At 44.2% G+C, this 72,089-nt stretch overlaps 1 long non-coding RNA gene across 2 annotated transcripts; it reads right to left on the reverse strand.

Moving 5' to 3' along the window:
* Nucleotides 1-326: 326 nt before the first annotated feature.
* LOC128324468 (uncharacterized) lies at nt 327-51,230 on the reverse strand. 2 transcript variants are annotated; one of them, XR_008306875.1, is made up of 4 exons: nt 33,746-33,800; nt 32,505-32,598; nt 5,932-6,038; nt 327-781 (listed from the first exon to the last, which is right to left on the reverse strand). It is a non-coding gene; the product is annotated as an uncharacterized LOC128324468 (long non-coding RNA). The 2 variants fall into 2 exon arrangements; XR_008306876.1 differs by lacking the exons at nt 32,505-32,598; nt 33,746-33,800 and adding an exon at nt 51,126-51,230.
* Between the last annotated feature and the right edge of the window lie 20,859 nt (nt 51,231-72,089).

Genomic DNA, 72,089 nt, shown 5'->3' on the forward strand with positions numbered 1-72,089 from the left:
GGAATTGGTGATAGGATGCCAGTGTGAATGATCACTTCAGTAATCCAGACAAATACATTATCTATAATGTAACACAATGCCAAGGTTGCTGCTGTTACACAAAAACTGATGGTGATTCTTTGCAAGAAATATGGAGATTATCAAAGGGATTTGCTGATCTGATGGTGTTAGTGAAACCTTAATGTTAAATGTTGTAATTTTTATTGTTCAGCCAGGGATTGAATTGTAGAGATGCTGAAGATGACAGTGAAGATGAGGAAGGCAAAAAGAGCTTAAACTGCACAAAGTTTCAGCAGAGCCATAATTCCAAAAGGGTGTGCCATGAGAAATCAATCAATCAATCAATCAATTATAGGTGTCTATAAGACCAAAGTAGCCAACAACATAGAAAACTGTCCAATGTTCAAGTTCTTTAATGTTACAGCCACAAGCCAAAACAGAAGAGAAAGATTACAGTTATATAACAATAAACTGATTGTATATAATTAAAATAGGCTGAAATTAGAATTAGTTTAAAAATTTTGACAAAATTGAAAACATAGTGATAATAAAAATTTATCTCTGCATTATTCACTGCTTTGGTGTTGCTTCCTTCCAGTTAGTCCAGTTCTATAACTCATGCAGAAACATAGGTCTCATCTGGAAATAGATAATCTTTAACTTTACACACTTTAAAAGTAAGTCATCTGTGAATATAAAAGTGAATTGTGTCTCCAATTTTAATTCTGAAAAATGTGTGCTTCAGTTGTCAGAAGTTTGAGAAACACAGCTGTTTTCAGCCCTGAAACATATGAATTAAAAAAAAAATAGCTCCAATCGTGTCCAAAGCACCCTTCTGTCAATACTAAGGGCCAACTACATTCATTAAGGGTGTAGTTTGGACCTGTGTACGTATTTTTGTGTTTATACTTAAATAGCAGCAGTATAGGAGACTAATAAGGCTAAGAATCATGGCATACAGAGAAGGGTCATTTCCTTGTGTCATGGTTCTTACAAAAATCACACTTTTCACCCTTGAAAAAGCTACTATTGCCTCCTTCCCAGAAGGAAAGTTCCCATTTGTGTGTGGGATACTTTTGGTTGCTTGGTTGGCCCTAAGCAACCAAAACTATCCCACATCGAGAGCTGAACCTGAACCCTGGGACAACTTGTCTTAGAAATTAAACCATAGGAAACAGACTATGATCCAAAATAAGGCCACTGTCATAAGTTTCTTATGTTATAGAGTCCTCATATTTTTAGTAAAAATGAAAGGTAAGAGCAAAGCCACAACTTATGTCTGGCAGATTTTAATTTTGCCCTGGGCACTGCTCCAGCACTTCTTATCTGGTAAATGTTGATAAAATTGACCCATGCTGCAGCTAGGATTATGACATGACCAGCTTCAAAGAAGGCCAATCATTTACTTTATTTTAGTTACATTTTACTTCCTGCAAAATTTTTATTTTCATTAAGCAAAAGGCAGAGTTTATTTATACAGACAAATAAATTCTGCATCATTTCTGCAAGCAGTTCTGTGCAGCTATGTGCATGCCCACACTGCACGCAGGCTGCAGGGAGCAGTGCTGCAGCCTCACACAGCCTTTGGTAGAGCAAGCACCATGCCCAGAAAAGCAGTGAGGTAATGCAGGAGCAGGTAACGACCTGCTTACCTACTTTCTAAGGGAACTGCTCCCCACCCAGCCAAACCACTTCAGCTGCGGGTGCCTGAGTTGGTTTGGTGCTTGCCTAAGGAGGCACTGAACCATTTCATGCACATCCCTATATAGCAGTATGGCATATATGTGACCAATGCTCTAGATACTACGACCTGTCTCTAGGATCTAGTGTCAGTTTTTCTATGGACTCTGAAGACCAGAAGGCTAATTTATTTAGTCACATGTGTACTGAGCTTATAAAACATATCAGCAGCAATCACTTGCACTGTCCCTGGCATATGAATGTCCCTGATTTTTGTGGTGCTTTCCCCACCCTCCTGCTGCCAGTCAGATGCCTCACCCTTTTTATTTCTCCTGCCTATGGAGAAAAAACAAGGAACTCTGGGACTTGTACTGATTGAGAGAACATGTCACATAGGGAGGCAGGCATACCATTCTCTCTCTTTCAAAAGGCGAATCCTAGAGTTTATTGTGCGCTCTCTCTCTCTCTCTCTCTCTCTCTCTCTCTCTCTCTCTCTCTCTCTCTCTCTCAGACCCACACGCTGTACTTACAAGATCTGAATGCAATATATAGATACAGGGACATAGCAAGATTGAAACGGGCCCTGGGACAAGAAATGAAAATGAGCTCTTGCCCCTCCACACCCAGGTCCTCTGCCTTCTTCTTCTTCCAAACTCCATGTCTTTGCTCCATAAGTACAATTTTTTTAGAATGTGAGCCCTTTGGGGACAGGGAGCCATCTTATTTGTTTGTTTTTTCTCTTTGTAAACCACCCTGATCCATTTTTGGAAGGGCGGTATAGAAATCAAATTATTATTAATAATAATAATTAATAATGATGATGATGATGATGATGTGGTGAACAAAAACACATTCTCAACATGTCCTTTCTCTTGCTCTTGTGCAAATAATACCATTACACAACCCACTCAGCACTCCCCACTCAAGGCCCAGGGACATTTGCCACACTTTCTTCAATTATAGCTATGTCTATGAAGGGACATAAGTTTGCATAAGCATATTTTAATATGATGCAAAATGTAGCCCTTTCTTCTCATGGCATTGGCCAGCCAGACCGGGCTACTTGAGCTCTCAGGCCTAGTACCAAATGTTCCCTTCATGTACCTAATGTTCTTTTCATGCTCAGGCCCTGCTTCCGGTGTAATCAGCTTGAATTTCCAACCTAGTTGTACTGACTCTTTCCTTATTTTTGTGCTGCAAGACAGAACATGTAGTACCTACACATGTGTGCATGTGTGTGTCTTCCAGTGCTGGCTTTTCTACCTATTATCATGTCCCTTCTTATTCAATTCTATTTAAAAGTGAACTGTTCCACTCTCCACGTTATTTTTTCACAGAAGAGTTTTTCCATTTTCAGCTTCAGAGCTCTTATCTGAAATGCCTTCCATTTTCATTCATTCTGAGGTGTGTTGAGCCAGTCCTAGTTATGACACATGTATAAGAATATTGTTTTATATAGCCTGATACTGATGCACTCAGAATTAATTCGGAACTTACTTTCAGGACCATGTGCATGAAGTGGTGACCTTAATCTTATGCCTTCTATTTCCTAATGTGTGAGCTTTTTTCTCACAATACACATTGACTGCTTATGCTTACCTCTCTATATAGATAGAGATGCACTGCTCATGGGACATGGAAGGAAGCATATACTTCCAAACTTTTTACAGGTTGTTGTTGTCAGGGGTGGAGCCACCATTGAGTGAACGGGTTCAAAGAACCCGGGCCGTTGCCCCTCAGGAGCCGTGCCTCATGCCCCAGACATGCCCCCGCATCTGCCATCAGATGCAGTGGGGAGAGCAAGGTTTTGCTCCCAAATGGGGCCATGAAACCCCATTTGGGAGCTAAATCAGCCAGCGCTGCATCTGCAGCACGGCCAGAGTGACTCTCTCTGCCTTTTAAAGGCAGGCAGAGCCACTCCTGGCCATGCTGCGAATGCAGTGCTGGCTGGATTTAGCTCCCAAATGGGGCTGCACGACCCCGTCTGGGAGCTAAACCATGCCCCCCCCCATCTGACATCAGATGCAAGGGGCATGGAAAACATGGATCGTGGCTTGACGCAGATGCAGGGGGCTGGGCTAGGGGGGCCGGGCTAGGGGGGCTGGGCTAGGGGGGCAGGGTTAGGGGGGCCGGGGGGGCAAGCTGAGCCTGGGCCACCACTGGCCTCCCTCTGCACCTTGTGGTAGTTGTTATTATTATAAATATTTATACACAGCTCTTCAACAGAAAAAAGGTTATCAAAACAGTTTACATATTAAAATGAATAAGAAAATATTCCTTGTCCCAGAAGGGCTCAGAGTCTAAGAAGAAACATAAGGGGGAAACCAGCCATATCTGCAGGAGAGATGCTGTGCTGAACTTAATAGGGACAGTTGTTATTCTCCTGCTAAATATAAAGGTGTCTCTTTGCCCAGTTAACAGGGATTAAGCAGATTAAAATAGGGATACTCCTGTGGAACTGCAACACCTTTCAAAGCAGGGATCACTTCATAAATTCCTTTTATCTCCCATTGATGAAAGTTCTTTGGCACCTATTGTGAACTATATTGGATTACCATAACTTTTAAAAAATTAAGAATTCTTACTAGTTATGGGGAGATGGAAGGAATACATTGACATTTTGTGTACAAGTGTGTGCATATCCATGAATATGCATTATTCCCAACATACTAATACTACATCATCACTCCCCACCACCCCATTCCAGTATTTAGAGAGTTAAAGGAGGACCCTGAAACCTTTATAGCCTCAATATATGTATGTATATAGTAACAATTTTTAAAGCTAGCACCAAAAGGGAAAATGGAGACAAAGTGAAGACGGTAATTTACCAGCGGCAGGTACAAGAAAGTAGAAGCTACCCCAGATAAATTGGGACAATTGCAATGCCTGTGGGTGTGGGAATAAATGTGCATGCACTGAAGCATGTAAGCACACAAAGGTCCATTGGTTAATAAGAAGGTAAGCTTTTACATTGCACAGAACTAGTTATCAGGTGGATAGAAAGATATAAACTAGTGCCCAGGTTTATAAAGAAATGGGTTACAAATTTAAATAGGTTTAGAGTGACATGGGCCTAATAAAAAAGAGTGCAGATAGTCCTGTGATCAGTGATCCATAGTTAGTCTTTGCTAAAAGCAGGACTCCAGTGAAAGGCCACACAATGTTAGTAAAGTTGTGCTGTCGAGTCGGTGTCGACTCCTGTTGACCACAGAGCTCTGCGGTTTTCTTTGGCAGACTACTGGAGGGGTTTAGCATTGCCATCTCCCGCGCAGTATGTGATCATGCCTTTCAGAATCTTCCTTTATCGCTGCTTCCCAATATAGGTGTTTCCCATAGTCTGGAAAACATACCAGTGGGAATTCAAACCTCTTGCTCTTGTCTCTAGGCAACCTCTTGCTCGCTAGACAAGTTACTTCTCTTCTGCACCATTCTGCTGAAATCAATTGATTTAAAACATGCTTAATTTTGTGTTGGGTTATTATGGCCACAAGGTTTCAGCATTTCAAATTCCAGCACGTATAAGACTTTGACTAGCAGATGCATTGCAGACTTTTGCACACACACACACACACACACACACACACACACACACCCCTTTACCAGCCAGAATGCTTTTGTCACTCAGAGGCTTGCATGCACTCCTACATACTGGACCACAAAATATCCCATTGAAAGTTCTTTTTGTCTGACATATTCATCTAGTAGCTGAGGTAAGATTTACAAAAGAAAAGAAGTCCTAAACACAAGCAAGCATTATATAAAGATGTTGTCTAGACAACTGAATGACATTTTAACTTCCTGTGAGACTAGAGATAACCTAGCACATAAAATACTTACTTGCATACCAGCCTCTCTCATTCTCAATTTTCACAGACATTCTTGAGCATATTAGAGATTTTTATTCATCACATTTGACAGTATCTCAATTTTATTCATTTGATTTTTCCTATGGGCATATAGCTAATCAGAAACAATGGTTTTGCTCCACAACTAAGGAGGAAGAATGAAGGGAGGAAATATTTAATTATATTGGATGTTTTCAAGGGAAAGCATGAAATACAGTATACTAGCAGATGAGACTGGACAAAATCATTTTGTGTGTGTTAGACTTATAGAAAAGAGCAAGAAATTAAATATCTGTCAATATTTTTTTATTAATGTGCTTGCAAGGAGGAAGTTAAAGAACAGTTTTAAATGTGTAGGATTTCAACTTCAAACATTATTAATTTTATTGAATAATTACCATACCTAGTAAATCTGAATCACAGCAAATTTGAATTTGAAAAAGATCTTCTGCTTCTCTTGGGCATGATGTCATTTTTGAATTATTGGTCTGAGTATTGAGTGTTAAAAATCTGTCGAGAAACATAACAGTTAAAATATGATAATTATATTCAGCATTTATTTATTTTAAAAAATATCAAAAAAAAACCCCGCAAAAAAAACCCAACACCGTTCACACAGCATATTCCAGTGTAAAAAGTAGTTCATTCAGTTAATTTCAGTGAAAGGATGGTTCATGCAAAATATAGTATCTGTAGGTAACCAGAAAGTATGACTTTATTTTGCACAAACTCTTCAAAATATACAGATTCAGAAGTCTAATCACTGCCACTGTCATCACCCTAAGATGTTCGCCTTTTTCCACATTACCTGCAAGTTAAAATAAATTGCGTGCAATTTTTAGTATTGAGAACTGCATGTTGTATTGAGAACAAACAGATCTAGTTTAAGAATAAAAAATAATGAGCCTTTGAATCATTTGGAACTAGATAGATAGGCTTATCTAAATTTCCTTACGATGCTTGCATACAACTAATGGATCCTGAAAGACTTAAATTCATTATTTTAAAATGTTTTATATGTCTTATTTATAGGGTTTCAGTTTAGCTGTTGTCATAGGAGCAACTGGTGGCCTGAGATGAAGATGTGTGTTTCCATTTGCATCTAAAGAAGCACTCAGCCAATTCAATAAGGATTGGATGAGCATCATGCTGTAGATGGGAAATATGAGTCCATAAAAACACATCTGCATCAACAGGACAAAGAAAGTAGTTTCCATGTATGGTTTTCTCTTGTGGAGTTGGAGCCCCCTATTGAGCAGAATCACATACAACATTCTTATTTTCTGAACCTCTCTAATTAGAAACCTCTCATTATTTCTATACTATAGTTCCTCTCCCATTAATACCCTAGTAAATATAACTCATCCCATTTATCCTTGATGGGTTGAGATTATCCACGGAACATTTTGGGTAGATTAAGCTGCATCAATACTGTCAAGTACTGTCATCAAAGAGAACTTGTAAAAGTTCCCTTGATGAGTCAATTTATGATATACACAATAGGAATGGTATGACTATTTAGCATTATTCTCTTCGCCCCCACTTTCACTTCATCAACCAATTCTTCTCTGTTGGTAAGGATTAAATCTGGGATAGCTAATCCCCCTTGATCCCTTTTCACCTTCTGAAAGACGAAGGTGTCATCAAGGGAGGTCAAGGAATCTTAGGAGAGATAGCCTTCCAGAAGATGTCAAGACAGTTGGAAGTTCCCCATTACTACTAACTCCTGCTTCTTTGAAAATTGGGTAATCTGTCTAAGGAAAGCATATATGCAGTAAACACATTCTACAGTCTCACATAGTGTGCCCACTTCAACATAGCCTTCATGCATCCACATTCTCCCTTGGTCTTTGAGCCCCATTTAACGAAACATCAAAAGCTACTGCTCCCTTCCTTGGTGTCCTCAGCTTCAGTGTTCCATCAATCTTCAGTCAATCTACCCATCCATCCATCCATCCGTCAGTCAGTCACTTCAGAGGAAAAGAAATGAGAATTGAAAGGTCAGAGGAAAGGTTGGGTCCCTGTAGCCTTTTCCTATGTCAGCACAATAACATTAAAGTTGTGCCATCGAGTCAGTGTCGACTCCTGCCAACCACAGAGCCCTGTGGTTGTCTTTGGTAGACTACAGGAGGGGTTTACCACTGCCATCTCCTGTGCAGTATGAGATGATGCCTTTCTGCATCTTCCTATATTGCTGCTGTCTGATATAGGTGTTTCCCATAGTCTGGTAAGCATACCAGCGGGGATTCGAACCAGCAACATCTTGTTCCCCAGGCAAGTCACTTCCCAGTTGCACCATTAGGTGGCTATACAGTAAAAATAGGAAGTTTGAAACTACACAAGTAGAGCCAATCATATGGGTCTTTCCCACCCATTCACTCAACTGGTCCTGCCCACATGTTTATGGGCTTCCACAAATATTATGTGGAAGGATAGGAAGAAGCTACAAGAAATGGCTCTCAAAAATCTATGGGTTAATATTTCATATCATAGTATAACTAAACTCAAATGAGCAAAGTGCAAAATGTCTCCATTCTGAAGCAAACAATGAGACATATTTCATTGACACCTTAAGGTTATATTTTTCTCCCTAGCTAGGAAGTGTAAGTAGACATTTTCTACGCTAATATTATTCCAATATGTTCACTGAGAAGGGATTTACAGTCCATAATTTTTTTATGAGGCTTTGGAATGAAGTTTATTTTTTGTCTTCATCAGAAAAAGTGAACAAATAAGAAGTTAAGATTTGCACTGTCAAATAATAACACGCATATGCATATTTTAAACTATAATTATAAATAATTTTCATCTTCATCAGAAAAAACAGTTATGATTTGCAGTGTCAAATAATAATACATGTATATACATATTATAAATTATTATAATAAATAATCATTCATTTATCCTAATCCTGAAAACCATCCTATTTTTAATTCATTTGTATAGTTATTTGGATTAATTTGCTGACATTGTGAAAGCACACTAAAGAAATATTTCATTTTTGTGACTAGGAACATAAAGGATTCCTATTCCAAAAAGGGTAATCTATGATTCTGTTTTTGCATTCATAGAACAGAAATAAAAGACTCACCAGGATAACTGAATCCCAAAACTAGATGAAAAAATGTCCACATATGTGGACATAATTTTTTTAACAGGTAAATTAACTATTTGTCCCCCATCTTCCACTATAGCTTCTGGCCATTTCAGCTTCTGGGGCACTAATCCGTTCTTGAGCCTTGCCATTAAAGAGGGCATAGAATGTGTTGTTGTAGTCTGTGTAATAGTTTTCTTTCAACTAGCAGCATGTAGTTTCTCTTCTCAAAGACTAGAATCAATCATCACTATGGGCCGGTTCACATGTACTCTTTAGCTGCAGTTAAAGCTGCCAGAGGTTGTAACTGTAGTATGCCTGAATGTGCAAGACCAGGGTTAAGGCTTTAAAGTTAACTCCAGTTTGCCCTGCCAGACTGCAATTGGAACCCGAGGTTTTCTCTAAGCTTCACTGATGACAACCATGGTTTTGCTGCCAAAGATGTACGCCCAAATTCAGACTCAGCCATAACTGTGGTTAAGTGTAGGGATGTACAAAATGATTCAGGTACAAAATGATTTGTACCCTAATCTGGCTGATTCGGGTCATTTGTAGACAAAACAAATCACCCCTGTGCTCAGTTGCCCAAATCTGGGTACAAAACAAATCACCCCAGATTTGGACCCCCAAAATTTGGAGTTTCAGATCTCTATTTTGTGGCCAAAGTGGGTTGGGTGGTAGTGACCAATGGTTGGAAGCTACCACCCAAATTTCAAAGAAACTGGGCAAAAGGGTGATTTTTAAAGAATTTTTGAAACTGGCGCATCTTGGACATCACTCTCATTTCCTACTAGAGAATCTACTCTTAGAATATCTCAGAAACAACATAACCCAGTGCCCCATGGGCTTGTCATTTTGCGGGTGATTGGCACCCTACGTGCACTACACCACATCACTCTTTGGGCCACCCTGGTGCTCCTCAAGTGGAGTTATGGGGCTGCTGAAATTCCCCATTATTTCCCATGAGGGGAAAGTAAAGACACAAACTTCAGAAAGTCTTTAAAAATCATCCCTTTCACCAATTTCTTTGTAATCTGGGTGGTAGCAGGCACCCATTCGGGCACTACCACCTGACCCACTCTTCTGCCCCAGAAAACACCTTTTCTGCCCTGAATCTGCACCAAAGACATGCCAGCATAAAAAATCTTTTAAAAACCGCCTCTTTGCCCAATTCCTTTGAAATCTGGATGGTAGATTCCTTGCACCCATTGGGCACTACCACTCACTACAACCCACTCTGGGCCACCCTGGTTCCCCCCACCCTGGGGAGTTATAACTAAGGCTGCTGAAATCCCCATTATTCCCTATGGGGAAATGCTTAAAGATGTGTAAACTTCAAAAATCTTTAAAAAATAACCCCTATGCCCAATTCCTTTGAAATCTGGGTGGTAGCTTCCTTGCACCCATTGGGAATTACCACCCACCATAACCCACTCTGGGCCACCCTGGTTCCCCCCACGTGGAGCTATAAGGCTGCTGAAATCCCCATTATTCCCTATGGGGGAAAGCTTAAAGACACACCAACTTCAAAAATCCTTTAAAAATCACCCCTTTGCCCAATTTCTTTGAAATTTGGGTGGTAGCTTCCACCCATTTGGCACTACCACCCACCCCACTCTTTTGCCCCCAGGACCCCTTTTTTGCCCTGAATAAATTTGGATTCAGAAAATTTGGGGACAAATTGAATTAGCCACGCCCTTCCTGTCAGCCATGCATGCAGTTATGGAGTAGCCAGGCAAAAGGGATGCCAACACTGGACTGGCCAGCCTGTCAAGCTGCACAGCCACTCAGGGGCAACAGCCATGGGTGCCCACAAGCACAAACACTCCAAGTGGCAGAACAAGCAGGGCACCTCTATCACAACTTCAAGAGGGGGAAACCAAAAGGCAGAACCGAGCAGGGAAGCTGGAGTAGCCACATTCTATTTTTAACATAGAAGGGGTGGGGAAGGGGGAGCAGCTCCTTCCCCAGATGGGATAATTTGCTCCCTAAATCTTCCTCATGAGAAGAACTATCTGTGAGGACTATTTTGAAATTTACAAGATAGTACTCATGTGGTATGAGCTGGTGCTCTCATTGCACGCTGCAACACTAGCCCATTACCCCACAGACCATTCTCTCGCGAGAGTGGCAGACTAAGAGGAGTGAGGTAGGATGCTCTATGGAGGAATGCTGTCGGGATAAGCACTTAGGGAAGTGCTGTCCTAGTCTCGGTGACCACCACCACGCCACTGTCAAATAATGTGCCCTGCCAACCCACCCCCAATGTGGAGATGTGCACCCCAACCCGCAGTCCCCATAGGCAACACAGCTGTCCTGGAGGAGCTGGAAACTGGGGCTCTATACTTCCAGTAATCATCACGCATGGAGATCTACATACACCACAACACTGGTCCTGGCCTGGGAATTTTGAATGGCTGGAAGGGTCTGCTCTGCAGCCCGTTGCCTGCATCATCCATGCAAATGGTTTGTGTGGGGGTGCTATGGGTAGGGTTTGAAAGGCTTCTCCCCAGAAGGGATTCCCAAGCAGCCAAGTTCTATTCTTTTCACATAAATGTTTGGGGAAGGGGGGGCTAGCCCCTTTCCCTTTGGAGGGTTTGTACCCCCAGAAGCTTGCTCATGAAAGGCAGCACCCCAGAAGGGATTCATGAGCACACAAGTTCTATTCTTTTAACAGAAAGTTTGGGGATGGAGGGACCAGCCCCCTCCTCTTTGGGGAGTTCGTGCCCCCAGAGGCTTCCTCATGATCAGGGCCAGTCACTGAGAACAGTCTTGGGTCAACTGAGATCCTCCTTCAGGGATCACCCAACCCAGGACTCAGTAACCAGGCATGAGAGTGATAGGCCATGAGGACACCCACTAGACAGCTCATGAGGTGGACCATCAGAGTGGAGAAGAAAGGAGAGTATTTCCCAGAAACAGCAGAACTGATTCAAGAGGACAAGCCATCCCCTTCTCTGCCTAATACCTCCCTCACAAGAGCATCAGGCCATGGGTGCTCTGAATAGAGCAAGGATGGTTTCTGGCTCACAGCCACTGGGAGTGCTATCCTGAGGAACACATTCCTCGTCTTGGGGGCTGTGTACAAGCTGCTGCAGTACCATGCCCTCTGCCTGCCTGCACGTCCATGTGTACATGTGTTCCTTTGCCAGCATCCGGGAACAGCCACTCTCTGGTGGTGTCTGGAGAATGGAGGGTCCCCTCACCCTGGCTTACTCATGAGAGGGCCAGCGGGATAAGAATAACTCCAGTTCTTGGAGCGATATTTCCTCTATGATGAGGATGGCTACCAAAGCCCACATGAACTATGCCCGCTCACAAGAGTGTCAGGCCATGGGTGCTCCAAGTAGAGCTGTGTTCCCATGTCTTGGGAAGCAGTGGGCAGGGGTATACCAAAGAAAGCTTTCCTGATCCCAGATAGCCCCCTGCCTGGCCAACCACACTCATGCACAGGTGCACACTCATCTGCAGCCCCTGCCATCAACCCAGCTGCTCTGAAGTTAGGGGAATAGAGAAAAAGTGCCCTCTCCCATGATTCTCCACACCCATTTATCTGATTACAGCACACAGACAGACCAGACCTGGGATTTTGAAAACTTGAGTGAATGTAATTTCCCATTGGCCCACCCCGTGGCTGTGTGTGCAGCCTGGCTATGGCACATGGGGTCTGGGGGTGTCCTCTGGGATTTGTGCATGGCTGTAGCGGGATTTGGGGAGAGGGAAGTTGGGGTTATTTTTTTTCTATTTTTCAATGAAAATAGTCAGGGGCCCCACTAGATTCCATTGGGCGGGGGGGGGGGGGTTGGATTCCCTGGTGGCAAAGTGGGCAGCTCAGATCATGAGCTCACACTCTATGGGAAGGGATAACAACTGTACAGACCAGGCATATCCCCAATAGCAGTCTATTGGGGATATGCCTTTCATGAGAGTATGAGCCTACTGGGCAGATGTGTCTGGCTGGAGTGATCTGCAGGGGTCTCCCCTCGTGACATCTTCCCTGGTCATGGTGGGACAGAAACCCCCCCACCGAATCCTTTGCCCTCCCCCATCTGCATATCCCATTCTAGAAAATGTCAGTTTTCCACTCCCCTCTAGCACTGGAAGCATGATCCAGGCCCCCAACCCCCACCCGGGAATTGGAGGTGCATCTGGGTGCAGGGCCACTTGGGAGGGGGGCAGTGCCATGGCTGGCAGAAGCTGCAATGGCACTGCAGGGCATTTAAAGGGCTTTCAATGCACTTCCCTTGCCAAGGGTGGGCGGAGATCGTAGCCAATTGCGGCCGAGCAACTGACGCACTGGGAGGCCGATTGGCAGGGAGGGGCTCCACTCTCCTTCAAGTCCAGTTAGGCTAATGGCGGTTTGCTGTATGTCTGCAGTGCAAATTGGAGTTAGGAATTTTAACTCTAGTCAGGGTTAACTGCAGCTATAGTGTACGTGTGAATATGGTCTATATGTAACTCATTCTATCATCTCCTGCAGACATCAAGGTATTGTACATTTAGGATTCTCATTTCTCTTCCACAGAGGATTGTTGTCCCTTGCACACACACCCTTTGCACAGAGGCAAATATTGCATGTATGCAAGCCATGTAGGGAGGGGAACTTCATGTATAACAGGAGAAACATTCTGAGATGCTTCAATTATTAATTATTAAGTATTTATTTGTTACAAATACTGTCTAGAAGGGGGATGTATACTAGTTCAATATAAAATAACCAATTGTTTTGCTTTTTTTCAAACTTAGCTCATTCATTAGTCCTTGAGGTGATGATGCAGAAACACTTACTGCCTGAAAGTAGTGTACATATTGCTGAATCACAGTGCTGCACAATGATGATGCAGTGATGATGCAGAAACACTGCCTGAAAAATAGTGCTGCACAATGGGTTAGAAAATGTTTGAACTAAGTAGCATTAGCAAGATCCCACCTGGCACAGTACATAAAGCAATCAAGTTTTTAACTATATGTTTCCCTAAAAGTCATTGTTGAGATGAGACCACCTCCCAGCTGAATGTCTGTCTTGCAAGTCACACACACACACACAGTTGGGGGAGGGGGAAGTGCAGGACAGTAAGATGGTAGATATCCATTACAGATTGGTAATGTATTAGTCATGATGGTTATATGGAATCTCTGTGTTCCAAAGTAGAATGATCAGCACTGGCTGCAACACATGAACAGGAAGGGGTTGTGCTGAGATCAGGCCTGCCCTGATGCCATTGAAGGGCATCCCAACATATCATTCAGCATGTGAAAGGGCATTTATCTGAATCTCCCCTCTACATATACTTAAAAACCCTCTTTAAACAGAGTTTTGGAGTATGTGTAAAGGGGAAATTCAGATGTACATGATTAAAGAACACTTCACATGATTAAAGGACACCCAAATGGTAGAAAGTCCTACACTAGATTCAGGGCAGGTGCCTTAAAATATGAAAAAATCATCCCAAACTGCATTGATTGTTTCTATTGGTATACTCTCTATCCCAGCCCAATGTTAAAGTCAGTTGGGAAGAAAAATAAACCAAATGGCAATTATTGTTTTCCATTGAGGTGGTCTCTATCCAGCCCCATGTTAAATTATTTGGATAGAAGAGTAAGTCTTGTTTCTCTCTGGAAACCTTTGTTTCCCCTTGCAAGTTCAATTGACCTTGTAAGGTCATAGTGTCTGACCAGTCTGAGGCACTGCATAGTTCTTTTTGCCCTGACTTGGGCAAATGGAACCAGCCCCTCCCAGAATTTCAGGTCTAGTTTTTGGAATACGTAGATCTTTCAGAAGCATATGGCCTCATAGAAGCAGAGATTTTAGCCACCGCAACAAAGGTAGAGAGATCACAACAGGCAGCACCTACAACTTCTCAGCTTCATTAAACCTGACATCAATGGATAAACTGTCAACCCTACATATCTGGGTTTTTCCTGCTTCTCCTGGTAGGATAATGCCGAATGCCAGCAGTGGTGAGGTATCGCTGTGTTCCAGGGGGAGAGAGCAAGATGATGAAGAGGTGGAACTGGCATTAAACAATCTACTGAACCTCACTCACCTGCCAATGAAGATAGTGAGGTCATGGGTCACATAACAAGCAGAAATGGCAGGAAATGATCTGCAACAACCAGGCCAATGCTGGTCCAATGCAGACATCATATGTGAATGTGCTGAAGCAGTATATGAGACTAGAGACACAATAAACCTTCATGGTTTGTGGTTATAGGCAATATTTTACAGATCATCCTCAGGGAAACCAAATGAGAGACTGAACATGCATTCACACAATGGAATGAGAGCCATCCAGAGAAAACATGAATTCAGAAACCACAACCTAACAGAACCGGAAGTGTACCTTGGCCTGCTAAACCTGGCTGGTGTGCAAGGCAATAAGAAAAGCTGGGTCCCTATCAAGGTTCAAATGACTTCAGAAATATAAAGGTAGATCAAATGGTGCATTAAAAGCAATTTATTCCCACTTGCAACACACCTAGACAAAATAGAAGCAAAGAACTAAACGTTTTGGTAGAAGGAGATGATGGAGATGAGTTGGAACATGGAGGATTGGACCATTTTTAAACCATGGAATAATTGAAGAAGACCCATTATATTCAAATTCCATCTGCATATACTATGGATGTGCACATAAACAGAAAAACCAGTTCAGTTCAAGTCAAACTGGACTTGAACCAAACTGGGACTGGTCTGGTTGTGTGCACACTAGAGCCAGGCACAGCCACTCAAGATGGCCAGTGTGCATGCACAGTAGGGATGTGAAAACAGATTCGATGTTAGGAACATAGGAAGCTGCCATATACTGAGTCAGACCATAGGTCCATCTTGCTCAGTATTGTCTACACAGACTGGCAGCAGGCTTCTCCAAGGCTGCAGGCAGGAATCTCTCTCAGCCCTATCTTGGAGATGCCAGGGAAGGAACTTGGAGCCTAGATGCTCTTCCCAGAGCGGCTCCATCCCCTGTGGGGAATATCTTACAGTGCTCAGACTTCTAGTCTCCCTTTCATATGCAACCAGGGTGGATCCTGCTTAGCTTAAGGGGACAAGTTATGCTTGCTACTACAAGACCAGCTCTCTTCCAGATGTTGAACGTGTTTGGCGTCGAACTGGTTCAGTTTGACAGTTCGGGGTCGAACCAAACCACCCCCATTCAGTCTGACCTCAGACTGATCCCCCCAGCTGTTCAGGGTATTCACAAGTCAATTTTTTTAAAAAAAATAATTGCTTACCCCCTCTGGGGGGCTTCTTCAAGGATGTGGGGGAAAACCTCCACAGAGGTTTCCCCTCCTCCCACCAGACTTCTTCGTGCCAAAAACTGCTTAGTTTGGATGTTCTTTTGTCCTTTGCAGGCCTTTCCCTCACCACAGTGGCCATTTTGGAGGCCATCGCACATGCACAATAGGCCCCTGTGTGGGCTCAAGGCCCGGAAAGGGCCAAAAAACGCCCAAACTGGGCAATCTTTGGCATGAGAAAGGCCGGCAGGTAGAGGGGGGACCTCCATAGAGATCCCCCTGCAGCCTCAGAAAAGCCCCCCGGACAGGGTAAATACTATAATAATAATAATAATTGCGAACCCCCCAAAATGAACCGGACTGCGGGGATTGATGGGGGACAAAACTGACTGGGCCCAGTCCTGTTCGGGTCCAATTTGGACTCAAACCAAACTGGGCCAGTTGGTTTTGTGCACACCCCTAATGCGTGAATGCGCAGCAGGCTCCCAAATGGCCTCTGCCAGCACAGAGAGGCCCCAAATGGCTGAAAATGCCCCCAAACAGACCATTTGAGACCGGGGGAGAGCCCAGCGGGGGAAGGGGGAACCACAGGAGACCCGTCCACAGCCACGGCACCACCCTCCAATGCCCCACAAAGGCAGTAAGTCCACCATTTTATTTTATTTTTAGAGAACCCAAACCAGCCCCAGGTTGGCCCCAAGGAGTTCGGCTTGACCTTTAGCTGAACCAGGCCTGGTCCAGCCTGAGGGTGAGCCCTCGAACTGAGCTTCAAGTGTGAGCCGGCTAGAACTTGAGCCAGCTCGCACATCCCTACTATATACATTTATTCAATATTGCAGACAACCATTGCCCTCAGCATTTAAATTTGCATGCATGCTTTGTGTTAATAGAATGAAGGACACTCAGCTATGCCAAGAACAATTTCAGTAAAACTGCTTCTTGGTATAGCTCAGTTCAGTTCATGCAAATTGCTCAACAGTGTCACCAGTTCTCCAATAGGCAACAGAAAGCAGCATGTAGGCAGCTCAGAAGTCCAGAGGTTCAAGCCATAGTACAGGAAGAAACTGGAGCCTGCCAGACTGTTCAGTTGTCAGGTATCAGATGCTCAGCAAAGTGTGCAGCTCTCAAGGAGGTCCAAGAATGCACCGGGCCCCAACTCAGCTAAAGTTTAAAAAAAAACCCAAACAAAGTACCACTAAATACTGTCTATCAGGATTAAGCCTGTTATCTTGTTTATAGCTGTAGTAATTAGGAGGCCTATGCCAGCTGCTTCTCATGCACAAGCTGGTAGCCTGCCAAGTTTTATCATCTTTCAGCTTTGGCTCTTTAAAAAATGTCATACAGTTTTCTTTCCTTTTAGATCTCTTGTATTTGTCACTGTGATTTGTAGTTTTGCTTCTGCTGTTTGGTTCACTACAGCATAAACCTTTCTGCATTTACTGACTGGTAACAGCCTCCCTTTAGCTGATTATTAGTGTTAATTACTAAAGCTGATTACCAAATTCAATCCAATTCCTATCTTATGCAAGCAAAAATCAAATTGCTAATCCGACAATTGTACTAGCCAAGATCAAATCATTCAATGCATCTTTATCGGGTTGATGCATCATCCCATAGGATAAAATAGTCCATAGGAAAAAATGAAAAAATGTCTATAAAGATATTATTCTAAGACAAAATGAGATGAAATTTCAGACATGGTAGATCTTTCGTAGAGTTGATTTTTCCTTGGGCTCGATATCACTCCCATTTATGCAGAAGTGGCAGACTTGCAAGGAAGCAGGCAAAGCTCCCCCACTTCACACTTCAGCTTTGAATAAACAGGAGAACCTCATTACTCATGGAAGTACCATTCCTCAGCTAATGCTGCGAGTAATGGAACTGTGAGTAATGAGGCATTATTCCTACGGGGCAAGTGGGGTTAGGTTCCAGGCTGGAGGGGAAATGGCCAAAAAAAAAAAAAAAGAGAGAGAGAGAGGCAAAAATTGGCAAAAAACCAAAACAAAACCCACAAGCAAAACAAATTACTTTGGCATGCTCCATGGCATCTCCATAAGTCCAGGAATCCCCCCATGTGCCCAGTAATGCCCCCCAAAGGATGCAATACCTCCCAAAACCACAAAAAAATGCAGAGGAAAGTCCATTTTTTAAAAGGAAATGAGCCACAAAATGGTTCCTCCTCTCTCCTACTGGGCTGCTGCAAACAAAATGGTGGGTGGCAGTGACCTCCATGGTCATTTCCAGCCCTCTAGGAACCATGGATACGTGAGTTTTAACCCTTTTGTAACTGCACATACTTGGATATGGGTGTCTATTAGACACCCTGTAGATACGTGGAACTGCAAATAACAGTTCCACGAATAATGAGGTCCTACTGTATACCTTCAGATGAGATCAGCAATATTAAGTTGCAGCCTCTCTTGGCAAGCAGTACATCCCCAATGCTCCTCTAAAGAACTGCTCACAGAACGGTGAAGATTTATTTACTTATTTATTTATTACATTTGTATCCTGCTCTTCCTCCAAGCAGCCCAGAGCGGTGTACTACATACTTTCTCCTCCAGGGGCGTATCTAGGGGTAGGGCAGGCAGGGCACGTGCCCCGGGCGCCACTTGAAGGGGGGCGCCATTTTGTAAAATTAATTTTTTTTAAAAAAATGGCTGCCAAAAACAAAATGGCCACCGTGCATGCTCAAATGGCCTCTGTGAGGCTCTAGGTCATGCCAGGCTTTGCAGAGGCCATTTGAGCATGCACGGTGGCCATTTTGTTTTCAGTGGCCTTTTAAAAAAAAGATTATTTTTTAAAAATGGCCACTGCACATACTCAAATGGTCCCTGTGAGGCCCTAGAGGCCAGCGGGGTGAGGGGAAATCTTTGGAAAAAAAACAACACCCAGCCTTTAGGAAGCCCCCCAAAGAGGCTACAGGTAAAAATAATAATAATAAAAATATAATATAAGACACTGTACACATATTCAGATTGGCACTATGTACAGAGAATCAGGGCTTGTGAATACTGAATCTTAACTTAGGTCAACCCTAACTTAGACCCAGATTTTTTTAAATTAAAAATTGCCTTTTGTTGTTGTTGTTTGCTTTGTGGGTTGGGTGGTAGGTAGCTCCCATTTTACCCTACCATTTTGGTGTCCCTAGGCACTACCCATAGGGAATAATGGATCAATTTGAATTCCCATTCTTGCCTATGGCAGAAAGAGTGCTGCCAGCCTTTGCCAGACCAGTGCCAATCCAAAACACCACACAGACATAAAGGAATCTCCCAAGTCCCTCCACAGAACACATTCAACATGGTGCAAAACAGTATATAAAACAAAGAATCACTGACCCAGATTCTGCCAGCCACACAGTGCCAGGTGCCCTGTTTACCGGCGTAGCATTCCCAGAAATTGCTCTCCAGATACACAATTATGACTCCATAGCAACAGCAGCACCATTTTAACACAAGAACATAAGAACAGCCCTGCTGGATCAGGCCCTGGATCAGGCGTATCTAGCCCAGCATCCTCACACAGTGGACCACCAGATGCCACTGAGTCTACATCTAGAATGCAGAATTCAGACAGAGCACAGAGTCAGACCCCAGACCAGAGCAGTATTTGGTTAGTCTCAAGACACATGAAGCTAATCTCACAGCCAAAAATCACCAAGAAAATATTACAGACACTAGAGAGATTGATTTCTCGCCACCACAACATCACTATCTCGCAGACCAAACCTCAACAAGTCTCAGGAAGGAAGGAAGGGCAAGGCAACCAAGTTCTTCTGCCTTTGTTCATCTGAGATCCAACAAAAGCAAGCAAATAATAGCAGCAGCCATAGCACACAAGCATATTAAACTGCATGTGCAGAGACTGGTGGGGGGAGGGGTGGGAAACGGCATACTTCAGAAGAAGTCTTATTTCTTCTCTTCGTTGTCTAGAGTAAGCTAGCCTCAGATTGGATTGGCTCCTAGCTGACAGCCTGCCAAGATGACATATGTCAGGGGACCAGTCTAAACCCCTAAAACAAACAACATCAAAACCAACCAACAAACCTGTAATCCAACATGGCCTCTTATGGGTGCTGGACCAGGGAACCAGTCCATCAGGGAATCTGGCCATCAACCAGCTGGACCAGGGAACAAGTCCATCATCCCTGGCCTGGTGGTGGTGTGCATGTATGTCTGCATATGTCAGCAGCACTAATGTAACACATTTAGTTATCGGTTGGCCAGGATGAGCTGACAGTGGAGTGGCAGTGGGTGGGGGTGATCATGAGCCAGCTTCCACATCCAGCTCAGGATAGCCCAGCAGGGGGAGGTTGGCCTCAAGGAAGACAAGCCAACATCTAGGCATGAACAATGGGGTGTCATCACATCCCAAGCCATGGAGAACACCCTCTTGCTCTGGACATTGGTTGCTGGGAAAGAGAGGAGCTGTCCGGCAACCATTGCCAAGTCCAGCCAGACTTGGTGATGCGTTTACCAAAACTGGATCAGGTCCATCTGCGGGTCCTCCACCACCAGCTCCTGCAGGTACTGCAGAAAGCTCTGCTTGGCACCACAGCAGGGCATGGTCAGCACCTCCCGTAGTCCTGGCAAGGTGCTAAGGCAGCCCCATTTGAACCACAAGGTAAAACGAATGCGGTGGAAGTGGCAGCTGTGTTGGCGCTGCCAGGGACACCCTGCTGCTGGACTGGGAAATGGTGTTGATGCTAATGCTGGGCATAGACTGTACACTAGAAGTAGGCAGTCCAGCACCCTCTTCCTGGTTCAGATCCAGCCTCCTCTCCTCTGCCTGCTTAATCTCTTGAACCAGGAGGATCCTCCACCTTGGCAGCTCACCAGTGATGAAAGCATTCATAGTTGGGTCACATAAGCAGGCCCAAACATGCTCTGCCGATTGAGCCAACTTGGTGCTGAGCCAACTCACCACTCCAGTCCTCAACTGACCTGCCAGTGCATGTGCTTCCCCAGTGGCCAGTGTGATTTGGAGCTCACCCTTCATCTTCTCCTGGAGAATAGCCACAGGCAAAGCCTGGCTCAGAGCTGCTGCCTTGGCACAAAAACTGCTTGTCCCAAGGAGAAACGGCTCAAGTGTCAAGAATAGCTCAGAAATGAGCTTCCAGACCACAATAGATAGGTTGCACACTCCCAAGCCACAGTTCGCCAGGGCATGGATGGCCGCAAAGGTGGAGGTCTGCCACATTTCAACATCCCTAGGGATGATGTGTCCAGATAGGCCAAGCTCACTCAGTCTCTCCTGGAGCATCCACCTACCCTTCTCACTCAAAATGGCCTGCTGCGAGCTCAAAACATAGTTCACTTTGCACTGCAGTGAAAGTAGGCTACTATTTTGTGGCCCTTCTCCAAAAGAGCAGCAGCAGCAGGCCTTGCAAAGGGGGAGCCCCTACATTTTCTCACCCTAGGCTTCTTGATGCCAAGTGCATCTTTCACAACCAGGTGCGGAATGTGTGCCAGACAGTGTATGGACACAAACTTCAGCTGGCATGCTGCCCTCAGCACATTGGCAGCATAATCATTGACCATGAAGCCCTGGTAAAGGTTTGGCTACCTGGACAGCTATTCCTCCACATGGTGCCCCATGACCACTGATAGCTCATCTGCCGCGTAGTCTGTGTCCAGAAGCTCCACATGCATCCGAAACTACCTGGGCTGCGCTGCATGGAATGTGCTGGCCTTGCCAACCATAGCAGTTGTCATCCCCTCTATCTCTTGCCCCCACCAGTGCACAGTGAGGGACAGGAAAGAGCCTGTACTCCACTACAGCTGGTCCACACATCTGTAGCAAGTTGCAGATTGGTGTTGGACCCTGCTGACTCTAGCAGCAACACAACCACCCTGCATGCCCGGTAGAAGGAGGGTACTACCTTCATACACTACCTTATGGTGGTGTATGAACAGATCTGGTAGTCAGGGGCAAGCAGCTCGAGCAGTTGGTAGAAGCCAGCATTCTCCACCATCTGGAACAGCTGGTCATCCAGAGCCATCATCTCTCCAATAGCTCAGGTGATGAGGCGCGCCTCTGGGAGAATGCTTGCCCACCAACTGCACCCATTACATGACAGGCAACGTGCCCTGTTGAGAGCAAGAACAGGAGCACATCCCTTGCCACCACTAGTCAAGGGCACAGCAGTCAGCCTAGTGCCTTCAGCAGGAGCACAGGCATCCGGATGATGCCGTTCAATGTGCATCCACATCAATGATGTCAATCTAGATGGGCTTGGCGTCCTTTCCCCTGCTGACCTGTGTCCTGCAGTGGGTTTAGACAGCAGTTGTAGACTATCTTTGGCAAACCCTGCTAAATGAGCAAACAGACACCTTTTAAAGTGGCAATTCTCTTATATTTAGCAGGGTGCGAGCAACTGGCCCTATCCAACCCCAGCACAGCATTCCTCCAGTGGCTGTTGCTGGTGTTTCTTTTTAGATTGTGAGCCCTTTGGGGACAGGGGACCATCTAATTTATGTATTATTTATTTTTCTAGGTAAACTGTTTTGAGAATATTGTTGAAGAGCGGTATATAAATATTCATAGTAGTAGTAGTAGTAGTAGCAGCAGCAGCAGCAGCAGCAGCAGCAGTAGTGGCAGTGCTCAAAGTGGTTCCACATGGTGCTGCCAATAGTTCTGAACCATTAGGGTGCTACTGAGCCTGCTGGTTGGCCACCCCCAGGTCCTCTGCCCTCCATCCGTCCAGGGCTGACAAGGTGTTGCAGTGGGGCTGAGAAGGTCCAGGCTCAATGGGAATTACTTCCTCCTGCTCTTTCTCAGTTTTGGACTGAGCGGGGGTCACACTGAGAAGGGGGATTAATGGTGAGGAGGGGGGAATCTGGATGGGCTAGCAGTCATCACCTCCTCCTCCCTCCCACCAAAGCAAGAAGAGCTTCCCTGACAGGGCTTCCCCCGACTACTTCTATTTCAGCTGCCACTGGAAATGTGGGCCTGCATGCCATAACCTCTAGGGGAACATTGACTACTTGGGGATTAGGCCCCTCTTGCCATCCTCACCCCAAACACTCATCATTCCTTTCTTTGCCCACAATCCTGCTCCTAGCCCTGCCCTGTGCCCTCTTGAACATCCCTTTCCCCAAACTAGGCCCTGTTCAAAATAACCAACTAAACACCAAACTGAACCTAAAATTACACCAAAAGCACAAAAACCAACCAATTAACCAGACTGCACCAGTTAAAAATATATATTTTAACAAAACTCTAAACCTAAAACCACACAAAAACAAATGCACAAAACCTACCAAACACTAAACCTAAAAGAACCAACAAAACTACCAACCAAAAATTACAAAATGGGGGGGGGCTCACTAATCAGATGTGATGAGGCAATCCACAGCAAGCAGCTCCCCAGAGTCATCTGGTGGGCCACTGTGTGAAACAGGATGCTGGACTAGATGGGCCTTGTGCCTGAGCCAGCAGAGCTGTTCTTATGTTCTTAAAGTAATCAACAAAAAATTTAAAAAACCCAAGGCACAGCAAGGTCATCCAGAGGGGTCAGGGGTCCTCAGGACCAGCAGGGGTTAGCAGGGGTCCACAGAAGCAGCAGGTGTTCACAGAAGCAGAAGAGCAGCAGAAAGAAGGGGCCGGGGAGTAGGGTCCACCAGAGCAGAGGAGCAGGGTCCACATCACTCAGCAAAAGCAGCAGGCCAGAGGCAAGGCACAGCAGCAGGACAACAAGGTAGCCAGGATAAACAGAGCTTTTCCTCAGAAGTAATTTTGAAAGTCCCTCCTTTTTGCTCCCCCTCCCTCATCCCTCCCCCACAGCCAATGGGTGCAGAGTTGCCTTGACAACACACTGATAACCAGTCAACCAGGAAAAAAGAGATGGCTAGCCAATCGGAAGGCAGTGGCAGAAAACCAATCAGCAGGGCAGGAAAAGTGTAGACATAGCACACAAAATGGCAGCCGCCATGTTCGAACCATTGAACTGGTTTGATTCAAACTGAGCCAACTTGCTTCAAATTTGGAAAAGACCCCTCTTTTCGGGGGTCAGTCTGTTTCAAACTCAAACCAATTGAACTGGCCTGGTTCAAGTCAAAGCTGGTTCAAACCAAAGCAGTTCTGTACACTCCTAGTTTCAAGCTTGAAATGGAATGACCCAATTTCGACACAAAACATTTTGAGTATTTCAAGAGCCATTTTGGCATGCTGTTTTTCCCTTGCTGGTTGGTTTTCTGGCACTGGCTTCCAATTGGCTTGCTAACTCCTTACTTCTTGGTTGGCTTTTTAGCATCCAAATCAAATGTTATAATGGTCGACTGTGCCCCCATAGTTTGGGAGGAGGGAGGAGGAACACTTTTGGAGGGAATTTCAAAAGGTACTCAAAGGGACTGAGAGGCATAAAGCAAGCCCTTATGCCTCTCTTGAGGAAGAGGACAGGAGGAAGGAAGGTGGTATGTAGGTAGGTTTGATTTTGTGGTTTTCTTATCTCAGCACTAAGTATTTAATTTAATTTATTTAAAACTAGCTTAACCCACGCAGAGCATCTGCGCGCTAGTACTTGATTGTTCCCCTCACCCGCTGCCACAGCCCACTCACCTCAGAGAACTCTCCACCCTCACCTGAGCTGCACTCCTCCTCCTCCATCCCTTTGCTTCCACCCCCTTACCCCTCTTGGACACTGCTCCATTCCTTTACTCCATCCCCCTCACCCCTCTTGGTCATGGCTGTAGCATTGCTGGTGCCTATTGGACAAACTGCAGCCCCCTTTCCCCAGAGACCTCCCCACACTCACCCCAGCTCCGCTCCTGCTCCTCCCCACAGGAGCAGCAGCGGTCAACTGGGCCCTTCCTTGCTGCCACCATTGGCATGGCTGCTCATTCCCCTCAGGCTGCTGACAGGCCCAGGCCAGTCACTTGCCTGCCTGACTCCCTCCACCAATGGCCTTGGTAGCCCCAAACAGCAGCAGTGGTTGACTGGGCCCTTGCTGGCTGCAAATAGGCTCTGCCATGGCTGCTCGTTCCCCTCAGGCCACTTACAGACTCGGGCCCATCCCTCACTTTTTCTTCTTTCTCTCTTCTCCTCCCTTCTTCTTCTCCTTCTCTCTCCTACACAAACCTTTCCCCTCTGTCTTTCTTCCCTCCCTTCTCTCTCTTTCTCGCTCTCTTTCTCTCCATTCCTGAGTTAACAGATATTCTTCATCTTGTTTCCTCATCTCATTCATACCATGGCAGCCTTCTTCTCCTGAAGGGGCTCTTTCCTCCCTCACAACCCCTCTCTTCGCAGACCCCTGCCCACTATCCTTTTTATATATATAGATTTTTCTCCTCTACAGTCAAGAGCATCTTCCGACCAGTAACAGTTGCATTTCAACTGACCTTAACCATCATAGACCCCTCCTCCCTATCTGCATATGGAATCCCCACTGCCCAATCACCATGGTGCTTCTGCTCTCACAGGCTCCTCCTCCCTATCTGCATATGGAATCCACACTGCCCAATCACCATGGTGCTTCTTTTCTCACAGGCTCCTCCTCCCTATCTGCATATGGAATCCACACTGCCCAATCACCATAGTGCTTCTTTTCTCACAGGCTCCTCCTCCCTATCTGCATATGGAATCCACACTGCCCAATCACCATGGTGCTTCTTTTCTCACAGGCTCCTCCTCCCTATCTGCATATGGAATCCACACTGCCCAATCACCATGGTGCTTCTTTTCTCACAGGCTCCTCCTCCCTATCTGCATATAGAATATCCACTGCCCAATCACCACAGTGCTTCTCGCGAGAGCTGCCACGCATGAGATTAGCCACGGGTATGCCTTATAGAATTATATATATAGATGTTTATAACCCACCCCTCCAGTACACTATAGTTCTATCTATTGCCGCTATAACTATCTGGATTTGCTGGATCTTAGATTGATGAAGAGACAACAAAAAGGAGGAAATTTCAAAATGTATTCAAAGGGACTGGGTTATTTATTTATTTATTTGATTTCTATACCTCCCTTCCAAAAATGGCTCAGGGCGGTTTACACAGAGAAATAATAAATAAATAAGATGGATCCCTGTCCCCAAAGGGCTCACAATCTAAAAAGAAACATAAGATAGACACCAGCAACAGTCACTGGAGGTACTGTGCTGGGGGTGGATAGGCCCAGTTACTCTCCCCCTGCTAAATAAAAGAGAATCACCATGAAAAGTGCCTTTTTGCAGTATCATCATTCACATCATTGGTCAATGATGATACTGCAGTGCAGGCACTGCGGCTGGCAGTGGGTTCTGGGTCAGTGATGCTTTTTTGGGCATTTTTGGACATTGTTTGAAACATGTGTTCCTTGTTGGGAGGGACAGATTCCCTTTTACTGTGTGCCTGCAGTGTGCTTTTTCAAGGCAGGATTGCAAAATGTGTTCACACATATGTGTTCAGTGGTAAGGCATGATGGGTGCTACCTACCACCAAACCCACAAAAGAAATGGGCAAGTGGGCAATTTTTTTGAAAAATAACCTTTCCCCCAAATCCCCATAGGATCCTACTGAGGAAAAGGTTAATAAATAAATAAATATCACCCGCTTGCCAATTTCTTTTGTGGACTGGGAGGTAGGTAGCACCCATCATGCCCTACCACCTAACCCACTTTGGTGTCCCTAGGAGCTACCCGTGGAGAACAATGGGGTGTTTTGAGTTCCCCATTGTTCCCTATGGCCAAAACACTGAAAATGCACAAAATGGACTTGAAACATTTTGAGCATTTTGCATTTTGTTTCAAACTTAACACAAAATGCAAAAACTGTTTCATTCACTTCCCTAGTTAGAACTTCATTGTGAAACTTTACTCATTTATTAATGTGTTTATTAGCAAGTATCTACTTTTTAAAAAAAAATTTATGGTCACACTTGCCTATTCTATTTTATTCTTGTAGCTATTAAAGTTCTAGTGAGTTAAGGGAAAGAAAAGGGAGATCTTTCCTTTCAACAATCCATGATAGTTTTTTTCATTAAATTGTAACCTATTTCACACTTCAATATCTCAAACAGGCACCAAATACTGAGGTTTTGGTAATGCAAATGAATTTAATTAATTAACAGAACAATTTGGGGAATGGCAGACTATTAGTCAAGTAAAGTTTTGTGCAATGCAATTCTATATATGCACACTACATATTTCCCACTATATTCAGTGGTGCTTACTCCATATTAAGTGTGTTTAAGATTGCAGGATTAGTCTATCCTCCTAGTTATAACAACAATTCAGTGGGACCAAAGGGGGGAAAAATCTGCTCTGTGTACTAAATCAATGTGGCTCAAGCTCTCATTGCTGTCACGGCAACCATCTGTGGTGAATGTTGCTCATTAACTTCAATCCAAACAAGGTATGATTAATGTTAGAATAGTCAGGCACATGGAACCTCTAGAACTCTGGAAGAAAATTTGCATATCACAACAATCACAACTTTGCTGACTTGTCTAAGGCATGAGTCTTTTCAACCCTAAATCTGGATGACAGCATAGATCAGTCTTGTTTGTTTTTGCTTTAATTATGTAAAGGCAGAACTGAATCAGCATAATATAGTGTTTATGTAATTTTGGTTCATACAGATTGTGGAAAGAATTATCTTTAAAGTCTTGACAAAAAGTTATGTTAAATACAAATTGCGCAAATAATTTGAATCTCCCTCTGTGAGTATCAGGGATACAAAAGGGATACAAGATGCTTGCCCTTCCAGGATTACCCTTTTCAAATTAAAACATGACACACAGCACCAGAACAAGATTGCAGGTCCATTCTGTCTTTGAATATGGAACAGTCTGTGAAACTAATAATAACACCAGGCCATTAATCATCCTTTGTTTCCCAGTCTGCTTGCAGCAACCGAAGTGCATAAGTCATTTCCTTTTAAATTACATAGGTGCCTCCTGCTGAACTCACTCACTCCATAACCACAGCCAGTTGCACTGCCATTCCTGCTCATGCTCTCTCACGAAAGGGGATGAGCAAGGGGGCACTGCTGAGACGGGCTGCCGTCACAGCTATGTTGTCTAGGGGAGAAAGCCGTATTCCCACTATAGGAGCACAACCTCAAGGGAAGGCATCTGGATTCAGTACAACAAATGGGTAACAACTGCACATTAATTGCTCTGTAAGTTGATTTCATATCCATTGGCTCACCTTATCTCTGAAATACAATTCTTTAAGGATTATTAGGCTTTTCCAGATTCACTTTCATTTGGCTGGCTAAGAGACATAAAAGACCCTTGTAGAAAAATGGATTAGGTAACAAGATAATTGCCCTAATAAATCTCTTAGTCTTTTCGGTGTCGCAAGAATTGGTTGTTTTTGCTGCAACCAAGCAGCACAGCTACTGTAGGCTAACACAGAAACGTTTCTGGAAGATAACTGCTTGTGGTTCAGAAAAAACAAAAGAAAGAAAAGTAAAAGGAGGGGAAAGGCCATGATGTCAACAATAATGACAAAGGTTGGGTTCAGACATCATAGTGAACCAGAGGTTCAGAATTGCTGGTTTCTGGGGTGCACCCAAAAGCCCAACATCTGGTGTTGGAACAGTTATGCTGACATTGGGTGTGTTGTGCAAATTTGCCAATGTCAGCATATTTTGCTCTACTTGTGGTCCGAAAGCCAACATCTATTCCCCACTTCAAAATTTGGTTACAGATGTTGGCTTCCATATTGCAAGCATATGCCAACGTTATCAGATTCACACAACATACCCAATGTCAGCATAGTCATCCCAAAATCAGATGTCAGACACATTAGTGCATTATGAGAACCATAAGTTCAACCAAGCCACTGGCTCACTGTTAGGCCTGGCAAATTTTAGTTCAAAAATTCAGATTTTATTTGAAATTGCCAAAAAGCAGTAAAAATTGAAAGGTATAAATAAATATGTCCTTTTTATTCCACATGGGAGTGGAATGATGGTCCAAATGTTTTGGCTTGAAACAAGCCAGATTTCACCATATTTAGCCTTTCCCCGCCACCCCCCCCCCAAAAAAAATCACCAAAACCCAAAGGAGTGACCCACAGCACTGAAAAAAATAATACAAATTCCTGCCAATGTGGACTTCATTCATGCCAGATTTCATAACTATATGCCCATCCATTCCAGAATATAAAAGGGGTACAAAGGGGGCATGCTATTACTCCTTTTCATGAAGGCAAAGCACAGATTCCTCCATATGCTGATGGAATGATAGTCCAAGGAGAGTCTTCCGCTTCAGAAGTTTTTGTAAAATTCTGAAGCCAGATTGCACCACTTTTGACAAAACTTTCAAAAATTAACCAAAATCATGGGATTGACTGATTATCTTCACATTCAAGACAGGGGGCCCTGACCTCATTCCCCACATGTGTGGCAAATTTCAATACACTAGGACCAACTGGTGAATTTTGGTGATTTCATTTTTATTGCCCTATTGATCACTATGGGGGGAAATCCAAATTTAAGTCAGAATTCTGATTCTGAATGTGATCTGATATCTAACATCGCCAGAGCCCATGGAATCCAAATCTGAAATTGTTGAAGTTGGATCAGGTTGAATCAAAATCAAAATCAAAATTTTTGGAACATGAGAACATAAGAACATTATAACAGCCCTGCTGGATCATGGCCAAGGCCCATTGGGTCCAGCATCCTGTTTCACACAGTGTCCCAACTGATGCCTCTGAGAAGCTCACAGGCAAGAAGTGAAGGCATGCTATTTAGAGGCATCTTGCCTCTGAGGTTGGAGGTGGCTTATAGCCACCAGACTAGTAGGCATTGAGAGACCTGTCATCCATGAATTTATCTACATGCACACCATGATGTCTGAACCCACCCTCACTGATGATGATGTCAACTAGGATGTCAAAGACAGTTGTCTAAATATTTAACTGCCTGATTCTATAGATAAGTTAAAACTGTGGGAGCTCAGTCAGAGACTCAGAGCTGCAGTGTGATCCTATACCTTGCAGAAGAGTGAAGGAGTACATTTGTGATGGCTATTGTAGTATTTATAATCACAGAAAATCTGTGTTGTGTTGCACAGGCTTCCATGGGATGCATAAATAAGCTTCCATTTTGTATTTGAAACTTGACAGGATAGGGCAAGATGGGAAAAATTGCAGTACTAGTGATTATAACATCCTTCCCATCCAGTATATCATCTCCCTGCCACTTAATCTCATGGGGAGCTGGTTTCTCAGAACCACTCTTTGTTGCATAGATAAAATAAATATAACATTCTATAAATGTTATTACGTGCCCATGCTTTCCCCCCTTGTGTTTGAGAGAGTCAGCTGACATATCTGAACCGGCTCCATAAGGCTACTAGTGAATCAAATTGGTACAGAGGGCACAAGAATGCTGGTTCAAGACTTACATCATCTCACATACATAAATCAGGCGATGCACTTATGCACATGAGTGAAACCTGAATTTTATACTGGTTAGGGAGGACTGTTTGTCTATATGTAGGTCTGGGGTGGTATAAAATATGTTAAATAAAATAATAAAATAAATAATATACCACCCAGAATAAAAAAAGAGATTAGAACTAAGCTGCTTTCTTTGCAGGAGTTGGGCATGACCCTTTAGCCACATTTTTTCTTAGTTCATGCCTATATTATCTGTTATATCATAGGGAATGCCTAATGTAAGCAACAAGACATTTTATCATGTTTCTTTAATGAATTTTAGAGTTGCTTTGATATGGCCCCTTGAGGTCAAACAGCTACTTTAATCTATTTCCACTTTCTATTTTGATTGTTGCAAGTTGTTAGTTCTTCAGGCCTTCATTTGGTTCTAATAACATTTTCAGCCCTTTTTAAAATAAGTGAATCTGGAATTATTATACGATCTATTTGTATTATGGTGACAGGGCAGCTAAAGTGTCAAGTCTTGAATGCAAGGTGCTTGAGTTTAATATCTAGCTATTCAGCATTTATGCACTAGTAATTTGCAATTGTTGTTATACCTCTTTAACTGTCAGAGCTTCCAACAAAGACTCCTGGGAACCTCTGATCTTGTGTAGCATCACTGGCTAACAAAATGAGTTCTGAATCAAGAAGTTATGTTACATAAACATTCTCTTTCAGTCTCCCATCTTCAACTAGGGGAGCAGTAATAATACTAACAAACTTTAGATGGTTGTTGTCAGGATGACAAGTCAATGTGCATGTAGTATTCTGAACACCATAAAAGTGCATTCATAATAATATAATTGTAGTTGGTGAGATGGAATATTCCAAAACTTTCTCCCCACCCTAACAATTTAAAGAGTTTCTTGGGGAAAGTGTTTGATTGTAAAAATGTACTTACTTATTACATTTATATCCCGCTCTTCCTCCAAGGAATTCAGAGTGGTATACATGGTTATTTTAAATATGTCATGCAGATATATCCACATAGTTACTCGATGCCCTAGAGCAGGCTTCCTCAAACTGCGGCCCTCCAGATGTTGCTGAACTACAACTCCCAGCATCCCAAGCCACAATTTATTGTGGCTGGGTATGCTGGGGGTTGTAGTTCAGCAACATCTGGAGGGCCGCAGTTTGGGGATGCCTGCCCTAGAGAAACTCAATCTCATTCAGGATATAAGATTAGAAAATGATATCTGCTTAACTTTGGGTCTTACTAATAGTTGAATTGAGACTTCTGTCTTTGATTTACACAAAAATAACTTTTGTGTTTGCAAGAACATATACACAATGTAGTTTTATTTATCTGGATGAAAGAAGCGCTGGTTTTAAGGAACATCAGAATCATTTCCTGACATTTCTCATTTCAGATACCACTAAATAAATTCTTCCTCCCTGAAATTTGACATGTAAGAGTTATTTTTTCTAGTTTTATTTTATTTCTGCTCAGACTTTTCACCCTGTGGAAGGAGATATATGGAAACTGATTGCTAGCAATGCCACACCAGAATTGGTGCTTTATCAGGAACCAGTCAGAGGGCTCAAGCGCTGCTTGCTTCAAGGGTCCCAGCACAACAGCTGCATAGATATGGGCAGCTCAAGAAACTCAGTGAGGGATGCAAGCAAAACCTTGAGACAGAGTAGATGTCTGTAATTCACATAGCTTGGTCAAAGCCATTTTGAACTTCCATACGGATGAAGAGATGGTATATAAATTTCCTTTAATCAAGGAAATTAATAAAATAAAATAAAATAAATGAAATTAAGGCGGCTTGTACTGTCAAGCTTCCCAAACAGAAAGGATCAAAACAGAGGTTATCAGCTACTACTTAGGTTGATCTTTATCAAATTCTAGGTATGCAGGCAGGGATTGGTGTGAAGTTAGTTTTAAACTGTTACAAAGACCTTTAGTACATCCTCCTAAGTAGTTTAGAAATAATAAATGATGGTGATAGTGATGGGGAATAAACTCAGTTTGAGCCCGAGAACTAAGCAATTTATGTTATATCTGTAAGATTTAACTGCCTGTTGTACCCTTCAGTAATGGCTGGGCTGTGGGAAGGCGGGGTCAAGGGAGGTTTTATTTGCTGGCCTGAGAATGAAATAAGATGGCTATACAATGTTTATGAATTAGATTCAAGTTTCATAAATAGGATACTAGCTCATCCAATGAGGGTTTTTTAAATAACAGCTCACTGGACTGGCCTATATTTCAGTAAGTCCTTATATCTGCTTTTTTTAAAAAAAAAACTTATCTTACCAGGGGTGTACCAAGGCTGGAGTGGGCCAAGGGAAGAGATTTTTAAATGGTTCCCTTGCTGCCTTCCTCTTCTTCTCCTGGACCCATGTCTCCACTGCAGAAGAACATTAAGGACATGTGTAATATAGTGTAGCAGATTAACAGACAACCCAAACTGTCATCTGAATCCACTTCAAGATATATGGACCAAATGATGGGGCCTTGTGCAAAACAATTTGCAAAATATGGGAAAGGCAAACTTGTAGAAATTACATGTGGTGTTTTAAGTATATTGGCTTTTCACAGTAGAGGTTTTCCATGGTAACATAACATGTCTTAAAGAGCAAAGCAAATTAATTTAACATCCAAACAATCCTGCAAACCAGTGCTTGGATGTGGTTCTTTCAGTTTTTCCAATCTAGGGTTGTCAACAAGTTTGAAAGCCTCGACCCTTATTTCAAAACACAGCTGTACCACCTGAGACTTTGTGCCTATATACTTTTATAATAAAACTGCAATTCTATGTACACTGACTGGGAAGTCAAGTATCTTTCCCCACTCCACACATACACACACAACATGGTACACATGGGTTCTTGAGGGTACAAACAGCAACTGAACTCACAAGAATGCAATAATATAAAAGATGTATATTAATGCAAATATGCATTAGCAGAAACATTTCAACAGAAAACTTAACATATTCCCACATCCTGCATAATTCTTTATCCATTCCCCTCTCTGTCTCTAAAGGATCCAATATTTAAACAACTGAATTTGGAAGAATATAAAGATGTTTTAAAAACCCAAGGTAATGAGTTTTTTTGAGGGGGGATGGGGGAGACCTTGGAATTGTTGGGGTTTTTTTAATGCAGCTTGGGGGCTGGGTGGGAAAGAGACCCACCATTCAGAAAAGCAGGAGCTGCTTAGCTGCTCCCTCGCGCCTCTCTCTCCTGGCTTGCACTCTTTCGCTTGGCATAGCTGAGAGGAGTGATTGGAAGGAAGGCATTTTCCCCTCACCCAGATTCCCTCCTGCTGCTGCTGCTTTTTTTCAGGACATTTGCAGAATTCAGGAGTTTTGCGAGCAGACGCTGGTACAAAAAATGAAACATGGACAGACCCAATCTCTAGAAGGGTGCTCCGTTCTCCACGGCCACACACAGATGAAACTCTTCTCCTTCCCCCTTTAATGTGAGACAGTTTGAAAACGGAAGTTCAAACTCCCCAATTAGCAAAAAACAAAAATGGGGTGGGGGGCTTACTTTTTCTTGTCTTCCTTATAGTGTCACCCACCCGCTTCCACTTCCAGGTACAGCCTCAGTGATAGAAGGCAGATAGAACCACCCCCCTCCCCCAAGAGCAGGGCAGAGCTCAGCAGTGATCCTAACAATCATTCTCAGCTGCCTCCGCCTGCCGGGGAGGAGGAAGCTTCACTGAGGGGAAGTTTGCTTCTCTCCCTCCATCAATCGCCTCGGGCTCCCAGCAGCTCCCTCTCCCTCTCGAAAGCACACCACATGGGCGGGGAAGCAGGGAGAGATTTGGCAGGCAGGCTGCTGCCTTTGCTCTCCCTTGAAGGCATGCTGCATGGCAGAATTGAAGGGCAAGCACTGGCCTTGGGGGCCCCCTCAGAGGCTGTGGGCCAGGAGACATTCGTCTCCCTTTGCCTCATTAATGGTACACCCCTGTATGTTACTGAAAGTTATGAGGGAGCAGAATTTTTTGAGTGAGAGAGAGTGAGTGAAGCTCAGATAACATTTCACAAAATGCTCCAGTAACAAAAACTTCATTCATCTTGGGTGAGTAGAGGGATATATGCTGATACACAACCCACAGGGACATATTTTTGTGATGTACACAGGGCTGCAGAGGGAGGGGGAGATTGTCAGAAATCAGCCCTTCCCCTACATGCACAATAGTAATCACCCCTTCCCCCACTTACACAAACTGCCTCCAGCCTCAGAGGCAAGATGCCTCTAAATAGCAGTTGCGGGGAGCAACAGCAGGAGAGAGAGAGAGAAAGCATGCCCTCACCTATTGCCTGTGGGCTTCTTAGAGGCATCTGGTGGGCCACTGTGTGAAACAGGATGCTGGACTAGATAGGCCTAGGGCCTGATCCAGCAGGGCTATTCTTATGTTCTAATGTTCTAATAATGCGGCCTTAGTCTGGAAGCCAGCACTATAGAACCAGCATATTGCTAGTCTGGATTAGAGATCTGAAGTCCTGGGGGGGTGGGCCTGGGGGAAATCCTATTTTCCCCCAGAAAAAAAACTGGGTGCCCTCCCTCCCCCTCCCCAGGCCTTCACATCTCCAGTCTGGATATTAGCCAATAGTTGTCTTTTTTCCATGACCCATTAGATCAATCCAAAGTACATTCTTCCCTGAAAAACTAGCTTGACCATAAATACATTTCACTAGCTTATGATCAGAACCAACCACTTCTCTTTCTCTTTTTCTGTTGTATTTCAGTCCTGTTTGAAAACGGTTTTAAAAAGTAAAATAAACAGTTTGATTGCTTATTCTGTTTTTATTTTTTAAGAACTATGCTCATAAATGGAATGAATAAGGTGAGGTTTGATACATTATTATGCCATTGTCTGGTGCATGATAAGAGACAATAAGATTTCTCATTAATTTTGATGAGAGAGAGAAGAAATAACATCAAAAGGTTATGTGTCAGTTTTTAAGGTCTAGGGTGCTGAAAGAGAAAACCATGAGCACAACAGTAGATTGTGGCCGCATTTGTATGTAACACAGAACTAGGGATGTGCATGAATCATTTCGGTGCATCTATTTCGAGGTGCCGAAACGATTTGATCTGCCCCCACCAAACCATTTTGGTAGAAGCAAGCAGGCACTTTAAAAGGAGGAAGGCAGATCTTACCTGCCCCTCCATGGACCATCTGCCACCCCAGTATGGCACTGTTGGGATTAACAACCACACATATGGCTGCAGGGCTGCTCCCAGCAGCCCGTGGGTAGCATTGGCACAGCAATGGCAAACACTATGCTGACCACTCAAGATGGCATCTGTGCACATACAGATGCCATTTCCGTGCTGCACTGCCTGCAGGCTTCTGGAAGCAGGCCTGCAGCCCCATGTGCAGCATTTAATCCTGACACAGTGGGGAGCAGTGGAGGGATCATGGAGGGGCAGGGAAGACCTGCCTTCCTCCTTTTAAAGCACCCACTCTCTGCCCCCCCTCCGGGATGTGCATGAAACACTTAATGCACACACATACACAAAACCATAGTTAAACAGGGTAGAGGTTTGAAATCATGAACATCTCAATGTGTGCAATTGCGGTTTCGCGGCAAATGCAACCTGAGGTTTGCCTCTCCAAACTCCAGTTTGAACCTTCAGTTTGTAGTGAGTTTCCCCACCATAACTTGATGTTTTTTGGCAGCAGAGTTATGTCCAAACATTGCCATAACTATGGTTTCATTCAGTTTCTTGAACCCTTATCATAAAAACGACAGTGCAGACCCACCTAGGATCATGCCCGCTCCATGCCTATGGTACTTCTCACTGGCAGCCTCTCTGAGCACTTGCCCCACCCCTGGATCTCCAATCCAACAAAGCACTTGCCCAGCAATAGGGACACCCCCACGTCTCATCCCAAGCTTGTCAGTCTGTCAAATGGCAAAGTCACACAGGGGCATGCCTCTTCCCACCCTGTACCTTGCTCCCCCTTCCAGGCAATCAGGAGAGAAAGGGGTCGGGATGATAAGATGGGCATTATTTGCTTTGCTCGCTGAAAGTGAAGTGAGTTCACAAGCGCATGCACTCAAAATGGCAACATAAGCAGGGCAACCCCATTGGAGGGCTGGGACAGCAACATTTGGCAGGGTGGCAATACCCAGGACCGGGTTTAAAAGGCAACCACAACCAGGAATTATTGAATGGCTCTGCTCTAATTTTTGTACAGTGATGTTGTGGAAGGGGGGTGCAGCTCCTTCCCCTTGGGGGAATGTGTGCGGTCCCTAGGCTTACTCATGAAAAGGGCTGGGCAGCAGGATCAGCATTGCCCCCTATGAAAGGAGTGGTTTGACGTTATGTGATGAAAACATATGCTGTGCTTGAGAGTGTAAGGCCTCATCACTCAGAGTGCAAGGCCGTGGGGATGCCCCTTCACAATTCATGAGAAGAACCATCTGTGGGGACAGGGGTGTCAGGCAGAACCACTAATATTGTGTGATGACATCCCTTCTCCCATGGACTGCTCTCTCACAAGAGTTTCAGGCCATGAAGACATGCATGGAGGCCAGACGGCAGATGCCGCCCAACTAGGTTGCTCTAGACAAGCAAGGTGTGTGGATGGGTACCCCAGCAACAGCTCTCCCTGTCTTGGCGATTGCCACAAAGAAACTGTCAAAGCATGCCTTCTGCCAGCCCATCCACATTTTAACATGTCCATCTTAATCTTTGCGCCAAATAGCGACCCCACTCTCCTGGAAACCGGGGCTGGAAATCAGGGCTCCCCTCTCCCATGATTCCCCACGGCAGCAGATCTTAATATAATGCAATGCCAGTTCAAACCCTGGAAATTTAGATGAGAGTAAATATCTCTCCTTGGTCCTGGTGTTTCCCCAGTCTGCCCAACCAGCTATGCCCAGACCCATGGCAAAATCTCCTTTGGGAAGAGGAGGGGCTCCCCTGCCCTGAAAAGGGAGGTTGCCAGACTGCAGTTGGATGACCATCTGCGATGCGATTCATAGTTTGGAAAATTTACCGCGGGTTCAGCAACCTCCAGTTTCACGCTACATGCAAATGTGGCCAGTGTGTCTGGTGTTGGGAGCATGCAGGATATTCTGGAATCCTAATTGCTCAAGCCAATGTCCTCTCCCAAGTCAGTGTCAATAATCTATCATCCATTGAACCACACTGACTGTCAGTGTTACTGAAATGGAAAAGCAAAATAGATTGTCAGGTTCAGACTTTCAGCATGTGAAATATATCTTCAGTTATCAGTCCTACTCTGTCAAGGACTTTTCACAGCTTTTGCTGAAACCATTTCACAGGAAATAGAGTGCCATTGGTTTCTGTTTTCCCGGTAATAAGAAATGCATTGCTCTTTCATATGCTTTAAAAATGTAGATTTGCAGCCTAGTGTCAGGAAAGGGCAGTCAGTCAAAGACTGATGGAATAATGATTTTTCTCCTATGAGTCACTGCACGTGGAAGAGTTTTTCTTGATGTGCTCAAGGGAATTATTAAGGACTTTGCCTATTGCATTTAGGACTGGAAAGGTCAAAATGAAAGAGAAATGGAGAGGGAGGCATTCTTAACACAATATACTAAAAAAGGAAGAACTGAAATAAATGTTTAGTTTTACCATCTGGGGAGAAACAACCTGCCTCCACCAGTGGTTCATTTAAGTGTTTTGCACCTCTTCTCTCTGGATGGATGTGTTTCTTCTGCATGTGTTCAAGACTAGTAATTTACCACACTCATTTCCACACATTTTTTAATTGATGAACTAAAGCACAGTACAATGGTACCTACCACCAAACCCACAAATAAATAAGCAGGCCTATGATATTTAACACATTTTTAATCTTTCCCCATAGGATCCTATGGGGGTTTGAGGAAAAGTTTAAAAAAATGTTCAAAATTGTCCACTTGCCCATTTCTTTTGTGGGTTGGGTAGTAGGTAACACCCATCATGCTCTACCACCCCGACCCACTTTGGTGTCCCTAGGAGCTATCCATGTGGAGCAATGGGGTCTTTCAATTTTCTGCATTGTTTCCTATGACCAAAACAAGCTGCACTCACAGAGTGCACACAATTTGCCATGCATTTTACAACCCTGCCTTGAAAAACATTGCAGAAGCACACCTTAAAAGGGAATCTTTTCCCTGTAACATCATTGGCACAAGTTGCTCTCTCACACACAATTATGACTCCTTACTTCCTAGCATTGCAATAGCTGCCACAGCAGGACCATTAGAAGCAAGCATAGCCATAAGCTCAACTACAGCAACTTCAGCCACATTTTGACTAAGTACTCCTTGCAATGCAGGATGCAGAGAGCAGACCAAAGTGACGCAGAAGTTAGTCTCATGGCCAGACATGGAGCTCATCACTGCAATCACCAAGAAATATCAGAGAGAGAGAGAGAGGCCACTGTCTATTTCTCGCCACAACACTATCTCACAAATAAAACAATGACACCTAAGTTCTGCCTTTGTCAATCTGAGATCCAGCAAAACCACATAGTTATAGCAGCTATAGCACAGTCTTCCAGTGACACCATGCTGCTGGAGCAAGAGGAGGTGGTGGTGATGCTGAGGGGTGGAGTATGCACTAACAGTAAGCACTCCAGCACCCTCCTCTTGGTTGCACCCCAGCCTCCTCTCCTGGGCTTGCCCAACCAGGAGTTTCCTTCACCTGGGCAGCTGGTCAGGGGTGATAGCTTTGCCCTTCATCCTTGGATCACATAGGGAGGACCAAGCATGCGCTGCCAATGCACCCAAGGATGTCCTGAGCCGATCCACCACTGCCAGGGCTATTACTTCCTCAGTATTCAGCATGGACTCGAGCTCAGCCATCTAGGGATGTGCATGAATCAATATCTGTGATTCGATTCATGGTCAAATCAAATCACAGCCCTCCATCCCCCACCCCAGGTGATTTGTCAAAAACAGCTGGCTTGGCCGGCTGCCCTAACAAATCACCCCAATTCTACCCAAACCTGCAATTTTCAGGCCTCTTTTGCTGGAAAAACAGGCCTAAAAATTGTGCTTCTTTCCTGGGAGAGCTGGTCTACCAGTTGGGATCAGTAAGTAGACCAGCTCTGTGAGGTGGGCTGAAGGACTCAGTCCAGAGCAGAAGATTGGTCTACTCACAAATCCCAATTGGTAGACCAGCTTCCTCGATCTGTTCATTGCCAAACCACTAGCCCAGCTTCTTCATGGCACACAGCTTTGCCCAGGGGTGTAGCAAGGTTGGAGTGGGCCCAGAGACAAGATTTTAAAATGTGCCCCCTCACTGAAGCTCAGCTCGTGAAGTAAAGAAATCTTAAATGAGGCTGAATAGTAGTAACAAAAAGCATAGTGTTATATAGATATATAGCATAGTGTGTGTGTGTGTGTGTGTGTGTGTGTGTGTGTGTGTGTGTGCGTGTGTGTGTAACACCTATGTGCAAGAATAGATCATCCTAAATTATTTTTTTAAAGGTTTTGTAAATTGTGGACAATACAAGTCATTTAATGGTACTAGAGAAAGACATGCTGTTCTGGTAGATCCAGGTCTTAACACTCACATCAATTTCAGAGGATGAATAGACTGAAGGAAGTCCAGGCAGGTGAATGGCTAGGGGAGTCAGTCATGTGACTTGCCTCGGCGGGGGGGCCAAGACAGTGAGCCCCCAGACAACTGTCTCCCCTTGCCCTATTATAGTTATGCCCCTGTCTTTGCGCCACTGGAGTGCATGCAATCCAAATTCCTGCAGGCAGTCATCCAAGTTCCATGTTGTGTCTCTAATGCCACTCTGCGCCTAGAGACAGGCCTAATTCTGTCTCTAGGTGCAGACCTAATCCTTTGCAGACCTGATCCTTCTGGGGAAGTGTGACCCCATCCAGAACAGGTAGATCAAAATTGCCTCTGGAGTTCTGATCCCGCACAATAAGTACCTCCATTTTATCTGGATTCAGCTTCAGTTTATTCTCCCTCATCCAGCCCATTACTGCTTCCAGGCAAGCATTTAGGGAGGATATGCCAGCTCCTGAAGAGGTTGACATGGCGAAGTAGATCTGGGTATCATCAGCATACTGATAACACCCAGCTCCAAATCCTCTGATGATTTCTCCCAGCGATTTCATGTAGATGTTAAAAAGCATTGGAAAGAGTATGGAGCCTTGAGGGACACCATACTTAAGCTCATATTTTGAAGAGCAACAATCTCCAATTGACACCTTCTGGAATCTGTTTTACCACTGTAAAACAGTGCCTCTCACCCCCAGCCCCTTCAGACTCTCCAGAAGGATACTATGGTCGATAGTATCGAAAGCCGTTGAGAGGTCCAAAAGGACCAACAGAGTCACACTTCCTCTGTCAGTTCCCAATTGGAGATCATCCATCAGGCTGACCAAGGCAGTCACCATCCCATAGCCCGCCCGGAAACCAGTTTGAAATGGGTAATACATTTTGAAACATTTTGAAATACATTTTGAAACACTTTCGTTTGGCCTCCCCCTCTCTCCTCCCTCCCCCTAGCCAATGGGGGCACAGTTGGCTATGACCACACTCTATTTGTATGATAAAAAGCCAACCAAGAAGCAAGCAGATCGCAAGGCAATCAGAAGCCAGTGCCAGAAAACCAGCAAGGAAACAACAGGCCTTCAAAATGGCGCTTGGAACATTTAAACATGTTGATTGAAACGGGGTTGGTTTTTTCCTAGCTTGAAACAGGTTGTTTTGTTCCAAGCCCGTTTCAAGTTGAAATGTTTCAGCGTCAAAATATTCTGCCCATCCCTACTTTTTTGCTGGCTTGTGCATTCTTCAGGGGATTGAAATCCTTTCTCAGACTCTTTCTGCTAGAAACTGCCTGCAGTTTCTTACAGTGCCTTACACATACCTCCTTGGCAGAGGGGGAAGCAAGATGAGATAATTTTATACCTTTCCATGAGCCTTTGCTGATAAATAAAAAATGTGATACTTGCAAGATTCTTAATGGTGACTAATTATTCCAAACTCATGGCAATATGATGCAGGCTAGTAAATGCCTGAATCAGTGCAGATTTTTTTTTTTTAACAAATGGAGTCCAGTATATCACATACATTGGATTGGGTATGTCCCAGGCACACTCAACTCCAAAGGCTTGGTTAGAAAAGACTTAGAAAACACTTAGAAAAGTTGTTACACTTTTTGAAGTGTGGTGGAGAAGTAAAGGAGCAGGTGGAGGAGAAAGGAGCAGGTGCACCTGTCTCCCATCCTCTCCAAAATGCTTGTAAAATGTGATGTGTGCACTCTGCATGGAGGCCTGTGCAATGAGGCATCTTTTAGTGGTCGCTCTCTTACATTTAGCAGAAGAATGGAAATTGTCCCTATTCAAGTCAGCATATTGTCCCTTTGGTGACTATTGACTCTCTCTTTAGGACAGGGAATCATCTCCTCATTCCTTATACTATGTAAAACACTTTGAGAACTTTTGTTCTTGTTGTTGGAAAGTGGTTTACAAATATTCTAAATGAACGAACTACCAACTGGACATTTCTCAGCTGGATTGAACTCACCTGTTTTAATTAATTAATTAATTCAGGCACCTGGACATCCTAGATAACATCTGTAGCTGACAAGAAGAAATAAATGTAGATTAAAACTGACAACTAGACCTATTAGAAGACTGATAACTCTTCAGTTCAAATACCTGCATGACCTCACACCGCATCCATAGGGGCTTCTGTGTGGAATGCTGATGTCTACTTTAGGTACATGGTGGAGAGGATGACCTGCAGGGCACACGACTCCTCCTCTGCCATCACATAAAGGCTGTTGCTGCCCTGGCTAAATGTCTCAACCAGGCCTTTGGAATCCAACTAAATTCTTAACAGCATAGGCTCAATTCCAACTTTTTGTGATAGAAACAAAGTTCGGTTCACAGAATGGAGCTTTCCGGTCTCCTCCTTCCCCCTGCACCCAAATCCAGTCCTGCTGGTTGATGGATTCTTTGGAGGAGGTTGATATTTGGTACAAAAAGATGCAACAGGGAGCAGGGGGGAGGGGTCAGTGAAAACTGGATTCAAGTGCAAGCACCTTCCCCTTGGATCTGAGTCATTGAATCTTCTTAACAACTCTAATTCAAATCTTTTTTAAAGTAACTATATTCTGAGCCATGCATGTTTTTTCTTTCAACTTCAGAATGTAATGATGTGTTTATTCTAGGGTTTTTACCTTGCCCTTAAGGATGAATATGATAAGGGTAGCTAACAATAACAATAGATACAACCAATCATTATTAAATATAGAATACTTAAAAACAGATCAGCAGATAAAATCAATTTCAATTAATGTTTTTAAAAGCCTGGGAGAATTAAATTAAAAATATTTGCTTAAATTAAAAAGTAAGAAGACATGAGGCAGTGCCAGGTGAACCCTTTTTGGGAGAGCAGTCAGTAAATAGCACTGAAGCGAAAAAGACCCTCTCCTCAATAACCACTCACCAAACAGAATGAGCAATTATAATTGTAAAACAATTCCTCTTTCAGTTAGTAAGGAGTGTTAGACCTGCAGAACTGCATAGGAGACAATTGTAGTGATTCAACAACCATCTCCCTACTTTCATTTTGTTTTTTATATGAATTATTAAGACAATAACATAAAATACTGCTTACAGTAGATTGCACACAAAAAGTCCAAGAAGTTATTAAAATTAAATCTAAGTCATCCTTGGACTATATTGATAGGCAAGCCACAGGAATTGTCTAATGATAGACAGGTTTTATTCTAATGTGCAGCTGGACACATTTTGTGCAATGGGAAACAAATTGTGCAGTGGGAACTAGGTTTTTGTGTAGCTGGGAATATGTAGGTTTAATAAGGAATAGAGCTGTAAAAATCAAGGAGGGGGAAATGCTGCAGCCCTCAACTATAGTTTGGGAAAGAAGATAATCACATCCTTTCTCTGCAAGACACCCTTTTTTCTTTCCTTCTCTTATTTTTCTGTCCATTCTTACTTCCTCTGTCCTCCTTCTCTTCCTCTTTCTCTTAAGTTCATTCTCATTTTCCCCTTCCCTGCTATGGTTTTCTTTTTCTTTTTCAATTCTTTTTCAAGGTTTTCAAAAACCTTGGGAGGTGCTCACAGAATGAGGATGTTGGGACTGCACTGGCTTCTTGTGCTATTGGGGAAAAGCTTAGAATAAATCCTGACGAGAGAGCATCAGCAGCAGTACTCAAACGAGGCTGCAGTTGCAGTGAAAAATCTTGTCTCTAGGCTATTACTAACTGTTGTCAAGAAAGAGCAAGCTCTGGCTCTTCTGAAAAAGTTATGCCTATATGTCGGGCAAGATTATTTTTTCCCCCTGGCATGTGGCTTTGTTACAAACTGAAAGCACTAAACTATGCAGTGCACACCATCTGGATTATTGGGACAGCACCATTCTCATTTCAGTTTCTTGATCACAAAAATTGACATGACAAGTTGATTAAAGGGATGAGGCGATGCATGCATAATATTTCCCTGAGAGCTAAACACCTGAAGGGTTTTTGTTTTTATTTTTTAAATGAAATTGCACTCTATGGGGTTTGCTATTCATATGTGTGTGTGTGTGTGTGTATATGAGAGAGAAACTGTCAGAAATGACTTTCCGTGTTCACAGCATAGAAAGCTAGCTTATATTGAGTCCAAACATTTATTCATTTACTCAGTATTGTGTACACTGAATGATAGCTACTCTCCAGTGTTTCAGAGAGGGGTCTTTGCCAGTGCTACCTGCAGATCACAGAGATTAAACCTGGGACCTTCCTCATGGACTGCGTGATCCACCACAGAGCAATGACCACTTCACCTTTTACATACAAATTCTTCACAGTGTCTGAAGTCTACTCACTCTGCTGTAGATTGTAAACAGACTAACTTAATCTTAGTTTGAATGAATAATAAATGCATCTCTTATTTTAAAACATTGGGCATGATCCCTGGTCATACAACAACTATGAAGAGAGGGCCAATCTGGATCAAGATCACAGCATGGACACGAGCTAAAATCTGCTCCCTTGACAATGATCCTGAATTGTAGTATTTAAGACAGAAACAATAAGCACAGAACTTCACAGAACATGTCTAAAGTAATGTCTAATTTGACATGTGTGGGTCTTAACCTTTGTTTCTGTCCATAAAAATATTATTAAGAGTTTCTTTTACCTGCATGTGCACGTGCACGCACACACACACACACACACTTAATCCGATTGTTAAATTTGATAGCTTTCAGTTCTCTTGCTTACAGCACGATCTATAGCAGTATAATTAATTAATGTTTGAAGGGTATGTATGGTTTTTAATAACTATTTATTTAAACTTTTAAGGCATATTTAATCCATGACAAAATAAAGGCATCAGTTAAAGACAAGGACTAAAATGCAGCACAAATATAGCACATACACTTTTTTAAATTGTGCATTTCTCCTACACCTACCTAATCTTTAAAAATGCAGCACAAATATAGCACATACACTTCTTTAAATTGTGCGATTCTCCTACACCTCCCTAAACACATAATCTCCCAGTCCAATTTTATATTTTGACGTGTTTGTACAGTCAACCTTCTGTCCGTTTGGATAACAATGACACCTCCAACAAATTGTGCCATGGGTGGGGGTGGAGAATCCATTTCTAAAACCAACTATATTAGTTGTTACTGAAACAGTAGGAATGATTGTACAATTTGGTCAACAATATCTCTCTTTTAGCCTGTTGTCCTAAAGCTTTGCAAATCCAGGTAATGGGTTTTTTGCTGGATGGAATGCAGTCGTGTCCAGCATAGTAGATTTCATCTGCTTCACGGAGGCATTTCAGCAACTGGGATGAATGATGTGGCCAGAATCAGCTTGCATTTTGCCCCCTGAGACTCTCATATGAGAAGTATAGTTTTCAGGAATGAACAAGCAGGTGCGGGTTGGGAAAGGAAAGAAATTGCATGTACCTGGGAACCACCAAATAATTGTGACAACATATTTAACCAAATACTGTCAATTACATTAAAGATCTGAAAAATGTTGCTGCAGTTTAGCAAATCTCACCAGAATGTCTCCTAAAAATGTGGGGTGGGGGGAAGTAACAACATTTCAATTCCATATTATTTGAAATGGATTCTGATAATCAATTATCTTATCATTTTACTGCGGTGTCTTAGAATGGCTATGGACATTAGAAAATAGGTATGCATGTCACTCACCTACCACAGTGACATTATTATATTAACTCATAGGGACCTTGGTCTCATAGACAATTTTCTGTGCCACCATTCTGAAGATTTGTTACTAAGCTTACACACACTTGCACTTTAGATCTTACAATCTAAAATGCAACACCAAGAGACAGAAGAGGAATGGGGAAATGGAGGCAGGGTCAACAAAAAAAGAATATGTGACCATTTCCATTACACTTACATAAACTTAGTTACAGCATTGTGGGGACTAAGGCATTGTGCTGAAAGCTTCAAAAGCAGGTGGGATTTGAAGGAAGTAAGAGATGAAGCATCATACAGATCAGTGTTCTTCAATGTAAGACCTGGGAGCCAGCAGCAGCCCACATCAACCCAAAGTGTGGCTCCTTGACTAATTGTTTATTGGGTCTGTGTGAAGCTTTGGCCAAAGCTGAATACTCTGCACAGTCCCCTTAGCACCATGTGGAGATGACCCTTCTCATTGTGCTGTGCCTTGCCCTGCACTGTGCGGGGGGTCCTTTAAGGGAAACTGAGACCTCTTGAGCCCCTGTACCATCTTGGAAGGCATATACAGAGTGCTGGGGAATGTAGCCCTTCCCATCACTTTCCCCATAGAGTTCTTAAAGAGGGCTCAGTCTCTCTTAAAGGGCCCCCCCAGCACAAAGAAAAGTGCAGTACTGTGCAGAGGTCAGTACTGTGGGAACAGATGGAAAGGCAGTAAAGGAGTTGAAGGAGAAGTGGCCCATAATTAGAGCAACAAAGGAGATTAATAATTTTGGTAGCAGAGTTTTGGATAGAATGAGGGAAATAAGGTGAGACTACAGAAGAGGAGAAAGGACAAGGTTTCAGTAATCAAGCCAAGAGATAACATAGGCATGAAATAGAGCTTTTGTCAAAGTGCCAGAGAGGATAGGCCATATTTTTATATGGAAGAAGACTGTAAAGGAAGAAGAATTAAGCCTCTTGACAACACACCAAACATGGCAAACAAAGCAGAAGGAGGAGCAAAAATAAAAATAAAAAATTATATCTCATGGCAATGGCAGCATCTACAGTATGGATGGTGACATTGCCAACAATAAAGAGAGTATATACAGTAGGGGAGGGCTTGGAAGAAAGATGAGAATCTGAGTTTCAAACTTATTTATTTATTTATTTATCAATCACATTTGTACACTGCCCCAAAGTTTCATCTCTGTGTGGTTAACAATAGCATAAAACAAGTTAAAATATATACAAAAACGTAAAACAATTTAACAACTTAAAAACCATCCACAAATTAAAACCTTAAAATTTTAAAGAATTGAAGAAGCTTGGGTGGGCTTTCAAATGCTTTCTAAAAATGTTCAGAAATGGGAAGGATTGTATCTCAGTAGGGAGCGCATTCCACAGTCTTGGGGCAGCAACCGAAAAAGCCTGTCCCCATGTGGCCACCAGCCTAGCTGGCGGCAACTGGAGACGGATCTCTCCGGATGACCTCAATGAGCGGTGAGGCTTATAATGAAGATGTTCTCTTAGAAACCCAGGGCCTAAGCCATTTAGGGCTTTATAAGTTATGACTAGCACTTTGTATTTTGCCCGGAAACCTATTGGCAGTCAGTGTAACTCTATCAACAAAGTACCAACTGAAGCTTCCGGACTACGTAAAAAGGCAGCCCTACATAGAGAGCATTGCAGAAGTCAAGTCTGGAGGTTACCAACATATGTACCACTGTTTTGAAGTAGTTCATCTCAAGAAACGGGTGCAGCTGGTGTATCAGCCGAAGCTGACAGAAAGCCCCTCTGGCCACCGCCTCAACCTGAGATACCAGGGAGAGGTGTGGATCCAGAAGTATTCCCAGACTGCGAACCTGTTCCTTTTGGGGAAGCGTGACCCCATCTAGAACAAGGAGATCAAAATCATCTCTAGAGTTCTGACCCCGCACAATAAGTACTTCCATCTTATCTGGATGATTATTGAGTTTAAGCATCCAAGCAGAAATATCAGAAAGACATGAGAATGACTGGAGAGAAAATGCCAGGGCAGGGTCGAGTGTCAGTTATAAGCACATAGCTGGCAATGAAATCATGAGATATAATGAGGTCACCCAGGGATAGTGTATATAGAGAGAATTACAGTAAGACAAGTACAGATCCCAGCAGAGAGATGGAAAATGAAGGATGGGTCTCCATTGATTAGACAAGTAGGAAGAGATTCAACAGATGTTCTCTGGGACTTACTCTAGTCCAGGCCTGCTCAATTTTGGCCGTCTTGCAGATGTTGGCCTACAACTCCCATAATCCCTGGCTATTGCCTACTGTGGCTGGTGATTATGAGAGTTGTAGTCCAAAAAGAGATGGGGGGGGGAAGCTGAGCAGGCCTGCCTAGTGACAAGGGAAAGGGCAAGAAGAAAGTCAAGAAAGAGAGAGAGATCAACTGTACTGAAGGAACCAGAGAAGTCAAGAAGGATGAGGACAGAAGAGAGATCTTTTAATTCAGCAGTGAGAAGATCATTAGGGATTTTTTTTTAAGGATAGTCTCAATGGAGTGCAGACATAGAAGCCAGGTTTTAGGGATCAAACCAGTGTTGGAGGAGGGGAAGTTGAGGCAGTGGTATACTCCTGAAGTTTGTAGACAAAGGGCAGAAAGGAGATTGGGCAGAAGTTAAAGAGGAAGGATGGATTAAAGGGGTTGGGGGGGGGCTATTTTTAAATTAGGGGAAATAGTAGCATGTTTCAATACACCAGAGAAAGGAGAAAGATGAAAATGTGGTGGAAGGGAGAGGAGATGGTGAGGGAGGTAGCAAGTGGGAGTAGGGTGGAGACAAGGTAAGGGGGGCATAGACAATAACAATAGGGTAGTCAGCTCATCAAGTGAGACAAGGGGAGAAATAAGAAATGGCTGAAGGACATGTTAGAGGAGGGAGCGCAGGAAAAGGTGAGAAAGAGAGAGGAAGGCAACACAAATTTACAGATGCAAATGCCAAAGTACCCATTTAGAATTGATTGACAAGGACATATAACTTCATCTCTCATCACTTGATCACTCTCAGTCAAATACTTTTCTCTATTGAAAAGTATTGTGTTTGCTGTGTTTAAGAGGATGTTGGTGTCATTAAAGTTCTGTTTGTGGCGATTAATCTGGGCAGAGGCGTAACTAGGGAAAATAGCGCCTAGGGCAAGCACTGAAATTGCGCCCCTGTCCAAACAGGAATGATGGGACTTGTAGTCAACAATATCTGGAAATCCCTGTTAAAAGGAACACTGTACCATCTAGACATGGTTGTTGATCAAAACCTGAAAACATGAGCCATCTCTGTAAAAGACTTAGAACAACAGTCAGGAGTTATGTGAGGATTCCAAGTGTCATTTTCTCTGTCTCATCTCATTCTTTTTAGAGGATCACCTGCCCAAATAGCCACTAGCAAAATAGGGGAAGAAGAAGGGGGGGGCAGTCTATAAACCAGTGAATGATTCCTGCCAGCCTTTGTCTTATGATGACTGTTGGCTCATGATGGGGTATATGTGCATTCACCACACCAGTGCTTACTTTGACACCAAGAGGGAGGAGGCTACATTAGTTTGCCACACTAGACAGAGGCATTTGCAACAGGAGCAGACAGCCAAGTTCTGCCAGGGCCAAAACCAGCCCCTGCCAGACTAAGAAATCATTGTAATTTGCCCCTTCCTGTCACAAGCAGTGTGCTGTTCTTTTATTATTGACTCTAACTCTCAGATATCCTAGTCGTGGATGGAAAATTCAGGGTCAATTTACAAGAGACACATTTTCTACATGGAAGTTTCTTCTGTGCAGGTGTTGTGCAGAAACCCATGTGTAGTGACCGCCAGGGGCATAGCAAGGTTGGAATGGGCCAAGATGAGATTTTAAAATGGGCCCCCAGCCCCTCAAAGTCCAGGGCCTCCACACATCCCAGGCCCCCAAGGATTTAAGTCTGATATTTCAAAATTATGCTGCCTGGAAATACATTTCACTGAATACACACATGCACACTTCACAGTATATAGTGATATACATTGAGTACTATATGTTTGTGCTACTTTTAATGCCTAGAACACACTAGCAACGCTAATTATTAAAATAGCCCCCTCGCTGCAGATTAGCAAAGGAGACTTTCAACCATGCAGGGTGAGCCTATGTTTGTTTTCTCAGAATTCTGAACAAATTCAGTAAAGTTTGATTCCAGGAGGTTTTTCACATGAGGCTTTTAATTTAAGCCCTTTAACACACATCTCCTCTGGAATGGAGGTGCTGCATTCACATGTTGGCCAGATTTACCCTGAAGTTCCTGCAAGTTATTGGGGAGCAGTTCACACACAAGAAAAATAAAATAAAATAAAAGCACCACACATGCTTCACAGTTCTCACTCAGACCTTCTGCAAAACAACTTGAACATAAGTGCATTTATAAATGAACTAGTATTTTTAAGCCCGTTATGATAACGGGCGCTAGCTTTCTCTCCCGCCTTTAAGTGGTTGTTGTTTTTTCTTCCACCTTTCTGCTTGTCTCTCTCTCTCGGTTTTGTTTTGTTTTGTTTTCCATTTTCCCCTCCTCCCTCTGTCCTCCTGCCGCCCGCTCACCCGCCCTCCCAGCTTTCCAAAATCTCCTTCCCCGCTCCACCCCCCAATTGATTAAGGGCCAAAATGGCCCATGAGAAGGCCGTCGCCCCCGCCTATCGCCCACCCGCCCACCCAGCTGCCCGAGCCCACCTTACCCGCTCCAGCCCGCGACAGTCGGGCGAAGAAAAAAAAACATTTTTCACACAGTGGAAGTGAGGAGCTCAGGAACAGAGCTCCTCTCTCTGCTATGCTGCTGCCCAAACTGTCGCTATGGACGCAAAGGACATTGCGTCCTTTCGTCCATAGCGGCAGTTTGGGCAGCAGCATAGCACAGAGAGGAGCTCTGTTCCTGAGCTCCTCACTTCCACTGTGCGAATAATGTTTTTTTTTTCTTCGCCCGACTGTCGCGGGCTGGAGCGGGTAAGGTGGGCTCGGGCAGCTGGGTGGGAGATAGGCGGGGGCGACGGCCTTCTCATGGGCCATTTTGGCCCTTAATCAATTGGGGGGTGGAGCGGGGAAGGAGATTTTGGAAAGCTGGGAGGGCAGGTGAGCGGGCGGCGGGAGGACAGGCTTCCCCTGCCGCCTCTTCCCCCCTCAATCACCGGCCGGGCGGTCTCTGGAGGCGCCGCTGCCATCCTCCGTGGCCGGCCCGGGCCCTTCACGGTTGGCTCTGTCCCGCCGGCCTCTGTTGGCCTCCGTTCCGTCCCCCGTCTCCCCAGCTTGGTCGCCGTCTCTTCTGGGCAAAGCGGCGGCTCTGCCGCCGCCTCGGCCAGTTTCCCCCGCCGGCGCTTCTCCGGCTTCTTCAGGGCGGCCGCTTGTGGCCGTCCAAGATGTCCGCCGGGTGCTGGCGGTCGTGGCTCCCTGGCTTCGCACATGCCCAGAACCGCCAAGGGAGGCACGAACACACGCTTGGTGTCCGTCCACGGACGGACACCAAGCGTTTTATTAGAGAGGATGAAAGAATGAATGAATGAATAAATAAATATTTGTTCCAGAAGTTTTTGTAATCTTCTGACATGAAACAAGCCACTTATAGGCCTTAGATAGTTTTTGTTTTTAAAGCCAGCACATTTTTCAGTCTGTTTTAAATTAAATATTCAGAGACTTCTCAGTCTCGCCCCACCACCCATATCAAAGCCCTATGGCAAGCAGATCCCTATATATGGGGGTAACCACAAAAAGGAATTCACAGCCTACCTTGCAAAGGCTGTGCTGGATGGTCTGGTCTGGTCTGCTGCAGGGAGCTCTGCCAGCCTCCTTCCTGGCTTGCTGGGGCCTGCTGAGTTCAGGCTTCAGGGAGGCCTACTCCGAGGCCTCTCTGGAAGCCCCGCCCACCCACCGATCAGCTGAGAGGCAGGGAGAGAAGAGCTCTGCGGTTTGCAGGCTGCTCTGATCATAGGCCTTGCCGATCCTAGGCTGGAGGCAAGTGGCTGAGGGGCCCTGGGGCTGGGCAGGTGGGCAATGGGGTGGGGGTGGCAGGAACTGGCGTGGTGCCTCCACCTCAGTGGCACCTAGGGCACGTGCCCTGCCTGCCCCCCCAGTTCCGCCTATGAATCTGGGTAGGTGTACACACACTTACCCACAAGTTGTGGCTTAATGGTGCAATCAATGAGTGATGAACACATGTATGTGAACCATTCCTTAGTCTATAGTTTTTTTGTCAGGTAATACAACCCCTTGGGAGCATTTGACGACTTGCTCAAGGAGCCTTTTTCATTAGCTTCATACTTCATGAGCTGTAGGAGAGCAATCCCAGTTGCCATGGAAGCCTGTAGTGTTTCAGGAATAGCCAGTCACTTCAGTATCTTTATCATCCTCAAAGGTGAGGTGCAGCATGTCAATCAGATCTAAGGCTGAGAATGAAGCCTCAAGAAAACAAAATCTTAAAAAAAAGATTGCAGAAAACTATGTAGGCTGCCTGATTAGCTCTGGCTCTCAAGCAATTGCACTCTCCAGATTCATAGTGTACCATAATATAATTCACAAATGTACTATGAAATTCTGGAAGATACTTGTTCATACATTCCTTGTGCTCAGTGAACATATGAAAAAGGGAGAAAGACAATGCATCAGCTCGTCTGGAGTAAAAGGGCAGAAAGTCTGTAGGTATTACACTGAAGGGAGTGGAGAGCCAATCCCCTCTTTGCTCAATTGGTTGTTATATTTAATAACATTGTAGTGCTTTATATCCAAAATTATGCCATGTGGCTTTATTAGTGTGGGTGCAATGAAATGGGCTCCTTTAAAATGGATGATGCCTTAAAAATCAGACTGAATTCCAAAAACAACATGATGCACTAATGACACTTGATAACAATATTTTAGAACTGAAATATATAGCTAATTTCTCTTCCGCCTTCCCTAGTACATATGTAGTGATTGGTGGGGGTCTAAATGCTAGAGTTGGTCCAAATGATGATGCTTTATATACATGATATCATTGTTGCCCACCTAAGCCTAAAATAGGCATGCCTACCTTTACATGTTCCTCGAAGAATAAGAAGTTAAACCATGCAGGTTTCTGCTTGGCACATATGACCAACTGGTTAGACCTGTGCATTTTAAATGGTTCTATCAAAAGTGATTATCCAGCCAAATTTACCTTTTGGGTTGGGTCCAAAATGAGTGTTATTGGTTATATAATTGTCTCCCACCATCTGTTTAGATCTGTTGAATGCTTTGAGGTCACCTGCCACTTTGATAGCAATCACTTTCCAACTACCCTGTATTTAGAGCCTGTTGACCAGCAGCTATACGTAGACGTTCTGTTCCAACCCAATTGTCCATGGTTGAGCAAGGTGATTGAGAGAGTGGTGGAGTGTCATCTCCAGGAAATCTTGGAAGAAGCAGATTATCTGGACCCATTTCAAACTGGTTTCCAGGTACAATATGGGGTTGAGATGGCCTTATTTGGCCTGTTGGATGATCTCCAATTAGGAATTGTCAGGTGGAGTGTGACTTGTTTGATCATTTTGGATATATCAGTGGTTCTTGATACCATTGACCATGGTATCCTCTTGGAGCAACTAAAGGAGTTGCAATTGGGAGGCACTGCTTTGCAGTGGTTCCACTCCTACCTCTCAGGTAGGTTCCAGGTGGTGTCACTTGGAGATTGTTGCTCTTTAAAACAAGAACTATTGTATGGGGTCCCACAGGGCTCCATTCTGTTTCCAATGCTTTTTAACATCTACATGAAACTTATGGGAGAGATCACTGGGGGATTTGGTGCAAGGGGTTATCAATATGCTGATGACACCCAAATCTATTTCTCCATGTCAACTTCATCAGGAAATGGCCTAACTTCCCTAAATGCCTGCCTGGAGACAGTAATGGGCTGCATGAGGAAGAACAAACTGAGGCTGAATCCAAGCAAGATGGAGGTACTCGTGGGAGGTTGGAATTTAGGAACTGCTTGTTCTGGAAGGGGTTACACTTCCCCAGAAGAAGCAGGTACATAATCTGGGAGTAATTCTGGACCCAAACCTCTCCCTTTTCTCTCGTGTTGAGGCAGTGGCACGGAGGACTTTCTATCAGCTTTGGATGATACACCAGCTATGTCCATTTCTGGAGATAAATGACCTTAAAACAGTGGTACATATGCTGGTAACCTCCAGTCTTGACTACTGGAGTGCACGTTACATTGGGTTAACTTTGTACATAGTCTGAAAACTGCAGCCAGTACAGAATTCAGCAGCCAGGTTGGTCTCCAGAGTTACCCAAAGAGTTAATATTACACCCATTTTAAAAGAACTATACTGGCTGCCAATAAGTTTCTGGACAAAATACAAAGCACTGGTTATTACCTAGTATAAAGCCCTGAATGGCTTGGATCTAAGGTATTTAAGAGAACAGCTACTTCATCATAAAATCCATCACCTACAGGTCAAGTATTCCTTATTCGGACATCCGAAATCCGGAATGCTCCGAAATCCAGACACCACGCCATAACAACCCCTCCCCCCAAAAACGCCTCAGCTCACTTTAAAAATTTAGTCAAGCCGCCTTCCCCCGCGCCAGTGCCATCCCGCCACCACCTCCTTCAGGGCCAGGCCGGGCCAGGCCATCCCTCCGCTGCCTGCCCACCCACCCACCCCCCACCACTTCTGCTGCTGCCACTGGCACCTCCCACCTCCTCCGCTCGCCTCTTCAGCCATCCACCTCCTCGCCACCACCTCTTCACTGCCACCATTATTGCTCGCTGCTGGAACTTTCGCGAGCTCTTGTGAGAGTTCCGCCTGTACCCTGTACTGGAAATAGAAGACTCCAAAATCTGGAAAAGTCCAAAATCTGGAACACTATTGGTCCCAAGCAGTCCAGATAAGGGGTACTTGGCTTGTATTAAGATAATCTGGGGAGATCTGGTTACAGTTGCTATCAGCTCAGTTGGTGGTGACTCAAAACTGGGCCTTTTCTAGGGATGCCCTGGGACTTTGAAACACACTTCCTAATGAAATTAGAACTTTCACTTCTCTGGGTGTTTTAAAGAAGGACCTGAAAACATATCTGTTTAGTCAGGCTTTTAATATACAGTTTTGAAGTCTTAAGTTTTAGTATTTTTATCTGTATTTTATATTATTTTAATTGTGTTAATGCTTTAATTGAGTTTTTAGATTGTGAACTGCCCAGGGACTTGTGTATGGGTCAGTAAGAAAATGTGTTAATTTTTTTTTTTTTTAAAGAAAGAAAGACTGTAATTGAAAGCAGATCAAATGGTCTGCTCAACTGGATAAGACCATAATAGAACTTCTTAAGTCCTATTTAAGTCCTAAACACTTTTGATGTATTCATTCCTCCTTGTTGACAATGGAACTTTCTGGTTCATGCTTAGAGAATTATAACAAACCTGTTCAGGAATTGCAGAAGATCCTAACCTATAAGAGCACTAGCCATTCTAAGCCTCATTTATACAGGTCAAAAGCGTAGTTTGATAGGGAGTATGTTGAAGCTCAGACAGCACTTATTATTAATTACAATCTTTACGTAATGTCAATTTCTGCCCAAGACTTATTCCAACAGAAAAAAATAATAATATAAATATTTGCTTAAGCTTAGGAAAAGGAATGCTATGAAAGCAACTTGGTTAGAGCTTATTCAGGCAGTTAGAGTTAATGATTCAGCCACACTTTGTCATATTATTGCCAATCAATCCAGGCTTGACAAGTCTGGGTTGTTGTATTTCTGCTGATAATTGGGGAAAGTATTTTGGTGATCTATATGGGCGGGGGGGGGATGATTATCCTCGATCCCCCAGGTATGATTTGGATGATTTACCTGCTTGGCCACCAGCATTGCCTGCTGAGATCAAGGACATGATCCTGCAGTTAAGACTGGGCAAGGCCCTAGTGATGATCTTATTCCTCTCAAGTTAATTAAAAATAATGTAGAATGGTGGTCTCCAATACTGGCATTTTTATTTACATTTATAGACCAAACTGGCCATATCCCCAGAGACTGGAGGTTAGCAATTTTTATACCCATCTATAAAAAGGGTAAGAAGGGCGATCCTGCTAATTATTGTCCTATTAGCCTGTTGAGTACAGTTAGTAAGCTCTGTGCTATATTGAAAGCTATGAGATTGTCTGGAGCAGTAAAATCTTTTGGTGGAGAAACAGGCAGGTCATAGGGAAGGATGCCCTACCAATGATCAGGGTGTAGTCTTAGAGCACTTAATTGAGAAATATTCCACTCAGCTATTGTTTCTCTTTATTCTGTGTTTATAGACTTTAACTCAGCATTCAATTCCATCCCTAGAGCCAAATTATGGAGGAAGGTGGGAGCCATTTTGATTGATTAGTATATGTTAATTCTTATTTGCTTATTACATGAGGGCAATTCTTATTTGCTCATGTCCCTGAGAGTTAGGTGTAAGCCCCAGGGTCATTTAACTAATGCCGTCCCCACTCAAAAGGGGCTACATTCTTGGCTACATTCAAGGCTACATTCTTGCCCCCCTTTTATTTAACTTTTATATTAATTCATTAGTAGGGTATTCAAAACAATTGGATTTTAACTATGCCCCTGGTGGCGCAGTGGTAAAACTGCCCCTGGTGGCGCAGCCCCTGGTGGCGCAGTGGTAAAACTGCCGCCCTGTAACCAGAAGGTTACAAGTTCGATCCTGACCAAGGGCTCAAGGTTGACTCAGCCTTCCATCCTTCCGAGGTCGGTAAAATGAGTACCCAGAATGTTGGGGGGCAATATGCTAAATCATTGTAAACCGCTTAGAGAGCTCTGGCTATAGAGCGGTATATAAATGTAAGTGCTATTGCTATTGCTATTTTCATCCCCCATGTTGGCAGACAGACATATTCCGGTGCTGCTATATGCAGATGATGCAGCAATACTCTCAAGGACTCCTATGGGGCTTAGAAGAGCCAGGTGGGCTCTTGCTCACTACTGTGAGGAAGACCATCTGGAGATCCATTACCAAAAAACAAAACAAAAAAGTAATGGTGTTTGCCAGAAGACCTAGGATATATACCTGGCATATAAATGGGCTAAAAACTGAGCCAGTTTAATATTTTAAATACTTGGGGATTGTTTTTCATGCCTCTGGCAGTAGGAAAACCCATGGGAATTATGCAGCACAGAATGCACAGCAGAGTGCTGCTGCTACTCTAACACATTTTTGCTCCAGAGGAGATTGCTATATACCAGCTGCAATTAAATTATCTGAAGCCTAGTCACAGGCGCAACTCCTTTATGGAGCTCAGATGGGCCCTTTTCTTAGCTTTGCCCCATTGGAGCTTATACAGCTGAAATACCTAAGGGCAGTATTTCAGATGTGTTTCTAAGGCTGCATTGCGCTTAGTCAGGACTGATTGATGTTGAGGCAAGAGCATGGATAGCCATTTTTAATTACTGGTTAAGGCTATCCTTTTTTCCTACTGGCCTTCCACTCTAACTTTGGTGGATGGATGTCAGACCATATGGAAACAGTCCTACTCTCATATTATTTTTATTATTTCCTTCTTTATTCATTCATTCAAAAAATTTCTGTACTGCCCAAAACATGAGTCTCTGGCCAGTTTACAATCAAAATCATTTCAACATTAAAATCATTAATATTAAAATCAGTTAAAACCCAACATTAAAAGTATTAATTAAAAGTATTAATTAAAATCCTGGGTGAATAAATATTTCAGTGCCTTTTTAAAAGTTGCCAGAGAAAGGAAGGCTCTTATTTCAACAGGAAGTGCATTCCAAAGCCCAGAGGCAGCAACAAAGAAGGCCCATCCCTGAGATGACCTGATGGCAACCACAGACGAAACTCTCCAGACGATCTTAATGGATGATGGGGCTCATGGTGAAGAAGACGTTCTCTTAAATACCCAGGGCCTAAGCTGCATAGGGCTTCATAGTTAATAACCAGCACCTTGTATTTTGCCCTGAAACTTATCGGCAGCCAGTGTAGAGTAATATAGTATCTCCTACATGACCCAGAAACCAACCTGGCTGCGGCATTCTGTACCAACTGCAGTTTATGGACTATGTACAGAGGCAGCGCCACACAGAGTGCATTGCAGAAATCAAGTCTGGAGGTTACAAACATATGTACCACTGTTTTGAGGTTGTTCATCTCAAGCAAAGGATGCAGCTGGCATATCAGCTGAAGTTGATAGAAAGCCCCTCTGGCCACTGCCTCAACCTGAGATATCAGGGAGAGGTGTGGATCTAGAAATATTCCCAGACCGCGAACCTGTTCCTTTTGGGGAAGTATGACCCCATCTAGGAGATCAAAATCATCTCCAGAGTTCTGACCCCACACAATAAGTACCTCTGTCTTATCTGGATTCAGTTTCAGTTTATTCTCCCTCATCCAGCCTATTATTGCTTCCAGGCAAGCATTTAGGGAAGTTATGTCATCTCCTGAAGAAGTTGACATGGAGAAGTAGATCTGGGTGTCATCAGCATACTGATAACACCCTGCTCCAAATCCCCTGATGATCTCTCCCAGCAGTTTCATGTACATGTTAAAGAGCTTTGGAGAAAGTATGGAACCTTGGGGGACACCATACTTAAGCTCAGATTTCGAGGAGCAATAGTCTCCAATCAACACCATCTGAAATCTGTCCGAGAGGTAGGAGCGGAACCACTATAAAACAGTATCTCCCACCCCCAACACTCTCAGATGTTCCAGAAGGATACTATGGTCGATAGCATCGAAAGCCGCAGAGAGATCCAAAAGGACCAACAGAGCCTCACTTCCTCTGTCCATTCCCAATTGGAGATCATCCATCAGGCCAACCAAGGAAGTCTCCACCCCATAGCCTGCCCAAAAGCCACTTTGAAATGGGTCTAGATAATCAGTTTCCTCCAAGACCTGAGAAGCCACCACCCTCTCAATTACCTTGCCAGCCATGGGAGGTTGGAAACAGGCCTATAGTTGCTCAACTCTGAGGGATCTAATGCAGGCTTCTTCAGAAGAGGTCTAATAATTGTTTCCTTAAGACAAGGAGGCATCCTGCCTTCCCTCAGAGAAGCATTTATGATTTCTACCAGGCCTCCTACAACAGCCTCCCTGCTAGATAGAACAAGCCATGTTGGACAAGGGTCAGGAGAACAGGTGGTAGTCCTCACCATTCCAAGCAGCTTGTCCACGTCCTCAGGAGTCACAAACTGAAACCGATCCAGTCGAACCACATAAGAGGAATTGCTAGACACGTCCATTTCAGACATCAAATTAATTGTGGAGTCTCCATCTAAGTCAGCCTGAATCCAAGAGTTTTATCTGCAAAAAACTCTTTAAACACATTGCAGTGGGTAACTGATGGCTCCAAATTCTGATTCAAGGAGGGGGGGGGCACATACTAGCCCCCTCAGAACCCTGAACAATTCCTCTGGACTTGAACTCACAGATGCAATAGGGGCAGAAAAGAACTGCTTCTTTGCCGCATGTATTGCCTGAGTATAGACCTTTAAGTGTGCTCTATGTTGTAATCTGTCGGATTCAAATCGAGTCTTTCTCCACTTGCACTCCAGTCGCCTACCATACACCAAAGGGCCTGGTTTTTAACTGGTTGGAGGGGGCGCTTAGGAACAATCATGTCTACTCCCCCGGTGAGTTTGCTGTTCCAATTCTCCACCAGGGCATCAACAGGACCACCGGCAGAGCCAACACTAAATCCCACCAAGGCTTCTTGAAATCCTATTGGATCCAATAACCTTCTCAGATGGACCATCCTAATAGGTCCCTCGCCCCTGCAAAGGGGGGGAAGTGATTGTGAGTTCAGCCCCTGTTGTTTTGAGGACACTTTTCCACCACTTAATTTTCTTCATTCAAAGAAGCGTTAGCCCGTAGTAAGTATCTGTTCAGCTGCAGGATGCCTCTATGGCATCAGGAGTAATTGTGATGAACAGGGGATATTTCTTTCCTTGCTAGTGAAAGGAAAATAAGAACAACTTGAGCCTGCATCTTATCTGATAATTATTTTGTCCACAGTAGCATGGATGCTAAAGCAATAAATAATTGCTGCATTAATATTCTTATCCTGATCTCATCTTCTGCTAACTTGTCCTCTACTACTCTAATAGTTGGTCTTTCTCCCAAGTCCATTAAGAATATCTATTATGGGTTGTTTAAAAAACTGGCTGTTTGGATGACACTTTTTTTTTTCTTTTAAAAGTGTTACATATTTTTTCGAGGCCTTGCAATTGTTATCCAGTAATAAAAATACAGTATAAGCTTAAAATTAGCTATTCATATTTTCTCTACAGAACATCACTGTGTGAGGCAGAGGCTAGATTAGGGTCAGGCAATTTTCAGCTGTTCCCCAGTATATCCCAAATCAAGAAACCCCCTTTATATTACACGCCTCAGTTCCTTTCTCCGAGGTGCAACCAAAAGGCTCTCTTAAACCCCTCCTATCCAATGTGAACAGCAACAGATTTTTTTTTTTTTTTTGCTGAGCCCTCTCCTTTTTATGCCCCATGTATAGACACCAGATTAGGACCTGATAAAGTCACAACTGGGTTACATAAGCCTTGCAGTCATGGAAACACACGCCATCACACTTATGGAATTCTTCTCTTCAGACAAACACTATAACTGTGAAGAATATGGGGAGCATGAGGCTTTGAGGAGCATTAGTGCTGGGGGTAGGACTTCTGGGCATGCTCTGGAATGCTGTATGTAAGTAAGGCATCCCTTAAAACAAAATCTGAACAGGGCTTGAGTGTAAAGAATCTTTACATAAAGAATCTTTACAATCTGCACCAGCATTTCACAGATGAAAACAGAGTCAAGCTTGTAATGCCCCTATTCTCATAACAGGGAGAACAGAAACACAATGGCTAGTTCCACCCTCATATCGCCAGATGCCCTGATACACTCCATAACTACACACCCTAGGTCTCCCCAAGTACAGTGTTTGTCTGAAGAAGCAAATACTATACCCAGAGAGAGTTTCTCCCCATTTTCTGGTATGCTGCCAACTTGTGTGATCCACATCGCACGTTGCAGTCTTCTGGAGAGGCCTGTCTCCAGTTACCACCAGTATGTCTGGTGGCAACTCAGAACTGGGTCTTTTCTGTAGCTGCTCCGGGCCTATGGAATGCATTCCCAGCAGAAATCTGCAGTTTAGGCTCACCGTCGGCCTTTAAGAGACCCCTAAAGGCTTACTTGTTTGGCTTGGCCTTCCAAGGTTTTTAAATTGTTCTTAAAGTATTTTAATTGGTTTTAAAGGGTTTGGAATTGTATAATTTTTGTTGTTGTTGTTTTGAGCACTGTGTTTTAAATGGTGGTTTTTTAAATGTCTTTTAAAACTTGTTGTACACCGCCCAGAGCCTTTGGATGGGGCGGTTTATAAATGTAACAAACAAATAAATAGCACTTGCCTCCTCAGACAAATACTCTACCTGGGGAGAGACCGGGAACAGGAGAGTACCAACATGGGAGGTGGGACTAACCTGTATCTAGGTAGAGTAATGATGGACTGGTGTACAATTGTAATTAACCATTCAAAATGAGCCTCTCCAGTGTGTGAAATGACAGGCAGTGCTCTCCATGGTGCCTTCATGCTCACACATATTCTTTTGCATGTATGTACCGAGAACTGAACAATAAGTATAGCAAACACACTAATGTTTCAATAAGGCATCCTCCACAGGCAATACTGGACTCAAAACCAGGTCAGGGGTTTATCAAAAGTAGGGACCAGAAAATAGAGATTTTACCTTGAAAACAGAGACAGATTGAATTCTATGCTCTGGGCCTTTCCCTTCTAATCACATAAGCCATTTCAAAAGATTCTCAAACAGGTGGCTCAGGAGCCGAAACACTAGTAGAAGTTTAAATCTGTTTCTCATAACATTAGAACCAGGGGTCATCCCATAGAACTGATTTGCGGGAAATTCAAAGCAGAAACAAGGAAATACTTTTTTTACACAGTGCATAATTAATCTATTGAATTCTCTGCCATGGGATGTGGTGATGGCCAACAGTTTGGATGGGCTTAGATAACAAGTCTATCAGTAGCTACTACTATTATTATTATTATTATTATTATTATTATTGGATTTCTATACCGCCCTTCCAAAATTGGCTCAGAGAAATAATAAATATAAGTTACCTCCAGGTCCAGAGGCAGAATGCAGGGGACCAATAGCAGGAGAAGGGGAATGCCTTGTGGGCTTCCCAGAGGCATCTGGCCCACTGTGACTGGATTCAGACATACAGTATAACCGCAGTTATAGTTAACTGAGGTTGTAACTGCAGTATGCCTGAGCATGTGAAACTGCGGTTATGGACCAAAAGCTAACTCCGTTTTGCTTCACCAAAATGCAATTGGAACCTTCAGTTTTCTCTAAGCTTCGCCTCCAACAACTGTGGTTTTGTCACTGAAGCGTTACGCCTGACTGCTGATTCAGCTATAACCACGGTTTCACTCCCATTTCTGAACCCAAATCACTCGTAGAGGTGGCAGCGCAGACCGGCCCGAGGACATGGCTGCGGCATACTTTCAGCACTTCTCGCTGGCAGCTTCTTGGAAAACCAGACACTGCCCTCCTGTCAGCCCAGGGGCATATCTAGGGAAAATAGCGCCTAGGGCAAGCACTGAAATTGTGCCCCTGTCCAAACATCTGACACCCATCTTTCAGATAACTTTACCATAATATCAGCTCAAAAATACAACTCCAGACACTTTCAGGAGAAACAGGCTGTAAGCAACACACACATCAATACACACATACAACCACACATGTGGCACATATGTGCCAGTTGCCTTCCCAAGGAAATGCAGCACATCCATGTGCTGGGCATGCCTCCATAGAGCTAAGCAGTGAAAGCTATTTTTAGCAAATGCTCTGCCACCTCAGCACACCTCACTACAAGTTGCTGCCTCCAAGAAATTCAGGGATGGGTTTTTTCTGTCCAAAAAGCTTTTGCCTTAAAGGGAGATGGTTGCAATGGGAAAGCAACAGACAGACTGGACAGTAAACCTTTTGTCTAGTTTATCAAATGCACTAATCAATCAGAATCACAGCATGACTATTCAATGTGTCTTTTAAAAACAATTGTGTTCAAAGTAAAAAGGGAGTGGCATTGAATTTTTAAAAGACATTCTAAAATATAACTTCTTTAGAAGGCAAGGAAACTTGAGCAAATCTGCTTGGGATGCACAGGCAATAAAAACTCAAGTACAACTCAGCAAAATTGAAGGGAATAATTTGCAGCACGTTAACCACTTATTTCAAAAGACAGGCCATTTATCAGTATTTTAAGACTGCACAACACAGGGATGGCAATGCATTGCAAATGCAACATTTCTGGGTGTGAATTCTTACAGCAGTTTTGTTTTGTTTTGTTTTTTTAAGCACCACACAAGTTAAAGGCAGGCACTTTCCAAGTTTGAAATCCCACAAACCTTATAATCACATTGCTTGACAAATATGCAGATAAAGATAGAGCTCTGTATAGAGAATTAAACACCATGCGAGTGAATATTTCCATTTTATTCCTTGCCTCTCCCTCCGCACCCTTCAGTTTTGCCAGCTTACAAGGTATCAAACCAACATTATCTTTTTAAGGGATATTTTTTCCACTGACTTTTGTGCCATCTGTATCTGTTTTTTAAATTCTTTAAAATGAATTGAAAAAGTGGCCTTCTCGGTCGCTGCCCCAAGATTGTGGAATGCGCTCCCTGCTGAGGTATGATCTTCCCATCTCTGGCAATTTTCAAAAAACACCTGAAAACCCATCTTTTCACCCAAGCTTTCTCAGCTTCCTAAATTTGAGGGGTTTTAATATATGGTTTATTATAAAATTAAAAATCCGATTTCAGGATTTTAATCACTGTAATTGTTTAATTGTTTTTTTAAAATGTTTTAAATTGTTAATTGTTATGTTGTTTTTTAAATTTGTTTTTGCTTTTTACTGTTTTAGTGGTTTGTTTTAATTGTAAACCGCCCTGAGCCATTTTGGAAGAGCGGTATGCAAATCAAATTAACAATAATAATAATAAGAAGAAGAACAACAACATCTGCAAAAAATACAAGCTACCTGTGGCCAAAAATTGGTGGGACCATAAAATTGAAAAAGTTGTAGAAAATGAAGATGAAAAAATATTATGGGACTTCCGACTACAAACAGACAAACATCTGCCACACAATACACCAGATATAACTGTAGTCGAGAAGAAAGAAAAACAAGTCAAAATAATCAACATAGCAATACCAGGGGATAGTAGAATAGAAGAAAAAGAAATAGAAAAAATCACCAAATACAAAGATCTACAAATTGAAATAGAAAGGCTGTGGCAGAAAAAGACCAAAATAATCCCAGTGGTAATTGGCACTCTAGGTGCAATTCCAAAACAACTTGAAGAGCACCTCAACACCATAGGGGCCACAGAAATCACCATCAGCCAATTTCAAAAAGCAACTTTACTGGGAACAGCCTATATTTTGTGACGATATCTATAATAACCAACAGTATTGATGATAAAATTCAGCCATATCAGGTCCTTGGGAAGGACTCGATGTCTGGAAAAAACAAACCAGTCAATAACACCTGTCTGACTGTGTAAACAAGAAATAATAATAATAAATGTTTGGGTCCATTGCATTCTTCTGACTCCCTAGATCAGGGGAAAAACTAGACTAGGGCCTCGCAGAGGCCATTTGAGCATGTGCAGTGGCCATTTTTTTAATTTTTAAAAAATGGCCACCACACATGTTCAGATGGTCCCTGCGAGGTCCTAGGCCTTGCCAGGCCTCACAGAGGCCTTTTGAGCATGTGCAGTGACCTCCAAAATGGCCACCGCACTGAACTTTGTAGGCCTGAACAGGCCTGAAATCAGACCGGGATGGGCTGCGGCAGTTATGTAAGAGGCCAGCAGGGGGAGGGAGAACCCTTGCAGACCACCACCACCCTGCGGCTTTTAGGAAGCCCCCCGAAGGGGCTACAGGTTAAAAATAATAATAAAAATAATAATTTGTGAATTGGGGATGGGCGGGGGCAGCATGTCACTGGTGCCCCCCCTCACAAGTGGCGCCCTGGCTGCCCTGCCTAGTTTTGCCTATGTGTCAGCCATGCAGCTATGCTGTTGCCAGGCTACAGGGATGCCACCATACTCAATTCTGGACTGCCCAACCTGTCAAGAGGCACAACCACTCAGGGGCACTCCCAATTCCCACTCCGTCCCTTGCTTACCCCACCTGGCAAGTGGCAGGGCAAGGGCACAGGACAACTGGAGTGGCACTCAATGCTTTGCTCCCTGAGAAGGGAGCAACAGTCATGTATGTTTACAAGCACAAACACCTCAAGTGGCAGCACAAACAAGGTGCCCCATCACGGTGCTGGGAGGGGGGGCAAATGGCTGGGGCGACACAAAAGGCAGACCCAAGCAGGGAAGCTAGAGCAGCCATGTTCTATTTTTTAATCAGAAAGGGTAGGGAGGGGGTCCAGCCCCTTCCCTTGGGGAGTGATATTTGCTCCCTACATCTTGCTCATAAGAAGAACCATCTATGGGCACTAATTGAAAATTTACACAATGGTACTCTAGTTGCATGAGGTGGTACTCTTGATGTATGCTACTATGTGCCCCATTATCCCACAGACCACTCTTTCATGAGAGTGGCAGACTAAGAGAAGTAAAGGAGGATGCCCTATGCAAGAAAGCTACATGGATGGGCACTTGGGCAAGTGCTGTCCTGGTCTCAGTGACTGCTGCCAATCTGCTGTCAAACCCTTCACTCTGTCAGTCCTCCTGCCAATGTGGAGATGTGCACCCCTGCCCATGCTACCGTAGGGTGCTGCTGCCATCCTGTGGCAGATGGAAACTGGGGATCCCCTCTCCCGCCAATACCCACACTAGGAGATCTGCATACGGAACCATGCTGGGCTGGCCCCAGGAATTTTGAATGGGTTAAAGGGTCCATGCCACAGCCTGGTGACCTCACCATCCATGCAAATGGTTTGCATGGGGGTACTAATGGCAGGGTTTGAAAGGCAGCCCCCACTAAGGGATTCCCGAGCTGCCAAGTTCTATTCTTTTCATAGAAAGGTTGGGGAAGTGGGGCCTAGCTCCTTCCCCCTTTGGGGGTTCATGCTGCCTCAGGCTTGCTCATGATCAAGGCCAGTCACCAGGGTCAATCTTGGGTCAACTGAGATCCTTTTCCAAGGATACAGCCACCCAACGCAGGGCTCAATGGCCAGGCATGAGAGTGAAAGGCCACGGGGACACCCCCCAGACAACTCATGAGAAGGACTATCAGAGGGAAGAGGAGAGAATTGCCCGCACAAATCTGAAATGATGCCCCTTCTCTCACTAATGTCTCCCTCATGGGAGTGCCAGGCCATGGGGGGTGGGGTTACACCCCAGGCTTATTCATGAGCAGGGCCAGTAGGATCAATCAAGATTTTTGGAAAGATTTTTCCTATGCAATAGACCACTATGCCTGTTCACGAGAGTGTCAGGCCATGAGTGCTTTAAGTAGAGCTCTGCTGTGTTGCTGTGTGTTCTGAAGCGGTAGGCAGGGGTACCCCAGAGACTTCTTTCCTGATCCCAGGGACGGCAGCCAAGCTGCCACAGAAAGAAGCCTTTTGCCTTGCCAGGCACACATGTCCTCACCCGTAACCCCTGCAGTTGACCCAGCTGCCCCGGGGTCAGGAGAGCAGAGGAAAATGAACGCTCTCGCAATTTCCCATGCCCACTTATCTGCATAGAGCTCACAGATAGTGCAGACCTGGGATTTTAACGTTTGTGTAAATGTGCGGTCCCATTGGCCCACTCTACAGCTGTGCACATGGCCAGGCTATGTCACATGGGGTGTGAGGATGTCCTCTAGGGTGTGTGGAAGGCTTCAGAGTGATTTGGGGAGAGGAAGGTAGTGGAGAATCTTTTCTATTTTTAACAAATAAAGTTGGGGTGCCCATAATAGCGAGGGCCCCTTGGGTTCATTAGTGCTTAAGTGGGTGGCTCAGCCCGTGAGCTTGCAGTCCGTGGGTGGGTATCACCCATTATTGGGCACAGCAAATACAGCCTTATCCCCAGTAGACTGGCCCTCTTATGAGAGTGATAGCCCACTGGGCAGCAAGCTGCTTGCAGTGGGTTTGTGATGGGCCTGGCTGGACTGCTCTGCCAGGGTGAGGGTCTCCCAATGCAACATCTTCTCTCATCTTCCCATGGAGGGACAAACCCTCCAGCATCCTTTGCCCTCCACCCATCTGAACATCCCATTCTAGCTAATGTGGGTTTCCCCCTCTCCTCCCACACTGAAAGTGGGATTACACCCCACCCCCGACCCCACAGCTCTGGGAATTTCAATTTGTATGGTACTTTTGGTGTGGGTATCTACTTTGGAGGGCAGCAGTGCCATGGCTGGCAGATGCAGCACTAGGATTGCAGGACATTTAAAGGGTTTGAAAAGCCCTTTCCTTGCCAAAAGCTGGTGGGTGGGGTGCTTCAAAAATGCATGATTGTGCTCAGCACGCCCCCTGGAGATCATGGACAATAGTGTCTGTGCTGCTGACATAGTGACACTTTGCACACAGTCTGGCCGCTGAGCTGGCTGGGATCGGGCTGGGAGGCCAATCAGCAGTGTCCCCCTCTCCTGGAACTGAAGTTTTGCTTGCTGCAGTTTGTCGAACATCCGTGGCACGAATTGGAGTTAGGAATTGTAATCCTGGCCATGATCAATTATCCTTTATGTCTGAACCCAGCCTGTGTGGAACAGGATGCTTGACAGGATAGGCCTGATCTGGCAAGGTTCTTCTGCTGGGCCTGATCTGGCAATCAGGCCCTGATCTTGTATATACTACACTGATGTTGGCTTGGGTTGCTTTAAAAACGCACTACATATTTCATCCACTGAATGAAATTAAAGACAAACCTGGTGTGCCGATTTAGTAAAGTAAAGTGTGCCATCGAGTTGGTTTCGACGCCTGGCAACCACAGAGCCCTGTGCAGTAGGGGTGAGTCCGAACCGGTCCGGCGGCCATTCTAAGGAATGGCCGAACTGCCGGACCGGTTCGGCCCTTGCTGGTTCGGGGCCGGGTGGGGGGTATAACTTTAAGGGCGGGAGGGCTTTCTTACCCCTCCCGCCTCTTCACCCCCTCCAGCGCCCGTATTTAACCAAATAACGGGGCGCTGGAAACCCCCCGCTGCCGCCGCCGCCCCCCCAACAGATGCACAAAGAAAGGTGCCGCCATACCCCTGCCGCCGTCGCCACCCGCCCGCCCTCCCTCCCTCCCAGCTGCCCGCCCACCCTCCCTCCCAGGTCCTTACCCAAGGCTGCAGTAGTAAACGAGAGGAGCTCCCGGACAGAGCTCCTCTCGTTAGAAAGCCCTGATGCAGAATAAAGGTGCTTTGCGCGCGCGCGCATGCGCACGCCGCAAAAGACACCGGAGGCCTGGTCTACCCGCCAGGAAAAGGCCGGGTAGATCGGGCCTCCGATCGCCGGAGGCCCGGTCTACCCACTGGCCGGAGGCCCGATCTACTCGGCCTTTTCCCAGCGGGTAGACTGGGCCTCCGGTGTCTTTTGCGGCGTGCGCATGCGCGCGCGCGCAAAGCACCTTTATTCTGCATCAGGCCTTTCTAACGAGAGGAGCTCTGTCCGGGAGCTCCTCTCGTTTACTACCGCAGCCTTGGGTAAGGACCTGGGAGGGAGGGAGGGCGGGCGGCGGCGGCGGCAGAGGTATGGCGGCACCTTTCTTTGTGCATCTGCTGGGGGGGCGGTGGCGGCGGCGGCGGCGGGGGGTTTCCAGCGCCCCGTTATTTGGTTAAATACGGGCGCTGGAGGGGGTGAAGAGGCGGGAGGGGTAAGAAAGCCCTCCCGCCCTAAAAGAAAGGGCCCCCCTTCGGTGCCGGTCCGGACTGGTCCGGACCGTGCACATCTCTACTGTGCAGGGGCGTAGCAAGGTTGGAGTGGGCCAAGAGGCAAGATTTTAAAATGGGCCCCCACTCACTGAAGCTCGGCTCATGAAGTAAAGAAATCTTAAATGAGGCTGAATAGTGGTAACAAGAAGATATAGATATAGATATATAAAGGTTTTGTAAATTGTGGACGATGCAAGTCATTTCATGGTACTAGAGAAAGAGATGCTGTTCCGGTAGCTCCAGGTCTTAATACCCACATCAATTTTGGAGGATGAATACAACGGAAGGAAGCCCGGGTGGGTGTGTGGCTAGGGGAGTCAGTCATGTGACTTGCCTCTGGGGGCCCCCCAAGGCAGTGGGCCCCCAGACAACTGCCTCCCCTTGCCCTGTTATAGTTACGCCCCTGGCCCTGTGGTTGTCTTTGGTAGAATACAGGAGGGGTTTACCATTGCCATATCCCGATTTAGACTAATTGGTTATTCCTGTGGCTTTTGGCTGCTTTTTTCTTCAGCAGTTGATCCAGCCAAGTTAGCACATGCTGTTTTGTCTTTGGAGAAAACTTGTGTGTTCCCTGTAATATTCTAAGCTGGGGAAAGGGTTTGGATCATAAATATTCATAGTTTCCATTTCTCACACTTGTTATGGTTTTCCTCTTGTCTGTGGTTTGAAAATAGAAAAGATACTATTTTCTATTATAGATAGATAGACACTAATAGAAAAGAAGATACAGAACATGCCATTACCACTCGTACACTCAGCTTTCTTTGTCTTTCCATGAAGAGGAACATACCTTTCTGCATGACCCTAGTGTCTATCTCATGTAGCTTAGAACAACCAGGAAATCTCTCTGTTCTGAACTGCTCAAAAGCTGTAATGGAAGAACATGTCTGGTTTGAATTTAAAGCACTCTTACTTACCAGCTAGCCACCTAATGGTGTAGTGAGGAAATGACTTGCTTATCAAGCCAGAGGTTGCCGGTTTGAATCCCCACTGGTATGTTTCCCAGACTATGGGGAACACCTATATTGGGCAGCAGCAATATAGGAAGATGCTGAAAGTCATCATCTCATACTCTGTGGGAGGAGGCAATGGTAAGCCCCTCCTGTATTCTACCAAAGACAACCACAGGGCTCTGTGGGTGCCAGGAGTTGAAACCGACTCGACGGCATACTTTACTTTACTTACTATCTAGCTACAATTAGTGGCTGAACGTGCCCCAGCACAAAGCTTTCTTGGGCTGAATGATAGTAACTTGTTTAAGGCCACCACGGGAGCTCCAGCACAATGTCAGAGTTGAGCCCCAGTGCCTGAAGTCACATTGGCTGAATCCAAAGATGATTATCGTTTCTTGAGGGCCTTTGAAAAAAAGTCAAATTACTCTTAATCCATCCATCCATTCATCCATCCATCCATCCATCCTTCCTTCCATAATATTTTAATACCACCTGATATATACACCTCTAGGTGTTTAAAATTAAAACACAATATAAAACAAAGTAAAACAGTTAAAATTTCACAAAATACAGTAAAAACTGTTTGATGAAATAAAATAAAAATTTAAACAGTTTAAAATTAATTTCAGTCAAAAGCCTGTGAAAACAGGTGCATCTTGAGTATCTTCCTAAAAGCAAACAGAGAAGGAGATGCTCTTATTTCAACAGGGAGCATATCCAAAGCCCCCAGGCAACCACAGAGAAGACCCAGTCCTGAGTCACCACCAAATGAGCTGGCAGCAACCATAACCGGACCTCTCCAGAAGATCGTAATAGGTGACAGGGTTCATGACAAGCAGGCTCTCTATACCCTGGGCACAAGCCATTAAGGGCTTTATAGATAATAACAGCACTTTGTATTTCACCCAGAAACCTATCGGCAGCCTGTGCCGTTCTTTTAAAATTGGTGATATATGGTCCCTTCAGGATGACCCAGAAACCAGTCTGGCTTCTGCATTCTGTACAAATTGTAGTTTCTTGACTATGTTCAAAGGCGGCCTTACTTAGAGTGCATTACAGTAGTCAAGCATGGAGGTTACCAGCATATGCACTACTGTTTTAAGGTCATTTGCCTCCAGAAATGGATGTAGTTGATGTATCGGCCAAAGCTAGCTGATAAAATGTGCTCCTGGTCACTGTCTCAACTTGAGAAACCAAAGAATTTTTGATTCAGGAGCACTCCCAAACTCCATCCAGAACAGGCAGATCTAAACTATCTCTCGGGTCCTGACACCTCACAGTCAGAACCTCCATCTTAACAACCCTGAACATTGAAAGTGTCTTAAAGAAACAGCATATTATAAATACACATTTCAGCCAATAGGTTGCTATACATTTGGATTTCTCTATGCATTAAAATTAGATTATTTCCTGCAATTTTACATATTTCCCTTGTGATTTACATTCTTCAGTACAATGTGCCCAGGCCCAGTTATCTGTCCTCCATGAATTCTTATAAATTATAGTTGAAGACACTGAAATTGTATCTTGTTAAATTATAGCTGGCCACATTATCAAAGCAGCCATAATGGCCCTTAAGTTTGATGTCTCGTAATTCTCGAAATACATTTCCTAAAGTAGTTTCTGTGGAATGAAGGAAGAACATATATTGAGCATCTGATGAATTCTGTATATAATTATGTAATTTAAATATGTTAGGTTGATGCATTTGAAAGGCTGACATGCAGTGTATTGAACAGAGTACTAGAAATGGAGCAAATAGGCATGGGTTAAAGTTGTTGCTCTGCCATGAAGTTCAGTGACCATGGGCAAATCATCATTCAGCCTAAACTACCCAAAGTGCTATTGTAGAGATAATATTGGGTAAACCTCTTTAATTGCCCTGAGCTCCTTGGAGAAAGGATGTGATGGGGCTGGGGGTTCACATGACACATCCATCTGATCTGTGTGAAACAGTATATCATTTTTTCTTCCGTCAATTAGGTTTAAATCCTTCCCCAATAAGGATCAATCTTGCCCTCCTTCAAACAGGAGTGGCCCAGGACTTTGTCTGCCAAAGCAGGGGACCAAAGAATACTGCCCTCAGCACCTTCACTGTGAAATCTCACCATAAGGTTTTGAGACATTTGTAACTGGTTAACCAGCCTGCTGGCAACACTTGAAGACAGAGATGTACGAACCAGTTCTACATGGAACCACCCTGGTTTGAAGGTTCTAGGTAAAGCCTGAACTTTAAAATAAAAATTAGAGCCATTTCTAAATTAAACCAGACTGAGCCTGGTTCTAATAGAACCGGTTCGAATGGGCTCAAGCCTCCATTTTGTGTAAGAAAGAGACTGTCATCCATTTTGTGACATCTGTCACTTGGAGAGATTAGCTGTGCTGCAGATCCCCTGATTGGCCAGATGTGTCAGGCCCTTTGAGTGGCTTTGAAAGTGTGTCACTCAGGCACACCTGTCACCCCATTGGCTGCGGGGAGGAACACGGGGGTTGCACCAAGGAGGGTTATTCAAAGTATATTTAAAGACCACCTTGTGGCTTGGAATCTCTCTCTGTCTCTGCTGCCCATGCCTGAGAGAGACTGCTCTGATGCTCTGCCTGCTGCCTGAGAGAGACTGAGGAGCTGCGGCTGCTGCTTTGGTTGCCTTCCCTTGAGGTCTGGACGGTCTCCAGAGAGATGTTTGACTGGCTCCTGCTTTACCACCCATCCCCTCTCTATATATTTTAAAATACAACATTTAAGTATTTTCCTGGCTTGTTCTAGTGTGTGTGCTTGCATTTTGTGTGTAGTGAGTGAGTGTGTGGTGGGGCCCTAATCCTTCTTCTTGCTTGTTGCCCAGTCAGCTAGCCTGGCTTCAGGCCTCGGGCCCATTTTTCTGGCTCATTTTTTC

The sequence above is a fragment of the Hemicordylus capensis genome, chromosome 4, assembly GCF_027244095.1.
Source record: "Hemicordylus capensis ecotype Gifberg chromosome 4, rHemCap1.1.pri, whole genome shotgun sequence".
In the NCBI taxonomy this organism is placed as follows: Eukaryota; Metazoa; Chordata; class Lepidosauria; order Squamata; family Cordylidae; genus Hemicordylus; species Hemicordylus capensis.